The sequence below is a fragment of the Nylanderia fulva genome, unplaced genomic scaffold (genome assembly GCF_048542155.1).
Source record: "Nylanderia fulva isolate GAGA-0341 unplaced genomic scaffold, ASM4854215v1 Scaffold267, whole genome shotgun sequence".
NCBI lineage: Eukaryota > Metazoa > Arthropoda > Insecta > Hymenoptera > Formicidae > Nylanderia > Nylanderia fulva.
In genome coordinates, this window is record NW_028190333.1 from 314 (window position 1) to 72,402 (window position 72,089).

At 31.1% G+C, this 72,089-nt stretch overlaps 2 protein-coding genes and 2 pseudogenes across 3 annotated transcripts; 2 read left to right on the forward strand and 2 right to left on the reverse strand.

The window, feature by feature from the left end:
- Nucleotides 1-2,776: 2,776 nt before the first annotated feature.
- Nucleotides 2,777-4,515, reverse strand: LOC146722828 (uncharacterized). The gene is made up of 4 exons (XM_085483754.1): nt 4,193-4,515; nt 3,389-3,616; nt 3,128-3,211; nt 2,777-3,012 (listed from the first exon to the last, which is right to left on the reverse strand). The coding sequence occupies exons 1-4, from the start codon at nt 4,395-4,397 to the stop codon at nt 2,777-2,779; spliced, it is 753 nt and encodes a 250-aa protein (XP_085339880.1). The 5' UTR covers nt 4,398-4,515.
- A 1,634-nt stretch (nt 4,516-6,149) lies between these two features.
- Nucleotides 6,150-9,461, reverse strand: LOC114932079 (acyl-CoA Delta-9 desaturase-like; annotated as a pseudogene). Its single transcript, XR_014924916.1, has 5 exons — nt 9,224-9,461; nt 8,974-9,104; nt 8,640-8,845; nt 8,359-8,541; nt 6,150-6,605 (listed from the first exon to the last, which is right to left on the reverse strand). The product of XR_014924916.1 is annotated as an acyl-CoA Delta-9 desaturase-like (transcript).
- A 2,307-nt stretch (nt 9,462-11,768) lies between these two features.
- LOC146722829 (uncharacterized) lies at nt 11,769-15,067 on the forward strand (annotated as a pseudogene).
- Nucleotides 15,068-16,306: 1,239 nt separating this feature from the next.
- Nucleotides 16,307-23,308, forward strand: LOC114928066 (uncharacterized). Its single transcript, XM_085483755.1, has 4 exons — nt 16,307-16,370; nt 22,170-22,451; nt 22,742-22,879; nt 23,052-23,308. The coding sequence occupies exons 1-4, from the start codon at nt 16,307-16,309 to the stop codon at nt 23,306-23,308; spliced, it is 741 nt and encodes a 246-aa protein (XP_085339881.1).
- The last annotated feature ends 48,781 nt before the right edge of the window (nt 23,309-72,089 follow it).

A 72,089-nucleotide genomic window follows, 5' to 3' on the forward strand; every position in this document is an offset into this window, starting at 1 on the left:
ATTGGTATATACATCTCGAAGTAATAATGACGGGACTGATAGGATAGGTTAGCTGTCACCTGTTGCGTGTTATTGTCAACAACAATATTAAGTGAAGTGTATTATTATGGATATATCTCAAGAAGATATAAATAAAGGAGTAAGTTTCTTCTTTTTATATTTATTGTTTTTTTCTTTATTTAGGATATTGTTATTATTATTTATTTATTGTTTCTTTATTTATATGTAGGAAGAAGATACTCGCTTGGAGATATCTGAAGAAGAAAACATTATTAATAATAAAAAACGAGTAAGTCTTGTTATTAATAATTAATAAAAATATATAATATAATTAATAATATAATTAATCTGTTGTAGTCATAACATGGCTATATGTATTTATATTTGTCTGCGTAGCCACTTATTTGCTATTAAATTTGCTACGTAGCCACATTGCTATAAATATCCACATATATAATTGTATAAATGTATATAGTTATTTTTTCTCTTATTTGTATATTATATAATAATTATATAATAATTAAAAATATGTATACAAATATATTTATAGTTATACAAAGATATTAGCGCACCAATAATTATGGCAATGCAAACAAATATATTAACTTACATAGCCAATTATCTACTACAAAAGATTATTCACATATGTAATAATAATTAAGGCTATACAAATATATAAACTTACTTGTGATTACATAATGTATAAACTTATATAGCCATAAGAAAGTTAATATATTTGTCAAAGCCATAATTATAACTGCGTACAAGTTTACGTATTTGATATAAGATATTGTTGTCATCTGTCTTTGTCATCTGTCTCTCTCTATCTATCAATCTATCTATCTAGCTATTTTTTTTATTTATCTCTCTATTTATATTATATTATATTAATTAAAAAAATTGTAGCAGAAAAATATTTGGAAAGAATATAGAACATTGCAGTCACATGGTGAGTGTATGTGTGTCTTTATTATTATTATTATTATATTATATACATTGTAATATATATATTACATAATAAAAACTTTTACATGTGTAGGATGAAGAAGCAGAGAGACAAAAGAATGAAGAAACAGCATAAGAACAGCAATAAATTAGAAAATAAATAAAAAAAAATAATAATAAAAAAATTAGAAAATAAAAAATAAAAAACAATTAAAAAAAAATAAAAAATAAAAAACAATTAGAAAATAAATAATAAAAATAAATTAGAAAAAAAAAATTAGAAAATAAAAAATAAATTAGAAAATAAAAAATTAGAAAATAATAATAAAATTTTTTACAAAAAAAAAACTCCCGACTGCTGCCAACAAAGTTTTAATGTTTAAATTAGAAAATAATGTTTAAATTAGAAAATAAATAAAAAAAAATAATAAAAAAATTAGAAAATAAAAAATAAAAAATAAAAAACAATTAGAAATAAATAAAAAATAAAAAACAAAACAAAAATTAAAAATAATAAAAGAACAAAAAATTATAAGTATAAAAAATAAGCTTGTAAAAGTTGGAAATAATCACACATAAATAAAGTCTGTTGTTTATTATATAATTTTTCTTATTTAAATTTATTGTTATCATACATATTTAGCGCTATATAATTTACAAAAATTTCAGATTTTTGAATTCAAAAAATTTTTTAATTATAATTATTATTATTAATTCTACAATTTACAAGAGCAGTCGGGAGACGCCGCGCTAAATTTGAGACATTTACGCACGCGCACGTTTTATGTAATAAATAGACACAAACACAAATATCGATACTCAACGGACGTACTCACACACTCATACACATGTACGCGCACGAAGTCACGCGAGCACGTACGCACATATGTACGCACTCATGCGCGCAAACACGCGCATACGAACATATGAATACCCGCATTCATACACATACTGACATGCACTCACATACGCACACACGCATATGTATACTGACGCTGCGGAATACACACTTAGCGCGGCGTCTCCCGACTGCTCTTGTAAATTGTAGAATTAATAATAATAATTATAATTAAAAAAATTTTTTGAATTCAAAAATCTGAAATTTTTGTAAATTATATAGCGCTAAATATGTATGATAACAATAAATTTAAATAAGAAAAATTATATAATAAACAACAGACTTTATTTATGTGTGATTATTTCCAACTTTTACAAGCTTATTTTTTATACTTATAATTTTTTTGTTCTTTTATTATTTTTAATTTTTGTTTTGTTTTTTATTTTTTATTTATTTCTAATTGTTTTTTATTTTTTATTTTTTATTTTCTAATTTTTTTATTTTTTTAAATTCTCAATCAATTCCCGAACCAATTCATCACTTCACTTTTAAAATATCTTATTGTATATCTATTATATACATTATCATTATATTTTAAAATATCTTGTAATCTATTATATACATTATCATTATATTTTAAAATATCTTGTAATATATTATATACATTATCATTAGAATTCTGACAAAAAATTATAAAGTAAAGCAATTTGAAATTTCAACATAAAAATATTCTGAAGTTATTAAGGATTAACGTTTACTTTTGAAATATATCTTATATAATACATATTAATAATATAAATTTTATTAATATTTAAATATTTAAGATATAAAAATTTTAATGATGATTTACTCTAATTGGTCTGGCGAGCACTGGTCTAAAAATTTGTTTTAAATAAAGGCTATTATATATAGAGAGAAATCAACATTAAATTTAATACATATTAAGTCGTTATTATAAAATAAAATTCATATAAAAATTGAGATAAAGTCTATTCATACCAATGCTACTTTATTATCCATTGATGCGTTAATCCATTCTTCTACCTCAATTAATGATTCTTCGGTCATTGGAAACAAATGTACGATTTTCGAAACTTCTGATCTATCAATATTTACGAGAGCTTCGGTGTTTACTTTTGTAGTATTAATAATAATGTTGATGCTATCCAATATGTTATTAACTTTTAGATGTAATAAGCTTATTTCTTCCAGTACTTCCTCATAAAATTCTGAAATTTAAGAATCAACAATAATTTACTAACATTTCACACAAATATATGTGTAAATAGAAATATTCATAAAATATAAAAGAATAACATTATAATACAAACATAATTTACTGACTTGAATTTAATGACTGATATTTTGAAAAAGCATTCTCGCTCACAACCGAATTTGCAGTTGATGCAGAATTTGTCTGTGTAATATCTGTAAAAAATAAAATAATATGGTATATTATAATTTATTTATTAAATATAGTTTTTAATAATAATTAACAATTTGTTGCCACCACATATAGTCATCAACAATATTTTAAGAAACCATATATGTATATTATATGCAACAGTTCAATTGTGAGTTTTACTCATAGATAATAATATTTACCATTCACTGTTTTTTCTGAATTTAGAAAAGATGTCACGGGGTAAATATTTCCATCATTCGAGTCATCATCTAAGGATGTTTCATCAGTATCTGAGAATCGTTTATTTCGATTTTTATTATCTTTTTGCTTTTTTCGTATGCGTTTTCTTCTAATATCTTCATTATGCGAAGATAGCTCATTAGTAGTTTTCGCTTTATTAGCTTTTTTCTTGGCGAGTTTTAAATTATCTAACGACAAAAAACATTTTTAAGAAGTTATTATATATGTAATGAAGTATGCATAAAAAATAACATATATTAAAATGTAACGTTTCGACCATACGGGCTGTGGTCCTTTTCAAAGTTTTCTTAAGTTAAGTCTCACCGGAGCGTACTTTTAAATGTCAATAACGATATGCAGTAACTCATTAATGCTTCTATTGTAATTTTGAAAAGGACCACAGCCCGTATGGTCGAAACGTCAATAAATATAGTTTAACAAATCTAATAGACAGCCAGTGTAGTCAGTTTAATATCTACTACCTTAGTATTTCATTCCTGGCGAACGAAATTTAATATTTTATTGGTAATAATAAGTGTTTAGCTATATTAAAAATATATAATTAATTAATTTAGGACTTGCAGTCTGCACATCAGAAAATATATATTAAAAAAATTAATAAAAAAAAAAATATATAGTCAGAAAAAAGCTGCAAAATATTAAGATAAAGTTAATAAAAAAAAAAATAAGACAAAAAGAGTGTTTAAAACTAGATAAGGACTTGTTGCGTATTTTCATATTCTTATATAATTAATCAAGCTTACCATATTGCCCCAAGATTACAGCAGGATATGTTTTCCATAATGAACGATCCGGAGTCTGTTGATTTTTTATCTTTTCTTCAATGACATAGCTACTATTACAAGACTCTGCTGGCCAATAACAGGTCGAAGTTTTTTCGCAATACCAGTTTTTTGGTACAGCTTTAACAGTATTTTCCAAATCAAATTTAACTACAAGCCAGGGCATCTTAAACTATTTAGTAAAATTTTTTACATAATGTACAAAACAATGTTACAATGTCTTTCGTTTTTTATCACATCAACCCTCATCCTCTCTCCTCTTAAAATTAATTAAAAAATAATTAACAAATTATTTAGATTATTGTGAAGAAAATATATATTTATTAATTAAAGAAAATATATATTTATTTAAATTAAAGAAAAATATATATTTTATTTAAATTAACAAGAAAAATTTATAAATTAAATTATAAAAACAATTATTATAAAAAATAAATTAAAGATTATAATTAACTTTAATAAAAGTTTCTAAACATTCAATTAAAAAAAATTTACTATATTCAATAAATTTTTATTTTCTAAAATATCCAATAAATTAATTAGCAATCTATTAAAATAGCCAATTAATATATATACGTAATCAATTAATAATCATTATATACATATAATATATTGTATATAAATCAATAATTCAATAATTTTAATAAAAATTTAAATAAAATTAATTTTTTTTATACATTAAACTTTTCATTATACTTTCATAAAATATTTGATTATATAAGGAAATATTTTATGCCAAGATTATTTCGACTAGCTCCAATTTCTAACTATACTTCCAAGAATCGAGTTAAGAATCGAGAATAAACTTTATTGTTTATATCAGTACATATTGATTAAATGTAATAAACTAGTTTATATAACCGTGATATTATTTCTGCTCTTATTAGCTTTTTATATGTGTAATATCTTATAATTTACTAAAAATATTCTCAGAATATACTATAAGATATTTTCAGTATGTACTGAGAAGCAAACTAGTGAGACATAGGAACTTTCTCAGTATATACTTGATATCGTAGTACATATTTCGAATATTCTTAGAATATACTCAATATACTTTAACGATATTCTCAGAACATTTTCCTAATCTACATGTGCTGTGTGGGGAGGAAGGAGTGAACGGTAAGAAAAGAAAAGAAAGAAGTGGTAGCTTAGAAAGTATAGAGAATTTATTGAAAAGAAAAAGGGAGCTGGAGGAAAAGAGCACAGAAAGGAGGGCGTGAAGGTTTTTAAAAAAATAATAAAATAGTGAGATCACCAGAGAAAGGAAAGGATGAGGAAAGGGAGATATAAAGAGACTAATTCAAGATATGTGGCAGGAAGTGAAAGAGATGATGGGGAAATTGAATGAGGAAATAAAAAAGTAGGAAGAGAGGATAAGAGGAGAGATGAAGGAGCTAAGAAGAGACTACAGAGAGCAAATGGAAAAATGGAGAGAAGAGAAGGAGTTAAAAGAGAATGTAGAAGGAATGAAGAGGAGAGTGGAAAGGCTGGAGAAAAAGATGGCGAATTGGAGGGAGGGTAAGAAAGAGGAGGAGGGACCCATAGAAAAAGAAATGGAAAAAAGAGTAGGGGATATGGAAAGGAGGTTAGAGATAATGGAAAAAGAGAAAAGGAGGAAGAACAGTCATAAAAGGATTGGAAGTTAAGAGAAAAGAAGAGAGGGGGCAGAGAAATTGCTGGAGGAGATAGAGGCGAAGGTAAGAATAATGAAAATAAGGAAAATAGGAAAGGACAGAAAGAAAGAAAAGGAGATAGTGATGATAGAATTGGAGAAAGAGGAACAAAAATGGAAGGTGATGGAGAAGAAAAAGAAGCTAAGAGGTAGAAAAAAAGAGGATCAATGCGGATCTAACGTGGAAATCATAAAACACATTATGAGTTGACAGTTTATTTGCAATTCGAAACGCCATACTAAGATATAAATAGATAAAAAAAACTGTAATTTCGTATTCATTTCTCGTTTTTCATATAAAATTGGAGTTTCTTGGGATCGTTGATATGTATTGCAATCTTGAAGAAGGATTTTTAATTCTGTCAAATTAATGCAACAAAAGACTAGAAATATAAAAATCGTAATTTTGTTACTAATATAGACAGTCGAGGGATCCTTTAATTTTGCACGATTAGTTAGTAACTCTTATTTTCATTGCTTTGAAGAGAACGTTTTTTTATCATGTCGGCGGATGCAGTTTTTAAATCGTAAGCTAAACCTAAATAAACAAAGAAGTCGATAAATGCTGTGGTAAAATTCAACCCATAATTTCCAAATTCCGCTGTTTTGTAATCCCAAGGGAAAATGTGATGATAATTGTGCCAGCCTTCGCCAAGAGCCATGATAGAAACTGCAATATTGTCGGTAGAGCTGATTGATCTATATAATATAATAATAACACTGTTACACAAAAAAACAAAAGTGGTATGTCCGAGAGACCCCCCTACTTTTTGGTTTGTTGGTGCTCTGAATCAAAATCCGAGGTCCGTTTAACTCCATCAGATCCCAATTTTTTATAACCTTAAAATATATGAAATTTCAGGGTAAATTCGACTTTATATGGAAAAATCATTCAACTCTCGGCTGAAATTTAAACGAAATTTTATTTTTAATTGGAAACGTTATGCCGATGATATATATTGGTGTATTGAACTATCATACCTATTTATACTATGAGATACTTTGCATACCTTCTTGAAATACGAGATCACAGCAAGAAGAAAGCTATATTTACTGTAAATAGTGCACTCTTTACTTGGATGCGATGAATAAAAAATGGACCATCGATTGTCTTTGTGCCGTAAAAAACACAATGATCTTGTGTTTATGTTTACTTATTTTTTTGATCTATAAGAAGTTGAATACTTCTTGCATCCATTACATGATAAAGTCATGTTCGGATAGAAACTACCCAGGTAGCAAAATGACATCATTTTGACGTTTTTTTGGTGACATTAGTTTGCTACTTGGGTACTGAATCTGCTGACATGATGAACAGTACGGGCGATGACAACTGCTCTAAAAGGGGATAAAAATATGGCCAGAAAGGAACACAATGAAACCTGGATCCATGAAGATAATCAAGGAATCGTTGATTGACAAATCAAAAGTTTTACTTCCGCCTCTCCATATAAAACTTGGTTTAATGAAGCAATACGTAAATGTTTTAAACAAAGAAGGTGATTGTTTTCGCTACATAGGACAAACGTTTCCTAACATCTCTGACGCTAAATTGAAAGAAGGAATATTCAACGGCCCTCAGATTCATACATTGTTAAAAAATGGGATCTTTGCTACAGAAATGAATGATGTCGAAAAAGAAGCATGGCTTAATTTCAAAAACGTTGTCGGAAATTTTTAAAGAAATCACAGAAATTCAGATTATAAAGAATTGGTGGAAAAAATGATTGAAAACTTTAAGGAAATAGGATGTCTGATGAATTTGAAGATACATTTCTTGGATTCGCATTTCGATTGGTTCTTAGAAAATCTCGGTGATTATAGCGAAGAGCAAGGAGAACGATTCCATCAAGATATCAGAGAAATGGAATGTCGATATCAAGGAAGGTGGAATGTAAATATGATGGCTGACTATTACTGGACAGTGAAAAGAGATATACTACAAAGAGCAAGAAAGCGAAAAAAACGAATACCTTTACACAGAACGTTTGAGAGCAAGAGAACGCGCTACTCACGGTAAATATAGCTTCCTTCTTGCTGTGATCTCGTATTTCAAGAAGGTATGCAAAATATCTTTAGTATAAATAGGCATGATAGTTCAGTACACCGACATATATTATCGGCATAACGTTTCCATTAAATTTTAGCCAAGAGTTAAATAATTTCTTCATATAAAGTCCGAATTTACCCCGAAATTTTATATTTTTTAAGATTATAAAAAACTGGGACTTGATGGAGTTAAACGGATTTGGATTCAGAGGACCAAAAAACCAAAACGTAGGGAGTCTAGTTTTTCGGACATACCACTTTTATTTTTTTGTGTGCCTGTGTAATTTTTAAGCACCGATATGATGTGAATTATTATAAATACGATTCACTAATTTTAAATAAATAAATATATATACATATATATTTGTACATAATAAGTCACATATACTGCACAAATGCATACTTATTATATGGTTTTTCACCCCATAAGTGAGCCACAGAATTCACCGCCCAAGTAAAATTTAAATTTAAACCATATCTGCACACGGACATGTGCCATGCATATCAGAAACTCTCATTCCATGCCAACCAAGGTACCAATATTGGTATGATAAAGCAACAGAGTACTACCAAATATGAATACCATCTAAAAAAAAGTATGAATAAAAAAGATAATATCAATATATAAAGTCAAACGAACAATGCTTCATTTGGTCCCGTAAAAATAAGTTATGCCTGTCGTACTTTCTTTGAAAGACCACGAGGGGGTCTTGTTCTATATCACTCATGTCAATCGTAGCACCCTTGATAATGACGTCCGAATGTTTATGAACCATAAGCCATCCGATATGCGAGAAAAAAAATCCTCTACGCGCATTATACGGATCCGCATCAGTGTCAGTGAATTTATGATGCGTTCTATGATCTCTAACCCACACGAAAATGTTATCCTAAAAATTATAGCTTAATAAAATTTGAATACCACAAAAACAGAAATAAAATGTAGAACTCTAAATAATAGCTAACAAAAGTTTACAATACACTTGAACGAGAAGAAAAACATTAACAATAAACTTACTTAGAGAGCAGCAGCATTGAGAATTACAAGAATGAGTCTCAGTGGCCATTTCGCTTTATAAGACCGATGACACCATAATCTATGAGCGCCAGCAGTAATGCCAAAACCCGAAAGAACAGCAATAATATAAACTATAAATTACAAATAATTATTTGATAACATATATGTATTTTATTTTTATTATTGTATTGAATATGTGCAATGTAGTTTAAAATCTTATGGAATAATAACAAATAAATAAAAAACATACACCAGATAATCGTCCACAGTTTGGCGTAAAAGGCAAACAGATATAATCCGTAAAGGATGGAAAGATGAATATAAGTGAAAATAATTACATTTTTCCAAACAATTTTCATTTCATAATTGACCTTATGTGATTCTTTTGTCAATATTTCGTCATTTACAGTCTCTTTAAATTTCATTACAAAATTTTTCATTATATTGAATGTCAAACTGTAAAAAATTGTGTTTAATAGTAAAAAGTGCAGCTTCTATATAAATTTCGTAATAATAGTCTGCAACACATAATAATTCTTAACATTGTATAATGTTTTATCATATAATTTTTACTCATTAGCATTATAATTCACGATTAAAGTTAATACAATAATAAAGGAGGGAGCGGTCTGAATTTGTGATAAAAAGACAAAAAATTTTTATATACGAGTTTTTTTTGCTTCTCGCGTCACGTCATAACAATATTTGCTTGTATAAAAGTTTCATAATTTATACGTACAAAATAAGATCGCTTCCTCCAAAAAATTGCATAAAGGAATATTAGTGAACTTGCAGAAATAAGTTTAAAAGTCTAATAAAAAAGATCTTGATTGTGGAATATTTCATTTACATGTGTATGTGCGAAATGACATTTAGGAATAAAACAGAGCAGAAAATTAATTGCGCGATGTCGCGATAGAGAAAACTGCAATCGTGCAGTTAGACAAGGACAGATAGTCATATTATCTTCGTCTCTCTCATACATAAAATAATATAACGCAAAACGTCTGCCTCTTTGTCAACATAGTTTCCTTCAAAAAAGGCTGAATGAAAAGATTAGTATATTTCTTTATATCGATGCATATATGTATGTATGTATGTATATATGTATGCGTATGTATGCGTAGAAAATGTTTATAAAGAAATATATATATATATATATATATATATATATATACAATATATATTCTTTCAGCATTTATATAAGAAAAACTTGTTCATCATGCCTAAAGAATTACGATATTTATCTACAATAAAAGACGATATAATCAATTGATTAAAAATAATTTTTTAAAATTTAAAATCAATACAAGAATTTATATATATAATATTTATAATATTATAAGTTCTTGAATTGATTTTAAATCAAACTAAACAAAATGTTTTTTCATTGCAATTTTTTTTGTGTTTTGTTTTATTTAAAATTAATTCCAGGATTCAAAATATTCCTGAAAATTATAAATATGTGCTAAAATATATAAATATATATAATTGTTATATAACTGTACTGTAATTACTTTAATAACAGTTTTATAACAATAAAATAATTTATATTACTATTATGTAACATTTCATCAATTTATATAATTGCTATATAATATTAAGGTTACAATGTTACAGTTATATTACGTTTTAATTATGTGTTATGGTTTGGTTATATAGTTGTAATATCCTATGAGTGGAAATAATAACTAACGTGAATGTTACATTGTATCATTTTGCGATATTCGCAATAATTATTGAGTTATTTATTAAAATATCTAAACGAATGAACGGGTAAAAAGCATTATTTGATCAAGAGGCGATGTCATGCAGCGACCAATGTAGTGGCGCCGAAAAGTAAGATGATACTTTTGATACTAAAAAGTACATGTACACCGAGTCCGGCCTACCGCTTTCTATCCGCTCATTCGTTTAGATATTTTAGTTAATAACTCAATAATTATTGCAAATATCGCAAAATGATACAGGACTTTTCTATTCAGTTTAACACGCTCTATCTGCCCATGAAAGGTGATTTGAGAATTATGGGACACCCTGTATATATATATATTTTTTTCTAAAAGTAACAATTTCTGAAAAATAAAGCAGTCTCTTGCTTATTTTAAATAGTTGTTAGTAGTAGAAATATAGTAATAATAAATAGTAGTTACAATAGTACAATAGTAGTAATAATAGTTATAAAGTTGCAGTAGTAACAAAAAAAGATATTTCATGCCAAAGACGATTCATTCGTCTGCTAGTTGCTTTTAAAATATCTTCTCCCAGAACGATTTGCATGTGTGTTTTGGTTATTAAAAAAAAGATTTTATATCAGAGACGATTTATTCGTCTGCTAGTTGCTTCTAGAATATTTTCTCCCAGAACGATTTGCATGTGCGTTCTGGAAGATATTTTATGCCAGACTTATTTATTCGTAAACTACTTTTTTACATCAGATACGGTTTATGTATCCTCTGCTTAGTATAAAAATAAAACATTTATATTAAAACTTTATTGTATAATATAATATAGTTTGAATAAGATATAGATTTATAAACAAGAGACTGCATTTATTTTTCAAAAATCTTCTGATAATTATATAATAACTGATACATTTAATTTTTTTAACAATATTTTAACATTATTCTTTTTGCAGGCGACGGATGCTGAAGCTAGAGAGACAAGAGGAAAATGATTCCAGGTATAGCACATCTAAGGATACTAACAATGAATCTATTCATAATCAGAAATCGGCGAAATTACTATCCGATACAATGGATTCGAAAGTTAATATCCAATCGTTAGCACCCGCGATGCAATGCCTGGAGTCAAATTCAAATACAGGTACGTGTAGTAAAAATGTCGAACTTTGCGAAGATAACAATCATTTTGTTATTGAGAATAGCCCTCTGGATATAAATAATATCCAGGAAAGCATGCCTCAAGAGAGTCGCATTGTCGACTTTTCTCATATGTGGAATGAACTTCAGAGATTATTCAATAATCATATGAAAGAAATAGAGTGCCAATTTAAAGATTGTAAACTCATCAAAAACTAAAACCAAAGGCCAAGAGGAAAATGATTCTAGGAATAGCACATATAAGAATACTAGCAATGAATCCATCGATTTTCAAAAATCGGTAAAATCGGATTCCGATACAATAGATTCTAAAGTTAGTACTCAGAAAGTGCAATGCCTAGAGTTTCAATTTTTGAAACAGATATTTGTAATGAAGATGTCGAACTTTTTGAAGATAATTATTTTGTTATCGAGAATGACCCTCTGAATATAAATCGTATTCAGGAAAGCTTGCCTGAAGGCCGTCGCATTGTTGACTTTTCTCATGTATGGAAAGAACTCCAGAGATTATTCAAAAATTATATAAAAGAAATAGAGTGCCAATTTAAAGATTGGAAATTCATAAAAACTAAAGCCGAAAAGTTTAAGACGCATTTTACTTTCAAGTGCCAAATGTGCAATACTGAACCCGAATTCTGGTCAGAACCCAAAGATCCGAAAATATTAAGCATTGATATGGCTGCTGCAGTAGGAACTATTACAGTAAGAATTGGCTATACCCAATTGGAAGAGCTGTGTGCAGCTATGAATATTCAATGTATGTCCGATAAAAGTTACATTCAAAATCGAAATATGTTCGTAGACAAGTTTGAGAAAACAGCCATGGAAAATATGAAAATGGCTGGCCAAACTGAAAAGCAACTGGCTCTCGAAAGAAACAATGTTATAAACGGTATTCCGTACATAACTGTAATAGCTGATGGTAGTTGGAGTAAAAGATCGTATGGTCACGTTTACGATTCTCTTTCCGGTGTTGGTACTTTAATTGGTTACCACACGAAAAAAGTTCTTTTTGTCGGTATTCGCAATAAATATTGCACGATATGCGATGTAGCAGAACGAAACGGAATCGAACCAAAAATGCTATAAAAATTTCGATCGTAACGCAAGCTCCACAAGTATGGAGAGCGACGCCATTGCAGAAGACTTTAAAAGTAGCCTGGAAATGCATGGATTAATTTTTAGAACAGTTATTGCCGATGGCGATAGCAGCGTCTATCAGGCCATCATTGATAGCAGACCATATCGGGAACAAATGGTGACTGTAAAAAATAGAATGCACCAATCATTTGCTTCGCAATGTATACAAAAAGCTGCAGGCAATAGCAGGGACAACTCAGCCAAAAATGCATAAAAAGCGCGGTTTCGTCTAGCTACGAAATGTTGTAAAGAACAATATTATGAACATACAAACAGAAGTGATAGAAGCAATTGATTTACGAAATAAACAAGAGCAACCTCATCATGACAAAGCTAGAGAATTACAAAAAGATATATTAAACATTTCTAGTATATATTTGGTGAATATAAACGATGTAAAGAACGCGGTCGTATATGTGACCTTGATGAAACAAAGAAAAATTATGTATCGTTTCTCAAGTTACACGATCTTTACCAAAGAGTAGAGAAGGCTATCATATATTTAAGCGCTTATTTCGACGGTTTGTGTACAAATACACCAACAATCCTGTAGAGTCGTTCAATTCGATAATCTGCAAAGAAATTGCTGGTAAGCGCAATAATTTTAGTAACCAAGATTCTTACAATGCTAGAGTTGCGGGGGCAGTTTTGCAATATAATTCGAAACAAGGTCTTACGGAAATGCATAAAAGCATGGATAAAAATGTTCCTCCTACTGTCGAGATTCTGGAAAAGCGACGACAAATTAAAGTTGCAAGAACTAGAGAATCTCGGAAAATGAATGGACGGCAAAAATGTAAAAGGAAGTCGGGAACAGATTGTCATTACGGTCCGCAATCACAAAAACCTGATTTTTTACCCGAAGTTTTTGAATAACTTCGACAAAATCATTTGAAAAAGTTGTTTGAAAATGAGAAAAATTGCAGATAAATTGAACGTAATACAATAAAGCAAAGTAATTCAGATTTGTGGCATTCACTGAGACAGGAACTGTTGACGGCGTCTAATTTTGAAATTGTATGTCGCATGAGACAGACAACGTTTTGCGCCGCAACCGTAAAAAACATTTTATTTCCTCCCTCTATCGATACTGCGGCTATGAAATATGGTTGCAAAATGGAAAAAATTGCGAGAAAAGAATTGGCCGTAACATTAAAAAAGGAGATAAAAATTTACGGATTATTTATTGATATTAAAAATCCATGTTTGGGTGCTTCTTCAGACGGACTTATAGATAAAGATGGTCTGGTAGAAGTAAAATGTCCTTTATCAACTGAGCATTTAACAAGCCATAAAAATATTGCCCCATTTGAAAGGCATCTTTGATAAGAAAAATCAAGATAAGATGAATCAAAATCACCGATTTTACTATCAAATTCAAGGTCAGTTAAATATAACGCAGCGAGATTATTGTATTTTTGCTGTGTGGACGCCAAAAAGCTTGAAAATAATACGTGTTAATAGGGACACTGTATTTTGGAGTAATCAAATGCTGCCCTTTTTAACACGTTTCTATTACGATTGCATGCTTCCGGAAATCTCGGACAGTCGGCATAATCGACATATGCCAATTAGAAATCCAAGCTATATAGTAGAAGCTCAACAAGAAGTAGCTAAAAAAAGAAAACAAACGAGTCTTCCACAGTGTAATGTAGAAGATAAAATTATTGCCAAAAAAAAAGAAATGTATCGAATCAAATATTTCATCAATGGAAACAACTATAACTGCTTTGAATGCAGAACAAGATGATTGCATCGTAGTTAGTTACTCAAAAAATACAGAACTAACAGAACGCGATATGGCAAAGCAAAACGAATTTTTAGATAATTGGGTTGCTTCTTTTGTTTCAGTAAAGGAAAATGTATTACCTTTAGATAGTCAAATAAATGACGAATCAATGAATCGATTTTTGCGCGTCATAAGAGAGAATTCTTGTTTTGAGATACAAAGTGTGCAATATTTGGAATATCCTCGTATAATTGAAGCAAGTTGTAACGACAAAAGCAAATTATTTGAGGAAATTGCAGTAATCACTGGCGATGTATTTCTTTTGACGGCACCAAGCTTCAAATGTACGACAGTCTATCTGGCTGTACATACGAAACATTGAAGGCTAAAGAAAAAAATTACATTCATCGCCGTTATCCACAAATAAATAAAAATAATATAATATTTGAAAAAGTTCAAACACAACCTGATGGTATATGTTGTGGAATCTTTGCTGCCGCATTTGCTACAACTATAGCTTTAGGAGGAAATCTTTGTAATGAGACATATTCTACTGATATTAAACGTATGAGACATTTATCAAAAATTAAAGCAGAAAATAAACTGTTGCCTTTTTCTAACTAATAAAAATTGTTGCAAAAAAGTGTCTAATACAAATGTCTCATTTGCAAAAATTGGAGAGACGAAAAAAATACATATATTATGGTTGTGTTTTCACGGGAATGGGTGATGGAGGGGCCCATTTCATTCTATACATGCATAAAAATGTTTTGTATATTATATAATATTCTGTTATATTATATAAAAATATACAGCTGGTTGTTTGAATATACGATATTTGCTATTTTCTCAATTATTGATAAAAAGAGAAAAGCGAATTGTGCGTACTGCATACATTGTAATTTGTAGAAAATTACAGGTAATATCAATATACGTACCATACACGTATGCTTATACCATACACGTATGTGTATACATGTATGTGTATATGTATTTGTATATATGTATGCATCTATGCATGCATTTATATATGTAAGAAATATATACATATATATACATGTATATAGATGCATATATCCATGCATAAACATATATATAATATGTACATGGTGATTCAAAAGTCTGGCAATAGCCAATTATCTCCGAAAGTAGTGGTTTTATGAAAAAAATACTAAAGGTGTTGACTTTTACCTAGGTGTCAAATTTTGAGATCATTTATAGGTCAACTTAATTTTTTAAATTGGAATCCTTTATTTTTTATTAGATATTCTTGTAGCTTATTTCGACAGCTTTTCAAAGCATTATAACAAAACATTTTTTTATGAAGTACTTTTTGAATTATAAAGATTCGAAGCAATTGTTTGACATAAAATTATATCTTTGTAAAATATTTAGTTTTACGTTATTATTTTATTATTACACCAATTTGGTGTAAAGAAAATGCACCCAGCAAACATAAAATATAACTGCTATGTTACATGTATATAATACTGCATATATATAACGTGCATGTTACATGTAACATATACGGTAATTTCTCATTCATAGATGTAACATTTGTAATATGACATATGTTATTTATATATTGTAATTACATCCCAGATAGCATCGATATTGTAGGATGCTGGAAGATAATCTTTTGCTAAGTCACTATCCTATCTGGGATCTTTTGTCTCATAATGTAGGTCATTTCAGAAATGAGTCTTTTTCCATAGATAAGTTTCACATCTAAAATTGAGATGTTCCAGTCAAACTGATGATCAGAATCAAGCCTATATATATTCAGTAATAACAGAGTGAGTCTTATTCTTCCAGTTAATATGACTCCCATGTTCAGCAATTCTTGTATATAACTGTCATCCTATTTGCCCCACATAAAAGACGTTACAATTCAAATAGTTAATTTTATAAACTACGTTACAGCGATTTGTCTTAGGGATGTTATTTTTATAGACCCCTTAAAAAATTTATTCATTTTATTTATACTAAAATATAAAATTCTCAAATTAAGATTTTTTATTATGTTTTCAAAACTATCTAAAACTAACGGTATATAAGGAATCACGAAAAAATAATGATAATCCAATTATCATTAGAAACAAGCTGACTGTTCAGATTAGCATTATTCTTATTTAGTAAAAATTTCAATTGATCTAGAATTGTTTGGAAAATAAATTCCAACGGGTAACTATTATTTAATAAAACTCTTATACTAAATTCTAAATTCTTTCTATAAAATAGAGGGTGCAAAAGATACAAAACTATACAATGCCATAAATGAACTTCTTTTTCGACACATCAGATGTTACGAATAGAAATCAAGAGACACGGTAGTGTCTCGCGACCAGTTAAGGGCGTAGCGGAGACACCGTGTATCTTAACGCGAGTCGGACATTTGAGTCTTTATAATATTTCGAATCCTCAATAATGGCTGAAGCAATCGAGTTTATACTAGACTTAATCGATAGATTGAGTTCGAATTATATAATAAAAGTGTCTTTATTTCTGCTCTACGTGATTTGTAAGCAGAGATATATAAATGCAAAGTCGAAATATGAAAAATTTCTATTAAGAAACGTCCCCGTCATCATTATCATCATTATCATCATCGACCACGCATACATAGTAGTATCGTGCTACACGTATTCACACGTATACAACACATGCGTACACATATATCACACGTACACAACACATGCAAGATGCATGTAGTGGTAATTTTGTCCATCTCGCACGTTTTACAACAGATGGCGATAGTGACGCTCCGCCATATCGGCAGCGTGCGGGGTTATGTTAGCTAACTCTCTCTCTCTCTCTCTCTCTCTCTCTCTCTCTCTCTCTCTCTCTCTCTCTCTTTCTCACACACACACGCACACACACACACACTCTCTCATTCTCACTCACTCACTCACTGTTCGTCTTGTGTACTTATTTAGTACATTCATGATCGGCAGCGTGCGGGGTTATGTTGGCTAACTCTCTCTCTCTCTCTCTCTCTCTCTCTCTCTTTCTCACACACACACGCACACACACACACACACTCTCTCATTCTCACTCACTCACTCACTGTTCGTCTTGTGTACTTATTTAGTACATTCATGATTAAACATCTATATGTATTAATGTGAAATTTACTTACAATTTACTTGAAATATTCAATCTCTAAAGTGTTTATCTTATAAGATAGACAAAAAAATCTGAGTAAATAATAAGAAAAAAAAACAAGGATTATTATTGTCTTAATTTTTTATCAATTAAGTACTCTCAACTATCCAATAATTAAATAAATACGTACAAATGTGCGCGCGTGTACACACATACACATATTGATATATTAAAGAGATTGAAGGAGAGGAAGGAGAAGATAAAAATTTAAATATTCACATATATTTTCAAATATTATATATGAATTTATAGTTTACATATCTAATTAATAATGAATTATATTAAACATATTAAACATCTAATTATATTAAACATATCAAAATAAAGACATACATGTATTTATCAAATGAATAAAATTATTGAATACAGACTTAAAAAATTTATTAAACATAGACTTAAAAAATTAATTAATTAAACATATTCCAAATTTAGAAAAAATAAACTTTATTTATATATGCAACAGCTTTTTAAACTAAAATTTTAAATTCTATTTTATATTAGACAATTATCTCAATCAACATTTACGTCCACATTAGCTGCACTGCAGACTACCTCTACAGCCACATTATCTGCTCCGCGGATATAGCGTTATGCCAATACGATACATTACATGTACTTACTTACTTGCCTTTACTGTACCAACTCTTGTTCTTTCCACGTAATCATGTTTTTACAGTTATCGTTTGCTGTATATCTTCCAGCAAACTTTATTTCGTGTGAAGTGTATTTAATTAATTAAATCTCTGCGAAAGATTGAGAAGATGAAGGGATAATTCAAACTATGAAGACATGGTTACCCATACAGCACCGATAGATTGCAAAAACATTACAACAATCTTTCACCGCAATATTGCAATATTGCAAATTCACTGCAAAATGTTGCTACATCATTGCTGTTGAATTGCAGCAATGTTAAAATGTCCGCTTTTTGGAAGATTGCAACAAAATATTACAACAATATTGCAATGTTATGAATTTGCAATAATGCATTGTTATTGCAACCATAATCTAATGTTGCATATACAGGTATATATACATGTAAATAAATCATTAATGAAAATACGTTGTAGTTAATTTATATATATTACAATATATAAATAATAGAATTTGGATTACATGCAATATTTCCGAAATATTAATGTCATGTTGCTACAAGTGTGCTGGAATTTTGTGCACCTATATTTCTGCAATGTCTTTATAATGTTGCATTGCAACTTGCAACATTGCAACGTTGCTACAATATAATTGCAATAATCTGTGCTGTATGGGTACATGGAAAAGACAAGAGTTGATACAATAATAAAGACATACATGTATTTGTATCCTGCTGGCATAAGGTTATAGAAGTTGATTGAGATTGAAAAATAATAATGAAAATAATAAAAAAAATAAAGACACATGTATTTGTATCGTGCTGGCATAAAGTTATAAAAGTTGATTGAAATTGAAAATCAATAATAAAAATAATTAAAAAAAGGAAATATTCAATCATCATTTAAAAGCATATTTGAAATCTGTAGAATAAACAGTTTTTGCAAAAAATGTGGAGCATTTGAGCTCTAGTAAGTCTAAAAATAAATGTAAACATCAATTAATAATAACTGATGTTATATATATATTATATATATAAACCAATTTGTTGCAATATTCACTATAAAAGGTTGTAAGGGTAAGATGGCTAAAAGTGAATAATTTAAAAGATAGTTAACATAATTTTACATAAACTGAAATATTTCATAAAATAAAATATTTGTAATATTTCGAAGTTTATGTAAGATTATGTAGATACATAAAAATTATACCTTTACAACTTTTTATAGTAAATATTGCGAGGAATCGATTTATATGAGAAAAATTAAGGTAATTCTATTTTGAAAATATAAGTGACCTTTAAATAACCTTGAAAATCGCCGTTTAGGAAAAAGTCTGTGTCAACTTTTTCTTTTTCGAAATCCTGCAACTTTTATCTAAATTTAATAGAAAATGTATAAAAAATGCTCGACATTAGTACACACACACACACACATATACACACACACACACACATATGGGTAAATTTATATAAATAGGGTGCTTTAGGAGGAATGATCAGGATTCTAGGATATGATTGTACACATCATTTTAAGCAAAGAAGTTTAGATAAACATGTTTAATAATTGTTCTATTCCGGTCATAAAAATATACAAAAATGAATGATATAATCTCTAAAAACTCACCTTTAAAAAAAGGTAAAAAAAGGCGACCAGTTAAGGGCACGCCATTAACAAAAATTATCCATTGCAAACCCATGTAGAATCCTATCCTATTGCAAACCCATGTAGAATCCTATGAAAAATTAATCATTGCAAACTCATGTAGAATCTTAGGCAAAATTAACCATTGCAAACCCATGTAGAATCGTACCCATTGCAAACCTATGTAGAATCCTATGAAAAATTAACCATTGCAAACTCATGTAGAATCCTATGAAAAATTAACCATTGCAAACCCATGTAGAATTGTATTAAAAATTATCCATTGCAAACTTATGTAGAATCCTACATTGCAAACCCATGTACAATAGAATTGTATGAAAAATTATCGATTATAAACCCATGTACAATCGTAACAAAAGTAATGAAATAAAAAAAAAATTGCGCCAAGTGAAAGTAGAAATTTGTACCAGTGGAAAATTAAAGTTGCAGACATATATAGAGTCGTATAATGAATCAGTAAAAATTTAAATTTGCAAATGTAGAATCGTACCATAAAAAAACTTATCTTTTAAAAAAAAAGATAAACAAGATGCCAAGTCCATGCGCCATGTGAAAAAGAAATAAAAAAATTTTAGTTAAAAAAACTGGGAGCGCTGCTAAATAATATTCTAACAATATTAAAATTAAATTGTTACTTTTAAACTCATTACAGTTAAAATATGTTTTGTGTTTAAATTAATTAATGTTACTTTAAGGTGCATTGTAATTTTGAAACTTAGCAGCGCGCCCAGTTTTTTTAACTAAAATTTTTTTATTTCTTTTTCACATGGCGCATGGACTTGGCATCTTGTTTATCTTTTTTTTTAAAAGATAAGTTTTTTATGGTACGATTCTACATTTGCAAATTTAAATTTTTACTGATTCATTATACGACTCTATATATGTCTGCAACTTTAATTTTCCACTGGTACAAGTTTCTACTTTCACTTGGCGCAATTTTTTTTTTATTTCATTACTTTTGTTACGATTGTACATGGGTTTATAATCGATAATTTTTCATACAATTCTATTGTACATGGGTTTGCAATGTAGGATTCTACATAAGTTTGCAATGGATAATTTTTAATACAATTCTACATGGGTTTGCAATGGTTAATTTTTCATAGGATTCTACATGAGTTTGCAATGGTTAATTTTTCATAGGATTCTACATAGGTTTGCAATGGGTACGATTCTACATGGGTTTGCAATGGTTAATTTTGCCTAGGATTCTACATGGGTTTACAATGATTAATTTTTCATAGGATTCTACATGGGTTTGCAATAGGATAGGATTCTACATGGGTTTGCAATGGATAATTTTTGTTAATGGCGTGCCCTTAACTGGTCGCCTTTATTTACCTTTTTTTAAAGGTGAGTTTTTTTATATGATTCACGCCGGACACCGATCGCGGTGATATCACTGTTTTCGTTCTTGTATCATCTCGGTGAAATTCGGCGTATTCCGAAAACACGGACGAGTGGGGAAATGAGCCTCGACGGTTTCCATCGATGTGTCCGTGATATACTTCTGTTACAACAGTCGCGCGAATAACAAGTAAGACCTTCACAACAACCGGCGAGCGAACAAACGAACATTGTACATCGATCTACTCGGCACCGCAACAATAAATCTCGATCTTGAGAATTAAATTTGATTGCATATGTTACGTGGATTTCCCCGTCACATCACAGTTTGGCGAGACAATACAATTAAGAGAATTACGGACATCAAAATACTCGCATCACGCATACGAGATCACATTTTCTCGTACAATAAGCGATTAATAATATAAGCAAGTAATTTGGGCACTTATGGTAAAGTATATATAAATTGTCAGACACAGACACACACACACACACACACACACACACACACACTATATTGTGTATTTGTGTAACAAATATATATTTTATAAATCTTTTGTATATATTTATATATGTATAGCAATTATATTACATAAGTAATAGTCATATATATATTATTTATTAAGATAGTTTACTTTTTAATTAAAAATACAACTACGTATTTATTTTTCATTTTTTTAATCAAATTTTAATCGACTTATATATTTATATACTTAGTTGTTACTTTAATTTTAATTAATACTAATTTAAATAATTATTATTTTGCAGACACTTATAAAAAAGCGCATCAAAAGGCAAACAAAACCAAAAGTACAAACATTCTTACTTCTAATAATGAAGAGTTGAAAGAGAAAAGAAAACGTAATACAAAAACTAAAAAACGCAATAACAAATCTGAAAGTGAATCGTCCTTCTCTGAAATAGATAGATCATCATCAGATGATGATGCACTATATCCTGACGTTCCAAATTTTAACGAACAAATTGACTCAAACAATAGTAAGTAAAAAATATGATGTTGGTATAAGATATTATAATTATGTAATAAAAAATTCATTAAGATTATATTTTGTAAAAAATATTTATAATAAAAATAATTAATATTAAAAAATACAGAAATATAAGAAAACATATAAAAAACAAATAAGAAAAATTTAAGATTTTAATTGCACTTTTTCTTGATATAGCTTTAAACCAGTACTTACTTAAAATTTGTAACAGCTATTAATGTAGAAAAGAGAATATAATTATATGTAAAAAGATATATATTTAATTTATATTTTTTCTAGGAAAGAAAAATCAAATAGAAAATAACACTCATAAGTTCAAAGTTACTGTTGATACTATTTCTAATTCTGGTACTAGTACTTCTATTTCTAATATTGTTGAGTCATATCATAAAAACCCGGCTTTGGAATTAAATTCTGGTAAGAAAGATAGTTCGTATAATATATTATAATTTATTACATAAGATATACGTATATATTGTAATAAAATAAATACAATTTAAAAATTTAAAAAAATGGTATATATATGTAAATAAAATATTAAAAAAAATATTACTAAACAATAATTTATAATTAATTATTTACATTTTAGAATTTGGAAAACGGATTTGTAGAGAATTACACATTCTCAGTTTGAAAATGGATGATATTTTTGAAGGTATTAATGTTCTACTAAAAAATAAAGCAGATCTAGTACAAAATGTTGTATGTAATGAAATTCCCGAAATTATGCAATCATTTCCTGTAAATGATAATTCTTTGGCTGAATTGGAGAACTGGTTAATGACATCTGAAAATACTAAAACAATTTTGGTAAGAGAAATTAAAATATTCTTTCTACTATTGTAAATAAAGTATAAATAGTATGACAAATTATATGTATATATATATTTTAATAAGATAATTTATACTCAATTTAGTAAAAAGAATATTTTAACTTGATTATATGTGTGTATAATTGTATCTTATATTATTATATTTAAATATTTTATAAAGACTACATATATATTTATATATATATATATATATATATATATTTTTATATATATAATTTCAAGATTTATAAAAAGATCGGTAAAAATTATATTATATTTAATATTTAATATTTGTATTTTATATTTTTATATTATATTTTATATTATATTATTATATTTAAAATATAAATAAATATAATGATCTTCTTGTTTTAGTCTCAAAATTTAAGTCGCATTGAAGGATGTACCGTTAAAGAAATCGTTCAAAGAATTATGTATCGCATTTTTACCTACGAAGTCGGTATGTCTTACTCATGGAAAGGGGCAAAGAAAAAGAAAGTTTTCAAAAATTTAGCTGTAACGTCTGTAATTCTCTGTAAGTTGATTTTATAATTTTTATTTATTAAATTATGTTTTAAAGTTTTTGTTTTTTCCAATTTTTTTAACAAAAATAAATAATAAAGTGCTTTTTAAATAAAAATATATTAAATAATATTGCTTAATATTTTAAAAACAAGAAAACAAAAATATTTAAACCCATGTAGAATTTTACTACAAAAGTAATAATATAAAAAAAATTGTGCCAAGTGAAAGTAGAAACTTGTACCAGTGGAAAATTAAAATTGCAATATATATTAAAATCATACAAATTTATTGAAATTTTGACCTAACTGGCCAATACAATTCAATTAGAAACACTACGTTTCGACCCTTAGGTACGGGTCCTTTTCAAGTGTAACTGCACAATAAAAATATACAATGATTAAGATATGAAACAATAATTTACAAAATTGTTAACAAAGAAATTTAAAATAATATAAAAATAATGTAATGTACCTTTCAAGATGTTGATTGGACAGCAGTAAAATTACTAATGTTAAACCGGAAACAAATAAATCAATTTAAGTCAAACGTTAAAAACAATAATATCAAAGTTTGACAATACAACGAAATAAATAAATAAATAAATAGACAATCATATACTGTTGATCAACTTATCATAAATCGGATTTAGATTTTCTGTGTCCTTTTGCAAATTAATGTTATTCTTATATTATTTAATAAAAAACATCTCCGCTAATTCTCTCTTCTTTCTATGTTTTTCGCAATGCAAAATCCTAGGTTCCATCCACTTAAAATCATGGTCATATTTTTTTCGATGTCTGCTAATTACGTTAAAATTGCTACGATGTTGTTTAATATTTCTACAATGTTCGTTTACGCGTGTAGCTAATTGTCTTTTTGTTTGCCCTGTATATGTTGCATTGCAATCGTTACATTTTATCAGATACACGTCAGTTCTTTTCATATGATTGATCTTATCTTTACCTCTCTTGATTAATCTATTTAATTTTTTCGGGATAGTATAAACAATGTCGAGGCCACATTTTTTTAACGCAATACTCAGATTTTCGCTCAAGTTTTTTATATAAGGTATCGGTAACAATGATGTATTAAACTTTTTACATCTATTGTCATTAACCATCAAATATTCTCTACGGTGTTTTAGTTTTCATTCTCTTCTCAATATGTAGTTCAATGAAAGGTTTCGGGAAGCAATTGTTGACCAAAATATCCGTAATAATTCTGATGTTATTAGTGTGAAAGCATTCATTTGAGAGTAATAAAGCTTTGTCGACTAAACTTCTAATCGTGTTGATTTTGTACTGAAGGGGGTGGTTAAAAAGGAAATTTAGATATCTACCAGAAAAAATAGGTTTTCTGTAATTAAATTGTACTGGCCAGTTAGGTCAAAATTTCAATAAATTTGTATGGTTTTACTCATCACTGGCGACTTCATTAATTTTATCGTTATATATTAAAATATATTTTAATTGCAATAAGTTTTAAAGTAACAAATAATTAAATTTTAATATCATTAGAATATTATTTAGCAGAGCGCCAAGTTTTTTTAACTAAAATTTTATTTTTTTCTAGCCACATCATTCGTTTTATTTTTTTATTTTATATTAATTATAAATTTGCATAAATTTTCAAATTTTAACTTTTTGTAAAAATTTTTATTTATTTGCGCAATTTTAAATTTTTACTAGTTCATTGTACGACTCTATATATGTTTGCAATTTTAATTTTCCACTGGTACAAGTTTCACTTCTACTTTCACTTAGTGCAATTTTTTTATGTCATTACTTTTGTAGTAAGATTCTACATGGGTTTACAATGGATAATTTTTCATATAATTCTTTACATAAGTTTACAATGATTTATTTTGTATAGAATTCTACATGGGTTTGCAATGATTAAGTTTTCATAGAGTTCTACATGAGTTTGCAATGATTAACAACTAAGATTAAATTACGGCTCTGTAATTTATTAAATATAAATCTAAAATCGCAAGAAAAGCGTAAAGAGCCATACGCGGATGTTGCTGCGTACATTTTCAACAAAACTAAGTTTTCGTTGGAAATAAATCGTGTACAAGGCACGTATTATTCTCGGTGTATTACCAAGACTTAAAATTTTTAGGTCTTGGTAGTAAACACGCCGGCAAATAGGCATCATTTAGAGTATAAGCAGAGAAAGGTATAAAATCGAAGAGTCTGAATAGCTCAGTTAGAAGAGCAGTCGCCCGGCAAGCGAAAGATCTCGGGTTCGATTCCCGATTCAGCGACTTTTGGATCTAGATTTTTCTCTCGCAATTATTTATTTATTTCCGTAGGGGGGTTAGGGGGTATTTGAAATTAAATCTCAAGTATGAGATTATTTCAAAAATTTTAAGTCTTAGTAGTACACCGAGAATAATACGTGCCTTGTGCACGGTTTATTTCCAACGAAAACTTAGTTTCGTTGAAAATGTACGCAGCAACATCCGCGTATGGCTCTTTACGCCTTTCTTGCGATTTTAGATTTGCAATGATTAATTTTTCATAGAATTCTACATGAGTTTTGCATGGGTAATTTTTTGTTACTGGCATGCCGTTAACTGGGCGCCTTTCTTACCTTTTTTCAGAAAAACATCAAACAAAATTTTTCCAAAGTCTTAAACCGAAAACACTTAAAAGTTATACAAAACTATTTTTTTTTTTGGTATTGTTAAAATATTTACTTTTTTGTTCGTCAGAATAAATTCTTTTAATTGTTCCAAATAATGTCCTGTCCATGAATCAAGCAGTAACAGACTTTTTTCTCTTTCGTATTTCGTCTTTATTTTATTTCTCAAGAACTAATTTCCGCAACATAACTTTATTATATTTATACATATATAGTTGAATTTGGCGTAATACATAAGCTTTAAAATATATATAATTTTAAAATTTTCTCAAAATATAAAAAAATATTGAGTGGGAAAGGATAGTTTGAAAAATTATATCATTTTTTAAAAATCCAAATACGCCATTGTAAAGTACATTTGAAGCCAAACTTTTGTATAACATTGAAATCTTTTATATTTCTATTCGTCTCGACGATATTTGCTTCGGAATGTAAAAACAGATTTTTCGACGATTGGTTGCACCTTTAAACCTATTTTTAGCAGTAACAAAAATGGTTTCGTTATTAGACCTATTACCCTAAAATTGTGCTGAGTTTCAAATTTTTAGAATTTTCAACTTACCGAACGTTCCTTGTCAGCCAAATATAAACTTGTATCAATTTTGCAAATTATTATTTGATTTGATATATAGAATCACTTTTGTATTTTGAAGGATGCATAGTCAAAACGATTTAGTCCTGATATTAAAAGGATTAAAAGTCGAAAAATTTGGCCCGGGTCGAGACATTAAAATGACATCAATTTTTAATACAAGATCTAAATCGTTTTGACTAGATTAGATCTGCAAAATTAGAATCTGCAAAAGTAATACAAAATATATGGCTGAGTAGCTTTTTTAAATATTTAAAATAATAAAACTTTATTTATATAATACAGGAATTTTGAATCGGCCAATAGAGCCCAAGCGCGAAAAATTAATTTTTCGGAACTGTATCTCTTGGTTTGAGATTACTAAGTTCCATATATAAATTAATCTCAAACTTACATATGGAGAAAAATAGGCGAAAAAAATATAGGTCCGAAAAGTCCCTGAAGCAGGAATCGAACCCGCGTCTTTCACTTTCCGAGCAACTGCTCTTACCAACTAAGCTATTCAGACCCTTTCGATCCTATATTTTTCATTTGCCTTTTTAGTAGATGTTAGTAAATAACGCCATGATTAGGTCCAGGCGTAAATAAAATCAGATAAGAAATATATGTCGGCTCTCAATATTATTAATAATAATAATACATAAATTTAAAATCAGCCAATAAAGCCCAAGCGTTATTTACTAACATCTACTAAAAAGGCAAATGAAAAATATAGGATCGAAAGGGTCTGAATAGCTTAGTTGGTAAGAACAGTCGCCCGGAAAGTGAAAGACGCGGGTTCGATTCCCGCTTCAGCGACTTTTCGGACCTATATTTTTCTCGTTTATCTTTCTCCATATGTAAGTTCAAGATTAATTTATATATGGAACTTAGTAATCTCAAACCAAGAGATATAGTTCCGAAGAATTAATTTTTCGCGCTTGGGCTCTATTGGCCGATTTAAAATTCATGTATTATTATTATTAATAATATTGAGAGCCGATATATATTTCTTATCTGATTTTATTTATATACTTTAATTTTTATTTATTTGGCGCAGCTTTTTGATGTCATAATTATTTTATAGAATTTTTTATATAACTGAATTTTGTAGAACAATTTCTTGTGGGACAATTTCTTAGTAATTAAAAAATAACATTGTTTTTTTTATCATAATATTTTTACTTGGCGCTTTTTTACCTTTTTTTAAAAAGGTAAGTTATTTTATGGAAGTATAGTCTTACATTTATTTAAATACATTTTCTTGCAATACAATAGAAGCTTCTTTGCAGCATTAAAATATTTGTGTCGCATTATATTTATTTTGACCTATTTAAATTTAAAATTCTAATAATATCCGTTGAACTTTGATTTATTTAAATCCTACATTTATTTAAATACATTTTCTTGCAATACAATAGAAGCTGCTTCGTAGCATTAAAATATTTGTGTCGCATTATATCTATTTTGACCTATTTAAATTCAAAATTCATATAATATCCGTTAAACTTTGATACCGCATGCAATGTGTTAATTCAAATTGAATGAATAATCTATTTTATTTTGCATATTCTATTTTGATAAATAAAAAGTCAAGGTTTTTAAGCTTATTAATATTTATAGTTTATTAGCATTTACACTTTACACATACACATTTATTAGTATTTATACCTTAAACATACACTATTTTGAAAATTTTATTAGTTAATTTGCATTATATTAATAAAAAATGTCAGGGTTGGGAAAGTTACTTTGTAAAAATAACTAGTTACAGTTACAGTTATCTTATTGAAACAGTAACTAGTTACAGTTACAAGTTACCAATTTTAAAAAATAACTCGTTACAGTTACAGTTACTCAAAAAGTAACGAGTCGTTACTTTTCAATTACTTTTTAAAAATAATTATACATTATTTTAAATATAAGGAGCTTACATATTATGCACAACTACAGTCAAGTATTTAAAAAAATTCTTGAATGTAATATTGATCGATTTGCTTGCGACTTTGCGATTACCATCAATGTATGAATGACCTTTATATACAACAGTAAAAATAGTTATATATGGTAACTTACTAAATAGTAATCGCAAAGTCGCAAGCAAATCAATTAATTATTACATTTAAGAATTTTTTTAAATACTTGACTGTGATTGGTCGATTGTAATTATGTGTTGTATTATTTTATGTACACAAAATGAAAATTTTAGGTAAAAAGTTAAATTATATGAAGATCTATATATATATATATATATATGCTCCTGTTATCAAAATTTAATTTAACAATATAACGGCTACCATACTTAAACGATACTTTTAACGAATGTTTCCAAAAAAAGTAATTAATAAAGTAACTGTTAAAATAGTTACTAGTTACTAAAAAAATGTAACTAAGTTACAGTTACAGTTACAGATGGAGAAAAGTAACGAAGTTAAGTTACAGTTACCGAAAAAAAGTAACTGTAACTGTAACTTCGTTACAAGTAACTCGTTACTTCCCAACCCTGAAAAATGTTATACATAGTGTCCAATAATTTGCGACCCACCTTTCATGGGCAGATAAAACATGTTAAACTGAATAGAAAAGTGCTGTATTATTTTGCGATATTCGCAATAATTATCGAGTTATTTATTAAAATATCTAAGCGAATAAGTAGAAAGAAGCATTATCTGATCGAGAGGCGGCGTCACGCAGCGAACGGCGAGCAATGTAGCGGCGCCGAAAAGTAAGATAATACGTTTGAGACTCAGCGACATATAACAAATAAGCCGTCCGGCATGCCCACCAAGTCCGGCCTACCGCTTTCTATCTGTTTATTCGCTTACAAGGGGAGGTCGCGGTTGACTCTTCACCGATTTTGATCTCATTTGGTGTGGTGAATCTACATCGAAAAAAAATTGAGTGTTCGAGCTTTTCGTCCAATGCGCTTTCTAAATAAAAAATTTTTTTTTTCTTGCACTTGGAGAAATTGCCAGGTTTGTTATCAGGCTTCAAGAAAGATACGCTTTCGCTGATCGGTGCCGCTAGTCCAGTGGCAGAACACAAAAATAGTAATCCCGGGTTCAGGACTTTGGGCTGTCATAATTTTTTTTTATTTTTTATATTTTTTTTATTATTGTATATATATTTATATAACATGTATTATTTATTATGATAAATAAATATTCGGCATACTAATAATGTTAGAATATACATTCTATTCTAACATTATTAGTATGCCAAATATTTATTTATCATAATAAATAATATACATGTTATAAAATAATAAAAAAATATGTAAAAAAATAAAAAAAAATTATGGCAGCCCAAAGTCCTAAACGCGGAATCCCGGGATTACTATTCTTGCGCTTTACCACTAGACTAGCGGCACAGATCGAAAGTGTATCTTTTTTTAAGCCTGATAACGAACCTGGCAATTTGTCCAAATCCGAGGAAAAAAAAAATTTTTTTAGAAGGCGCATTGAACGAAAAGCTCGAACACGGATCGACTTTTTTTCGATGTACATTCACCACACCAAAGGAGATCAAAATTCGTGAAGAGTCAACCGCGACCTCCCCTTGTTAAATATTTTAATTAATAACTCAATAATTATTGCAAATTTAACAAAATGGTATAAAACTTTTCTATTTAGTTTAACGTGCTCTACCTGCCCACAAAAGTGGTCCGCGAATTATTGAACACCCTGTATAAATATGTTATATTTTATTTTGAATTTAAAATATTTTATTTTTGAACAGTTTCAAAGTTGTTACGAAAAGAAATTCAAAGCGTTTTCTTTAAGATATAAAATGAGATATAAAAATATATTCTAATAATCCATTTTCCGTTTTCCACACAAAATGAGATTCATTATCTACATTACACGATGCCCTGAATGCGAAATAAGATTTTAGCGACTTATAAATAAATTCACCAGATCTTTGAAAAAGTAATGTTTATTCATTGAAAGTATAAAGCGAAAGAACAAAAAGAATTAATATGTAACAAATAAATGAATGAATGTGTTGTTATGGAAATATTGATTTTTCTTAAAAACATTATGTATATTAATGAATTGAAGTTATTACAAATGTATAAAGATGTAAAAAGTGTAAAAGTGCAGTGAAAAGTATAAGGTGTAATAAAAGTGTAGAGTGTAAATGAAAGGTGTGGATGATGAATGCTACAGTTTTGTATAGCTATACAAAAAATCCATACAAAAAATTATTAAAAAATTCTAAAAGAAAATTCTAGAGAACTATTGACAATGAGAGTAATATAGAAATAGTATTTAAACATTACTGAAAAATATTGGAATACTGTATACTTATTGTAACATCACTAGAAAACTATTGAAAATCTATTCGTGAACTATAGTGTTTTGTATTACACGTGTATACAAAATGACACTTTCCATGCACGATTTTTGTGCCAAAAGTAACAAATTTCCAACATCGACCTACAATATATTACATACATATGTTCAATGCATTCAAAGCCGTATACAATAGCTTTCCAAGCCGTGGACAATTTGATACCCACGGGTTTTAGCACCATCTCGCAGCACACACGAAAAACAACTAACAACTACCGCCACTCCGCGCTTTCCCAACACGCACTTATCCCTGCTATTCATATATCAGTCTACTGCGTAAATCAGGTACAGAAATCAGGTACTCAAAGTGCCACTTTGAATGCACATGTAATACAAAATAATATGTGTTGCACGTACGGAAGTTGGCTAATGTCCACTCGTGCGGGTAAATGCGCACTCGCCTTCGGCTTGTGCGTCTACCCGCACTCGTGACCAATAGCCAACTTTCCGCACTTGTAACACAATATATAATACTATTTGCCTGTAATATTTTTGTCAAAAACTATTGACCGTATATTAAAACTATTTGTGAATTATTGGAACAAAATTTAATTTTATATCTCAAGAGAAAAAAAAATAATTTTCAAGGAATGTGTTATATGTACAATATATGTATAAAGAACAACATGTCTTTAGTCAAATGGATTTTACTTGTTAGTTTTATAACGTACTGTTTGCGATACAAATATTCTAAATGCATGTTATAATATATTTTAATTTCATATATAATTTGTGCATGTAATACTTTTATTTGTCACATTGTATAAACTTTATGCAATTAAGTATAATTTGTGCATGTAATGCGTTTATTTGGCACATTATATAAACTTTATGCGCTTTCTTCACGCTATGCATGTTTTGTTATTCTTGCCATTCTATTATTATGTAATGTCTTTTCTTTCCATTCATCTCGTTTTGTATTAATAAATATATAAAATTTAAAAAGAAAAAAATAACAGTAAGAAGCTCCGATAATAAATATGAAGTGCAGTAAACAGGGTCAATTAAGAGCCAGGCGTGGTTATTGATACGCATGACACATAATGATAAATTGAATCGTTTTATACGTTTCGATCCTAAGTTCGGACTATCTTCAGCATTTAGATAAAATAATATCAGCAAGCAAATTATCGCAGGTACAAACACTATCCGACATATCGGTATCTTCGGTGTTCAACGAACGATATTATTGAGAATAAGCACTTTCATACTGAGGCAACGGTAATCGAGACAAGTCTAAAAATTCTAAAGATTGTGTTCTAAAAATTTTTTAACATAGTTTTCCTTGCATAAATTAAATACGAAAAATCATCGGACTTACATCGAATCATTACGTCTTATAAAATAATTTCATCATAATATTATATCAATCAAAATTAATATTGGACGCTAGTGGTAAAAATAAACTTGGCAAAATTGATTTCGACGTAACTAGCAATTTTATTCAATACTTTCACGACGTTTCGACCATTTGGTTGTGGTCCTTATCAAGTGAAGCAATATTATATATTATTTTTTTAACAATATATAAAAAACAAATTATTTCTTGTGACAATACGTAAAAAATAAAGAAAGCATTTTCTAACATTACATACAAAATAAAAAACTTAATTTTTTAATAATTATTTTCCAATATATGTAATTGGTTTTTTTTCTTAAAAATCAGTTAATAGTATTTGCATGGACAAAAGTTATTTATCATAATCTCTCTGTTTTATCTTGCTTAGTCGGGATACAGCATTGCTACATTTTTGTCTGATTGCTGTTTAAAAAGTTATTGAGTATCTCTATTACACTAAAATATTGAAAACATGTGCTGTAATAATGAAAGGTAAATAATTTATGGAGGAATTTAAATTTTATTAATAAAAATAATAATATTGAAATTAACATGTACATCGTATTTTTTAATTATGAGAATATATGTAATGCATAACATTAAATCTATGCATTGTAAATTATTTGTATAAAACAAACAAAAGTTTTCCACGTGAAATTGTGTTAACTTCAATTGCTTCAAGACATTTTGGATTTAATAGTTATTTGTGTAACAAGTGCGGGAAGTTGACAATTGTACACGAGTGCGGAGTGAACGCACGAGCCGAAGGCGACTTTTTCGGACCGATATATTTTTCTCGTCTACACTTTAGGGGGGTAAAAAGTACCGAGAAATTCATATCTCCAATATGAGATTGTTCCTCAATGTTTTAGCAATGTCTAAGCAAAATAAATTTCGTGGCTCGTATAGCGACTCGTATAGTTCTTAGTTATAATTTCATTTGACGAGCCGGCCTTTAACGATATTTGATAATATACATATATATACATATATATATATATATATATATATATATAAACAATAATAAATAAAAAATATCTTACATATATAATCATAAAATTAATTTCGTTAAAACAAAATAAAATGTATGAAACTTTAATTGTATTTAATTTATTAACTGTATTTAAAATTAATCATTTTTTATTAAAGATAAACGAAATAAATTTTTTTAAATAAATATTAAGGGTGAGTGGGGTAATTATCAATACTTAAACGAAAAATCAAATAAAGCAAAATTTAAAGCAGAAACAAGTATGTTTATTCTAAAATTTGAGATTGTGTAAAAGGGTCAACTGACAAGTTTAAAATTATTCAAAAATCACTAATTTATTTTAATTTTAAAAGATCACATAAAAATTATAAACGTAATCCTATTATTATAGTTGACACTACGATCAAAATTATAATTAAAAGTACAATCCATTAAACATATTTATCATTCTAATTAACAAATAAAATAAAATAAATTACAAACGTTTTGACTGTACATAGTCTTTTTTAGTGTAAATTAACATATCGACTAATACGAAAATAAATGATACCGTGAGAATACATTCATTAAGACAATAACAATGCGTTGTGTAATAACAATATTGATAAAATCAACTTATTTAAACGTTATGACAAACATCAATTGTTTTCATGTTTAAGTACAATCTAGAAATTTTTTTTTGACCGCATTCACTCCTTAGGATATATATGGAGGAAAGAATTCTCTTCTGATTCCATCGTTAAAAAGCGTGGAATTATCCGAGATCCCAATTATTATGTATGATCGACTATTAAATTTTGAAATTGTCAATGTTAATTATTCCGAACCATCTCATCTCTAAATACATTGTGATGTTTATTCTAGTTTTGAAGCTTTCGCGGCCATTAGAATTATCAATGCAAAAGGCTTTTAGATGGATGCCGCGTGATTGAATAGCTTAATGCCGACGTTTTGCAAACATTGCAGTTTGCATCTTCAGAAAATAGAAATAAAATAGAATAAGCAACTCCCTTTTCTAGACGTGTTAATTAAAAAGAACGAAGACAACACCTTAAGCCATCGGGTATATTAAAAACCAACACATACGGATCGTTACTTCCATGCCACTTCTCATCATCACCCGACTTAGAAGAATTCTGTCATCGGTTCATTAATATACAAAGCCTTAACAATTTCTTAATCAACTTCCCTGAATGAAGAATTAGAACATTTCAACCAAGTCTTGACCAAGCATGGATACAACAGCAAAAACATCAATCGAACAACTGAAAGGCTGAAAAACTAAATCCAGTATTCAGTTCTACAAATATTGCTACATTGAATGAATAAGAAGATAAAAAATGAACGATCCTTCCGTATCTTGTGACGTGGCGTTTTTTGGTGAGCGCCGTCACAAGGGCAATAAATTAGTATTGTTTATCACGTTTGGACGAATTACGACGCCTTGGTGGGGGGAGGGGGGTTATAAACATTGAGAGAAATATTGATTTGCAAGTGTCTGAATAGCTCAGCTGGAAGAGCAGTCGCCCGGCAAGCGGAAGGTCTCGGGTTCGATTCCCGATTAGCCGACTTTCGGACCAATATTTTTCTCGTCTATTTCTTTACAGGGGATGTTAGGAGAAGGAACAAGGGGAATTTCTGAGATTCCAACCATAGGATTCAAATTCCTTAGTTTCCAAATTTTCTTATCTTAATCTGACGCAACAACATCGCGTTTGGTTTTTTAATCGAGATAAATACGATGATTTTAATATTAATATTAAGAATATATAATTCGACTCACCAAATAAATACAACCTATATATATATGTATATATATATATATATACAAGGTGTCCGGTAAGTGTCGCCTCAACCGTCGTGTGCAGGTAGAATAAGTTAAACCAAATAGGAAAGTCCTCTACCGTTTTGCGATTTTCGCAATAATTATTGAATTATTCAATAAAAAAGATCGGCCAATCCACGCGAATAGAAGCGCGCGACGAGAAAAGACGTTCTACTGTAACACGATACACAAAGATTTCTCGAACATGATTCGTAGACAGTCATCGTTCGCTCCCCCTTCCGCTTTGCGGCGCGCCGTGTATCGTGTTTTAAATTTTTTTAAATTCCTCGCACTTTTTCTAGTTTTAACTTTAGTTCGAGATTGCCCCATTTAATTCGTTCGTCATTACCCCATTATGTCAAAAAAAACAAAACGCAATTAATTTTGTAGGCTAAAATCGTGTAACAGTTAATACATGGGGCATAAAATGTTGTTCAATAAGAGATTATTTCAACATTACTAGATTACAATTGTACTATTTATGTAACATATTACTACATGCATTTAATTCAATAAAAAAGTTACATGGAATATGCTGAAAAATTAAATTAAACTTATTTTGTACTGTGCGCGCGCGACTATCTTGTACTACTATTGGTCCGGCGCCTAGATGTGCGCCTGTCAGTTAGTGCAGAGAGAATATTAATTTTCCTTTTTTAAAACACCGTAAAAGTGAAATTGTTCTAAATCAGTCAAGTGTTTTAAAGAAAAATACTTTAAAAAAGAAAAATCTGAATCTGAAAAATAGAAAAAAACAATGTAGACAATTAATTAGCACCTTAATGTATGTAATGTTATGTACTAGATCGAATATTTATATAATTCAATTAGTATTCCAAATAGATATCAGTCTTGCGCGAGTAAAAATTTATGGTAAGCGTTAAAAAGAATTTTACAATACATTAGAGGTACTATTGTAAGTTTTTTAAGCAAAATAATGTTAAAGAAGCTTATATAGTAGGATACTAAATACTATACAAGGATGAGGACTTTCGTTTCCGGTGCGTTGATGATAAACACGTGGGAAGTTGGTGTGTGTGCTTGGAGATTTTTTGAGAAGGTTATAGAAAGAAGGGAAGAGTGGAGTAGTGTGAGGTAAACGCGGAGGTGGAAGAGAGAGAGAGAGAAAGAGAGGGAGAAAGAGGGGGGAGAGATAGAGAGAGGGAGAGAGAGAGAGAAAGAAAAAGAAAGAAAGAGAGGAAGGGGGAAAGAGAGAGAGAGAGAGAAAAAGAAAGAGGGGGGAGAAAGAGAGAGGGAGGAGGATGGAGGGAGGGAGGAAGGGAGAAAGAGAGAGAGAGGGGGGGTGGTGCTGGGTAGTAAAAATAAAGAGAGAATAGTGACAGTTGGGCAAGGAGTAGGAAGTATATAGAAAAAGACACGCGGGAACGAGAGTAAGAAGGCGAAGAAAGCGCATTACGCAAGGAATATCGAGGATATAGAAAGGAATAACTACGAGAAGAAGAGGTAGAATAGGATAATAAAGGATAAGAGGCATAGAATAGGAAATATTTAGATAGGGATAAGCAGAGATAGGAATCATGAATAGCGGAAAGAAAAAAGAAAATTCTAAAAGTAGGGGTGGAAGAGTAAGAGGAAAAAAGAAAAAGAAAGGAGTGAAATTTTAGGAAATTTAGATGAATCGTGGAAAAAGAAGAGGGAGATAATGGAGAAGAGCAGGAAAAAGGGAAGAGAAGCTTTTAAAAGAAGCAATAAGATAGCCAGATCGCCAGAAAAAAAGGGAGAAGAGGGAGAAAAAAAAGGGGAGATAGGGAAATTGATACAAGGAATGAGAAAGGAAGTAAAGGATATGATGGAAAGGATAAGTGATAAGATAAGATTATAGAGATAAAATAAAGGCGGAGATGGAGGAATTAAGAAAAGACTACAGGGAGTAGATGGAAAAATAGAAAAAAGAAAAGAAAGAATTGGGGAAAGACGTGGAAAGTACAAAAAAGGGGATGGAGGGACTGGAGAAGACGGTGGAGGAGTGGAAAGAAAAAAAGGTGAGGTGGAAGTTGGGAGAAATAATAAAGATGGAAGGGATAAGAGGGGAAGGACGTGGGTAGGAAACGGGAGGATAAGAATAGGAAATAAATGGTAAAGATGGGATGAGGAGATGGAGGTACTGAAGGATGAGAGAAAATATAAGGAAAGCGGAAACAAGAGAAGAGGAGTAACAGATAGGGAAAGTAGTGAAATAAAGAGAAGTAAGAAGAAGAAGAGAGAGAAGAGGAGAATGGAAGGCGGCGTTTTGGAATATAGCGTATAAGAAACAAGGGTAAGGAGTTTTAGAAGAGTCTGGAAAAATGAGAAGTGATAATGTTATCAGAGACATGCTTAGAGGAAAAGGAGTGGAAGAAGGTTAAAAGAAACTTGCCGAAAAGATATATATGGAGAGCACTATAAGCAAGTAGGAAGAGCAATAAAGGGAGAGCAATAGGAGACATAGTAATTGGAATTAGGAAGGAGATGGCAGAAACGGGAATAAAGATGGAAATGGATAAGAAAGGATTTATGGTAGAAAAAGTAAAAGTGGAGGGAGAGAGATAGAAAATAATAGGAGTATATAAAAGAGAGGTAATGGAAAAAGCATTAAAGGAAATGGAGCAGTGGACGGAAGACATTGAGAAAGGAGTATACACAATAATAGAGGGGGGGGGGGGATTTTAACGCAAGGACAGGAAGAGAAGAAGGAAGAGTAAGAGAAGAAAAAATAGAAGAGAAGGAGGAAGGCAAGAGAAGATCGAAGGATAAGTTTACCAATGGAGAAGAAAGGAAGCTGTTAGAATTTTTGGGAGAAAGGTCATGGATCATATTATATGAAAATACAAGAGGAGACGAAGAAGGAAAATGGACGTTTACGGGAGAGGGAAAAGTAATACGGCAAAAGATTTTGTATTAGGAAATAAAAATAGCAGAGAAATAGTGAAACAATTAAGGCTAAGGAATAAGGTTCGGACCATCACCCAGTAGAGAGGTGAAAGTTGAAGGAAGCAGGAAGAAGAGAGGAGCAACAAGGAGGAATGAGGAAAAGAATATCAAACAAAATGGATTGCAGAATATTCGAAGGGAAAGTTGGCGAAATGGGAAAAGGAGAAGAGGAAATAGAAAAAGAATGAGAGAGAGAGAGAGAGAGTGTGGAGGAGAAACTAAAGGGGGCAATAATAGAAACGGAGAAGAAGATGAGGAAGGGAAAAATAGAGAAGAGAAGATGATGGGATGAGGAATGTGGAATGGAGAAAAAGAAGGTAAAGATGAAGCTGAGGAAGTGGAAAAGAAGAATACAGGAGGAAGAGAATGGAATACAAGAAACTGTACAATAAGAAGTAGAAAAACGAGAGATAAGAAAAAAGGGCAGCGGAAGCAGAGGTATGGGAAATAGTGAATAGAAAAAGGAAAAAGAGGAAGGGAATAAATGATGAGATTGAGGTGGGAGAGTAAAAAGGATACTTCATGAAAAATGTCAATTAAAAATTCTTTTTTGCAAAATATCCTACGAACTAGCTTCTCTAAAGCTAAAAGTTATATTAATAACAGTTTCGATTTGTACAGCATGTTGTCTGGAAAAAGATCGATGATAATGATACGATGTTCTGTTTAGATGTTGTTTCTTTATTTACGAACGTACCTCTGGATTTTGCAATCAACAGTATTAATGATAGATGCGAACACATTGAAAAAAATACTAAAATACCTAAAAGTGAGTTTATACTAAGTATAAAGTCATTTTTAATTATGTATATAAAATGTATGAACATTCGACATATATATTTTTTTTATGTCATAGAAGTCAGATGTATATTTATAAAATATACACCTATAAATAAATATATACATAGGGTGTATAAATTTTATGGTGTTAAAAGACTAACATATAATTACATTCTTTAATTTTAATTTTATGTAAAGTTTACTTTAATAAATCTTTAAAAAAGATATATATAATAACAAAAAAAAACAGAAAGTTTATAAAAATTGACAACCGATTGAATTTTTTAGATGTCACCATTATTATAATTAATGGGAGCATTGAGTTTGATTTGTTTCATAAGCCGACGTATTCAGGTAGATATTTAAATTTTGAATCGCAGCATCCTCTCTGTCATAAAAAAGGCACCATTATCAGCCTCATAGATAGAGTTTTTTGGCTATCTCATCCGAAATTCCATAAAGGTAACTTTGAGTCTATGATTGGAGTTCTTTTGTCTAATAATTATCCTCTCAATTTGATATTTCATACATTGCAAGGGCGGTTAAAAAAGTTGTTCTTCCGCTATAATAATAAGTTGCATAACAATAGAGCAAATATATGCAATGACAAGATTCTAACGCAGAAAAAAGTTTCGTACTTTAATATTCCGTATATTAATAATGTATCGAAGAGAATCGAGGACATTACACGTGATTTGGATGTCATTCCATCATATACAGCAATTAACAGTCTCCGTAAATTCATTAAAGTACACAAGGATAAGTTACCAAGGGAACTCCATAATAATGTAGTTTATAAAATTGATTGTATGGATTGTGATGCGTCGTACGTAGGGCAGACGGGTAGATTGTTGAAAACTAGGATGAAAGAACATCGCAACAACATAAAAAGAAACGCGTCACAATTATCAGTCATATCGGAACATAGATTATTGAACCATGAATTTAATTGGGAGGATGTAAAAGTCTTAGACGAGGAGCCTTTTTTAGGTAAACGTTTGATATCCGAAATGATCCACATAAAACGTCAGAGGAATAGTTTAAATTTACATAGCGACACTGATAAATTAAACGAGAATCTTGATCTGTTAATAGAAAAATTTACCAAAATCTAGCTTTGTAATTTTACATAGCCGGGTTTTTTTTTGTTAGACTTTTGACATGAGTGCCGATTAGTTTAGTTGTTTTTATTTTTATTTTTATTTTCATATTTTATTTTTATATTTGTTTTTTGCGTATATATGTATCGACTGTGTCGAGGTAGAATACCGCACAGTCGTTAGAGTGATGTGTCACGTGTAGCATCGTCTTCTCTCTGTTTTTGCTGTCGGGGTGAGTGTTCTTCCCGGTTTTTAATTTTTAATTCTTGTGAATTGTTCTACGTTTAATTTATACCATGTTGATTAGTGTTGGTAAGGGAGTCACTGCTCTGCTTCCTTCCTGACGATGGTCACCGTTAGGAAGACACTTCGACGGCCGGACGGTTTGAATAGGGAGGAGAATGATATTTAATTTATTTGCGGATTGTATGTATACGAGTTTTATAATTTTCTGATTGTACCGATTATCTTCTATTTTTGTTTCTTTGTATTTTGCAGCTACTGAAGAAGACCCGAAGTGGGTCGAAACGTTTAGAATTTAATAAATGAGTTTGACTTGAGATCTCATTTTAATTTATTAATTTTGTGCATGCCATCCGCATAGGCTCCGATTGCCGTCGAGATTTTATTTTTATTGTAACACAATAATTCGAGCCGAGATTAACAGTTTTTTTATATTTATAAAAATTGATAATCTCTTTCGACATTTTCACTATAAAAAGATTGTCTCCAAATTGACCAAAAAGTCTGGCATTATATAACATATATATATAAATACTATAGAATTCAAATAGTGGTCTTATATTTAAGATTGTCTTAATATGTATGTAAATAATGTATACATTCATATGCATATGTTACATACGTTAGGTATGTACAATTTATGTATTTACATTTTATATATATAAGATATACACAAACTATATAAACATACGAAATACATCAATGAATATACATGTTATATATTATGATATACATTTAAATTATGTATTTAAAATATATTATATGTACTGAAAAACATAGCAATCAAACGTTTTGTTGATGTATGACCAAATCAAATTATTGGTTACACTGAGAAAATAATTTTCTTATGATGACAAAATATAATCTTTTCTTGATTAATCAAGAAAAATTTGATAAACCTTTTGAGTAAATTATTCAATTCAACAAATTAATATTAATCTGATAACCATATGGTTTAATTGGTCACATATCAACCAAAGCTTTAGTTGCTGACACAAAACTTTTTTCTCAGTGTGTTTTATAGATATTATGAAACATAATGTACACACGATATACAGAAATGTATATACATATTATATACACTAAAGTACATATAAAGTACATATAAACTATACATCTACACTTTACATACATTTATTATATGTATATATAAAATACATCAAGGAATATACATATTACATATTGCAATGTATGTACAAATCATGTATATGAAATGTATATATTTAGACATTATAAAATGTATGTATATATGATATATAGAAATGTATATACATATTACATACTGTATAGGTATATACAAATTATGTATCTACATTTCACATACATTGTACATACATAAACTGTACGTATATATGAAATACATCAATGAATATACGAGGGCGGTCCGATAAGTACTTAGCCTCACCGCCCGATGGTGCCAGTATCGCAACAGATGTAGCATTCATCATCCACACCTTTCATTTACACTCTACACTTTTATTACACCTTACACTTTTCACTGCACTTTTACACTTTTTACATCTTTATACATTTGTAATAACTTCAATTCATTAATATACATAATGTTTTTAAGAAAAATCAATATTTCCATAACAACACATTCATTCATTTATTTGTTACATATTAATTCTTTTTGTTCTTTCGCTTTATACATTCAATGAATAAACATTACTTTCTTAAAAGATCTGGTGAATTTATTCATAAGTCGCTACATTTTTGGTGACCCCGACGTGATATTAAAGCCGACGTGATATTAAAGCCGACGTAATATTAAAGCCGACGTGATATTAAAGCCGACGTGATATTAAAACCGACGTGATATTAAAACCGAAGTGATATTAAAGCCGACGCATTTTAAAAGCTGATGCGGAATAAGTGCCAAGTGATCGTCGTAGACTTCTGCGAAATATTATCATCGCTTGGAAGAATTGCTGGATATTCTAATTTTAAGAGATTCATTCTCCGGATCTTTGAAACATCATAGGCGGATTAGTCCTTCACGGAAATTCTCAAATCATTTTATCGGATTCCTGGAACAAGAGGAAAATGCCAACCGATAGATCACCAGTTAGACTCTGTACGGATACACAGATTGATATGGATTTGGCGAGCGGATCAAATCAGGTTGGATCGAATAATATTAATATTTTACCTTCTCAAACTGGACATCAGGTGAGTGATCCTATGTTACAAATTCACTCAAATGAGTTTCGTTTATTAAAACTACCGACTTTCTGGCATAAACAACCTAAACTCTGGTTTGCTTCTATTGAAAGTGAGTTTACGGTTTATCGAATTCGATCAGATTGTGACGACCCGATTAGCCGTCACTAGTCGCCCGCGCTCATGTAAACGGCCCCTTTCGGGGCCACCACACAAACACGTTGGGAATCCGCCTTTTCGCCCCCACCCGTCACTCGGCCCCCTCCAAGCTAGTCTTAGAGTGGGGTGGCCGACGGGTATAAAGAGCGGCGCAGCCGAGACTTCGGCACCAGTCCCGTCCTGGTCCCTCGAGCGTACTCAGGGATCACTCCTCAACTCCCACACTCCAAATCACCCCGGCCGACGAGCGTTCTCGTCGTGCAGGCCGAGCGTTCTCGGTCACCGGGTCCTGTCCGTAAAGCACCCCGGCCGACGAGCGTTCTCGGTCACCGGGTCCTGTCCGTAAAGCACCCCGGCCGACGAGCGTTCTCGTCGTGCAGGCCGAGCGTCCTCGGTCACCGGGTCCTGTCCGTAAATCACCCCGGCCGACGAGCGTTCTCGTCGTGCAGGCCGAGCGTCCTCGGTCACCGGGTCCTGTCCGTAAATCACTCCGGCCGACGAGCGTTCTCGTCGTGCAGGCCGAGCGTCCTCGGTCACCGGGCCCTACCTGAAAGTCACCGGCGCCCGACGGAGCTCGCCCTTCTCAGGGCGCCCGTACGCGTGTCCGCGTTGGAAACTCTAGCAATAAGTCGTGTCCGCGTCCGTATAATCTGGTCGCGTCTCGTCCGTAATATTTCTATCCGTCAATCCTAGCAATAAGTCGTGTCCGCGTCCGTATAATCTGGTCGCGTCTCGTCCGTAATATTTCTATCCGTCAATCCTAGCAATAAGTCGTGTACGCGTCCGTATCATCGGGTCGCGTTTCGTCCAATTATACTGTGCTGTGTATAATGATTTGAATCACGGGAGAACCACAGGAAGGTGGCCCCGAATAAACTCTACTTTTACCAGAGCAATTGTGTGTCATTGTAAATCTGAGTCTCCCCTCTTCCCGAATCCTGGCACCAGCGAGCCGATCCGTGGCGTCGGGAAAGGTGCTACGTTACAAGATGATATTAAATATAGTTCTGTCATTCGTCATCTTGATGAACAAGCCTTAGTAAACATATCTGAAGTCATTGAAAATCCACCTGAAACAGATAAATATAATTATTTAAAGAAAATATTAATAAATCGCTTTACGGATTCAGAGGAAAAACGTTTGAGACAAATATTAGCTGGAATTGAACTTAACGATAAAAAGCCTTCGGAATTACTTCGAGAAATTCGTCATTTGTCTGGAGGATCTTTAGCGGATAGTGTTTTGCAAATGATTTGGCTTCAACGCTTACCACATAGAATTCAAACGACTTTAGCCGTAGTAGAAGATGTTCCTCTTGTTAAACTTGTGGAATTAGCCGATAAAATTGCTGATCGGGACGGCGGTTTACAAGTCGCGGAAGTTTCCAATAATGTAAATAATAAATCTTTGGATTTCGCGGATTTGCTACGAAGAATCGAAGCTCTTGAAGTTTCTCGTCGTCAAGATCGTTCCAAAAGCCGGTCTAGAGAGAATAGAAGATTTAGATCGTTATCGCGTAACAAAGACAAATCAAATAAAGATATTAAAGATACATCAATTTGCTTTTACCATAAGAAGTTTGGTGATAAGGCTAAACGATGTACTTTACCTTGTTCTATGTCCAAAACATTCTTGGCTTCACAGGAAAATTAAAAACGCCGTTTAAGACTGAGGCTGCTTACGACGGTGTTTCTAACAATCGCCTCATTATTTTCGACAAACATTCAAATTTGAATTTTCTTGTCGATACGGGCGCTGATATATCGTTGTTACCTAAAAAGGTTTTATTGAAGCCGTGGCATACTAATTTAAAACTTTTTGCCGCAAATGGTACTCAAATTAATACTTACGGTTCTAAAACTTTAATTTTGAACCTCGGTCTTAGGAGAAAATTCAAATGGAAATTTTGTGTCGCGGAATATTCAACGTCCTATTTTAGGCGCCGATTTCCTTTGTCATTTTAATCTCCTGATTGACATTAAAAACAAGAAATTGATTGATAACGTTACCGGTCTTATGAATACTGGAAAAATTCAAGAAATTGCGCATTTGTCAATTTTTACCACATCTCCTGATTCTGTGTACCACAAATTTTTAACTGAATTTCCAGGACTCACTCGTTTTTCTCCAATTTCCTCGGTAAAAACGCATGGTGTTGAACATTAAATCTTTACGGAAGGTTCTCCTAAATTTTCGACTCCCAGAAGACTTACTCCTGAGAAACTTAAATGTGCCAAGGAAGAATTCAAGTCTATGATGGAGCAAGGAATTTGCAGGCCTTCAAGCAGCTCCTGGGCAGCCCCTCTACATATGGTACCTAAAAAGGAACAAAATTCTTGGAGACTGTGTGGTGATTATCGTGCACTCAATTCAGTGACTATCCCGGATCGTTATCCCTTACCTCATATTTAAGATTTTTCTTCTTCACTTTTTGGTAAGAATATCTTTTTTAAAATCGACTTAGTTAAAGCGTACTATCAAGTACCCGTCGCTAAAGAAGATATTCACAAAACAGCTGTCACTACTCCATTTGGGCTTTTTGAATTTGTCGTAATGCCTTTCGGTTTACGAAACGCAGCCCAAACTTTTCAACGGCTCATGAACTCTTTACTTAATGATTTGAGTTTTGCCTTTTGTTATCTTGATGACATTCTTATCGCTTCTAAAGACGAGAAAGAACATATTGCTCACTTACGCATTATTTTTGATCGTCTTCAACAAGCTGGAATGACAATCAATGTCGCTAAATGTCTTTTCGGTCAAAGCGAGATTTCTTTTCTTGGTTACTTAGTTTCTAACCAAGGAGTTAAACCTACATCCGAAAAAGTGAAATCAATTATTGATTATCCTAAACCTAAGACACTTCATGAATTACGCAGATTCTTAGGAATTATCAATTATTATCGTCGCTGTCTCAAGGATGCTGCAAATCATCAAGCTCTGTTAACAGAATATTTAAAGGACAGTCGCAAGAGGGATAGAAGAATTATTTCTTGGACTAAAGAAGCGGAATTAGCTTTCGAGTCATGTAAAAAAGAACTTTTACAAGTTACTACCCTTTCTCATCCTGCTCCTCATGCTCCTCTTATTTTAACTTGTGATGCTTCTGACTTTGCTGTTGGTGCATCACTTGAACAGTCTATTGACGACGATATCAAGCCAATAGCATTTTCCTCAAAGAAACTAGACAAAGCTCAAAGAAATTATAGCACTTATGATAGAGAACTTCTTAGCATTTATTTGGCTATTAAACATTTCAGGCATTTTGTTGAAGGAAGACAACTGATTATCAGAACTGATCATAAACCTTTGATTTTTGCTTTCCGTCAGAAATTGGATAAAGCGTCACCAAGACAGATCAGACAATTGGACTTTATTGCTCAATTCTCTACAAATATTACCTATATTTCTGGAAAAATGAATTCAGTTGCTGATGCTCTGTCAAGAATTGAATCTATTTCAATGCCTATTATAGTTTCTTTAGAAGAACTTGCTAATTATTAGAAAGAAGATGAAGAACTTCAAGTTTTACTTTCTTCAAATTCTTCACTTCTGTTGAAGAAACTTATTCTTTCAGGATCAACCATACCTATTTATTGTGATTGCTCTTCGGAATTAATTCGTCTATATGTTCCTAAACTCTTACGCAAGAGAATTTTTGATGTTGTTCATGGACTCGCTCACCCCAGCGGCAGATTGACATCTAAACAATTACTACTGAAATTCATTTGGCCTTCTTTGAAGAAAGATGTGAAGGAATGGACTCGAACTTGTCTTCCATGTCAACGTGCGAAGATTTCAAGACACACCAAGAATTCTTCAATTAAGATTGCAATTCCTGATCAACGCTTTCAGCATGTGCATTTAGACATTGTTGGACCACTTCCTATTTGTCAAAATTACCGTTATTGTCTTACTATGATTGATCGTTTTTCCAGATGGCCTGAAGCTGTTCCTATTTCTGAGATTTTTGCTGAAACTATTTCTACATTTTATTCACATTGGGTAGCACGTTTTGGTTCTCTTATCAGCATTACAACTGATCAAGGTCCTCAGTTTGAAGCAGCTTTATTCAAAGCTTTAACAAACCTAATTGGCTGCCAAAGGATTAGAACTTCTGCTTATCATCCTGCTTCAAATGGAATTCTGGAAAGATGGCATAGAACTTTGAAAGCAGCGATTATGTGCCACGAAACAACCAACTGGGTAGAATCGTTACCTTCAGTTTTTTTGGGATTACGTTCGTGTTTCAAAGAAGATTTAAAAGCTTCACCAGCAGAACTTCTTTATGGATCCACTCTTCGTATTCCTGGAGAATTTTTCATTGAAGAAGATTTTCCTGCAGATCCTGAAATCTTTCTTGAAAAACACAGGATTCATATGAGGAATATCAGATCATCTCCTACAAGTCATCATTGCAAAAGATCACCTTTCGTTCACAAGAATCTTTTTGATTGTACTCATGTTTGGATTCGAGAAGATGCTGTTAGGAAGTCACTACAACCTCCTTATTCTGGCCCTTTTCCTATTGAAAAACGTATCTCTGATCATTTATTTGCAGTTAACGTTTCAGGAAAAGTTGTCAATATTTCGACAGAACGTCTCAAGCCAGCCTTCATTCCTAGAACTTCAGATCCTACTGAACTTTCTACCAGAACTTCAACTCCTATTCCTGCTACTTCAACTCCTGTTCCTGCTACTTCAACTCCTGTTCCTGCTACTTCAAATTCTTCTCCTTCTTCTACTGTTGGAAAAGCTTTACGTACCTACCCACCAAAGAAGAAGAAAGTCCATTTCGCAACGAATATCGTCACTTGGGGGGGGAGTACTGTAGCATTCATCATCCACACCTTTCATTTACACTCTACACTTTTATTACACCTTACATTTTTCACTGCATTTTTACACTTTTTACATCTTTATACATTTGTAATAACTTCAATTCATTAATATACATAATGTTTTTAAGAAAAATCAATATTTCCATAACAACACATTCTTTCATTTATTTGTTACATATTAATTCTTTTTGTTCTTTCGCTTTATACATTCAATGAATAAACATTACTTTCTTAAAAGATCTGGTGAATTTATTCATAAGTCGCTACATAGAGATTTACTATCGTGTAGTACATTCTCGTAGACGGCTACTGTCAAAATTTCAGCCGAATCGGACTTGTAGTTTTGTTTTGACCGCGTGTGGAAGCGGGCATGTCCGCGGATTTTAGAAAAATGGAAAAAGAGCAATATCGGTCGGTGATTCGATTCTTGTTTTTGGAAGGCAAATCGCGCAGCGAAATTAAAGATTCTTTATTTCGACATCTTTGATTTTGCTGCGCGATTTCCCTTCCAAAAACAAGAATCGAATCGACCGATATTGCTCTTTTTTTATTATTGAAAGTAAGCTTTATGATGCTGTGTACTCTCAAATTTAAGGTCTTGAGAATTTCTCATGGGGTCTTATTATTAAACAATTATTTAAATTACACGAATTATCGGTTTTCGTGAAGTCTCGCGTTTATCGTGTGCAATGGATCTAGAATGTTATCTAAACAAACGAGAAATTAATCTAAATCGATGTTTCCCTCTAAAACGTCTGTTAGTAGGGCGATAATTATACTTATTATTGTATGAATTTCTTCGTTAATTAATTTCCGATTTTCTTCAATAGTACATTCTGATGACATTTGAAAAATAATTCAAATATTTAAATAACTAGCATATTGATTGGTTTATTGATCGAACACTGTTCTTCTAAGAATTTTATTAGATCTTGGGAGATTTCCTCCTCTATTTCCGATACTAAATCGCACAGTTCTGCGAATAATGATGATTCGAAAATGTCGTCGTTAAAATCAAAAGAATGAGGTAGTTCGTCAATTGAGGATTCGATCTTTGTGTCTGGGAAAGTTCTTTCGTCCGTAAAGAGGGTTTTGTCAAGGGCTTGTCGCTGAAGCCAACGTAAAGTAGATGCGGCGCGATTAGCACGAGTCTTTTTACCCGCTCTATAATTACGTTTTTTTTTATATTTGATCTTCTGTTTTCGCGTCTTCATAAGGCATAGAATGGTAGTAATATATCTAATTTAATAAGGGGATATTGTCAGGGAGATATTAATAAGGAAAATATACTGATGGAGATTGCATCAATGTCGTATTAATATCTTTGTAAATTTACCGCTGGATCCCGTCAATTGTATTTAGGTAGACATTAGGAGAATAGTTAAATATCTAGATAATTAGCATATTGATCAATTTCAAATAAATTGTCTGAACACTGATCTTTTAATGATTGTATCAAGTTCTTACGATGAGTTTGTTTCTGAGAAGTATCCTCTTCTATTTGTGATACTAAATCACACAGTTCTGCAATTAGTAATTGTTCTGAGAATTGGTCTTTTATTGTTTGTACTTCGTCCGTAGGATAAAATTGTTCCGGGAAATTATTTCTTTCTACTTGCGATACTAATTTGTGTAATTCCGTGATTAGTAACTGCTCTGAAGAATCGGTTTCTGAACTTAATTTATTAGATGGTTTGTCTGGCAAGAATTCTATTCCGGAGTCAGGGGAAATTCTTTTGTCTGAGATTGGTGATAACTTTGGGAAGTTGGTTCTGAGATCAAAATAATTAAGAGTTTCTTCTATTAAGGAATTGATTGAATTTGGTAGTTCGAGAGTTGATAATTCAAAGAAATTAATAGATTGGTTGATCGAAGATTCGGTCTCAATATGAGAGAGAGTTCCTTTGTTAGCTACGAGCTTATTGTCAAGATTTAGCTGAATAGATGAAATCTTCAATCTTTTTATAGTCTCTGGAGAAAAGGTAACTTTTTCACACAATTTGACGCGAGGTTTATTATCTGGTGACCGTCGCCTGAGCCAACGTAGAGTAGATGCGGCGCGGTTAGTACAAGCCTTTTTCCCAGTCCTGTGATTACGGTTATTCCGACGTGCGATCTTATGTTTTAATCCTTTCATTTATAATACCTTATAGAATATTAAAAAATGGTTATCAATTTAATATAAGGATACTAATGAGAAGGAAGTATTGAGAGAGATTGCGGTTATTGAACCAAATCCAATTAACTAAAGAATTTATCAAAATAATATTTGTTAAATTATTGATCTCCTGGTATCATTTTATTAGAAAAGAGAGAAGTTGAGGAAAATAATCCACGTCAGGGCGGCAAGGCGCGCGACATAGACGATAGTTAAAGGGTGTGGAGGAAACGATCCACGTCAGGGCGGCAAGGCGCGCGACATAGACATTGTACTTAAAGGGTGTTGATGGGAGAATGGCTTTTGGTGCGTTATTCGGTGCTCGGGGCGATGGAAATATGAGAATAAAAATGAAGGGGATTATTAGAGTAATAACAGGAGATCTGTCGTTAAGTTACAATCTATTATCTAATATTGATGTATTTTTTTATTGATAGGACAATTGGATAATGATTCAAGGAAATCTGCGCGACCTTCGAAACTTGTTCGAATTTTTATGTAATGTCTGAGTGTTGGATGATCTGTGTGATTAACAGATTCTTACCTTAAAGACAGCGAACTCTTCGTAGATCTGTGATGTGCCTGGGCAGTTTCGCTCCCTCGCAAGGACCTCGGTCGTGAGGTGCTTATGGCAAAATCAAGCACTAGGTTGTACGATGCTCTGAAGTTCTTTACGAGTCTCTATGTATTTTATGCCCACTATCTGCTGTCATTTAATTCTTTATATCTCTCGTTTCTACTTCTTCTCTTTGACTCTTTCCCAAAACTTTCACTCTCACTTTTTATCTCTCTTCCTCCTCACACTATTTTCTCCTTTCTCACTGCACTCTATATTCTCTAATCTCCCTCAAATATCCACACTCACATTCTACGTGTTCCACACGTCTGCACCGGAAACGGAAGTCCTTGAAAAGAATTATTTTTGCTAATTTCTGTTTATGAAAGATATACTTAGCGTTATTTTTTTATATCTTTGAGGTCTTTTCGGATATGTATGTTCAAACGCGATCCTATGATTTTCGTGCGCGACTATTAGCAATTAAATATTTATTCTCATTTGCTATTTATCCGAAAGGGGCTGTTGAATTTAACAGGTTTTTATTTTCATTTATGTTCGCTCACGTCGACTTTATTGTGAAATACATGTTCCTTGCGAAGACGATAAATAAAAGTTATAAAATCTCTTGTAAATCAAGCAAATAAGATGTATCAAAGTGATAAGTTACGACCACGGTCTTGTATACAGGTCTTGCAACTCGGCCCAATCACGAGTGGTGGGAGTGACTCCAAGATTGAAGGCATTTTTAACTTTTAATGTTTGCACTTGACGTCGCTGCTATCGACAAATGTTTTAAAAACATAAGCAGAAAGTGCAAACAAAAGATAAACTGCATAGTTTTCGGTTTTCGCTGTGCCAGTGACATAACCGTAAACCGTTTATATTATATGATTGCAATTAATTCGCAACAATGACGAAACCGTGTTGCGTACCAAAGTATATATATATATTCTAACTAATTCGCTCTGTTTGACCTAAATCTCTCTCTTTATTTTGATACACATCTTAGCGCTGGGACAAATAGTCCCTGTGTATTACATGTGATGTGCTCGTGCAAATGATTATCCGCTCGGCTCCGTTTCCCGACAACAACATTCCAACTCTCGAAAATAATCGCGCGTATAACAGTCTAAGAGAGGCAGTCAAAGCGTTCGTGTCGATTTTCAGCATCGTCCTTTTGATTCGATAATTTCGTATCTCTCGTCATCGAGTTATACCTCAATGACGACCACGTTCCTTTCAATGCGCTTATCGTGTGATCCATGTCAGTGCAATAAATAAAATACTAACGAACTTTAAGTGAGTCTATTCGTTCTTGACCAACAAAGCTACTATACCTTCGTCTCCGTCTTACAATAATTTCATTCAATTGACCGGCGTATTAAAAATATATTAAATATGAGTCCACGTCTCTAAAAGGACGTGCACGAACAATATATGTACGTACATATGTATATGTTACGACATCCCTCGATTGTACAGCTCCTTGCGCCTGTACGCCAAATGAAATCTAACTTTGTCAAGCGAACCCTTCCTTCCATCGGAGTTGCGAGACCTGTATACAAGACCGTGGTTGCGACAAAGTCGTATCAGGCCGAATGTAACCAAAACACACGCGAAGGTAAGATCCCGGAACACCGAAAATATCATTTTTGGCCTAAATATCATTTTATGTTTTAAATAATTTGATTATAAACATATATTTATAAAAGAAGTAGAAAGGTTTTTTGATATACTGCAAAATATAATAACTATTTGTTACTAAAAAAAATGTGATACAACTTATGTGATATTCCTTGTTTCGCTATCATCCTGTTATTCCTTTATAAATATGTAATTGTTAATATAATAAGGAAGTAAATAAAAGCTAACGATAAAATAAAAAATAACGTAAAGAAAAAATTATAAAAATTTGATAACTTATTAGCACTGTTATGTATTAGTGTGCCTTCAACTAGCTTTCAGCTTTCAAAAATGCATATTATGACGTTTTTTTTACATTATTTATACATAGTATTTACTGTAAGCAAGGAGACTGTCGTATTCTAATGAAATATGACGAGGTTATTGTGGGTTCTCTGCTTTTATATTTTAAAATATGTAAATAATAAATATATACTACAAAAAAGAATGATATCCATAAAAAATTTATCTTTAAAACAAAAAGTAAAAAAGGCGACAAGTTTACGCGCTCACATAAAAGTGTTATAAAAAAAGTGTTTTTAAATTTACTGTAAAAACTGCTCTAAGAAATGTCATTTTAATTTTATACAATATATTTTTACTGTACAAAATGATGAAATATTTCTAAAAAACAATAATGATATCAAAAGATTGCGACAAATAAATAAAAAATCCTATAAAATCTTTTATTATTATTTTATTAAATTAATTTGACATTTTTATAAAAAAATGTTATTTAAAAAAACTTGGTGCTAAATTAAACAGCGCTATAAACAAAATTACATGTATACTAAAGTTAATTTCGAAATTTAGCAGCGCCAATTTTTTTGAATTTAAATGTTTTTCCAATATTATTAATAGCAGTCACTAGTGCTTAAATAGGAGTTGTAGAAATTAATCGACCAAACTAGCGAGTAAATGATTTATTCACCTTCACGACGTTTCGACCATGTGATTGTGGTCCTTATCAAGTGAAATCTGAAGATTAGAATCTGACGATCCTTCGACGGGTTATGATGTTTAATGTTTCGCTTTGCTTTATTGATTGACTTATATAGTTTTAAGAAATGTGACTGACAAAATTTATATAATAATGTGTTAACTTTAATTGAATTATTTTTATTTTACTTGATAAGGACCACAATCACATGGTCGAAACGTCTTGAAGCTGAATAAATCATTTACTCGCTAGTTTGGTCGATTAATTTCTATAACTCCTAAAATTTTTGATTCAAATATTCCGATTAAAAAATTAATTTAATAAAATAATAGATTTTATATGATAAACTCTTATTCATTAGAATAAACTTATTTATTTGTCGCAATTTTTTAGTATTATTTTTTTGGTAAATATTTAATTATTTTGTACAGTAAAAATATATTATATAAAATTAAAATGTCATTTTTAGAGCAGTTTTTTTTACAATAATTTAAAAATAAATTTTTAGCTATTTTTTTATATAACAGTTTTTCACGTGGATGTATAAACTTGTCTTTTTTTATTTTTTTTTTAAAAAGGTAACACTGTTCTAAAAATTGTCATTTTAATTTTAAACAATATATTTTTACTGTACAAAATGATTAAATATTTACCAAAAAAATTATATCGAAAAATTGCAACAAATAAATAAAAATTTATTCTATAAAATCTTTTATAATTATTTTATTAAATTAATTTTTTTAATAGAAATATTTTAACCAAACAAAATTTTATGAATATGTAATAACTCTGCGAAAAAAAATTGTACGAAGCATTTATACATTTTTTAAATGATATCTTTTTATATTTCTAAATAATCTCTCTCTCTCTCTCTCTCTCTTTCTCTCTCTCTTTCTCTCGCTCTCTTGGCACGGTCGCTCGGCTTTACGGCCCCGCGTCGGGACGTGAACGGGCGTCGGGACGACCACGTCACACTGTACACCACTTTTTCCAAGATATTTTCCCATATTTTTCCTCATTCTATATATTCGATTTTAAATATCTTATAAAGAGCTGTTAAATATGCATTTGTTATATTTGCATAGTAATATTTATAACTTTCAATATTTATAATGTTCGAAAATCGAACGTTTAAAACCTGTAAAGTAAGATTATTAGAAAATTCATGCATTACTTTCATGCCACATGCATCATGCTACGATAGATAGACAATTATATTATAATCAAATAGCGCTCGGCCGCACGGGTATACGGTTACCCCGCGCTTTCGAAAAATAAGCGCTTGCATTATCTCGTATTAAACTGTAAACACCGCGGTCGCGCAAAAGGAGATAAAAAACAGCTATACTAATAACAAATATTGTATGAGATGTTGCTCGGGTAATAAACAATTATAATACACGTTCTTTCGCCCTCAACAGAACGATAGAATATTAAACACTTTCGTGAATATTCTCGAACATAGGGTCTATATAAACATCCTCTCAAGCGGCCGCGGCGCTCTTTCTGATTGCTAGTCGTCGCGAACAAAGTGTGATTCTAACTAACAAAAAAAGATCGCTTGTCTTCTTTTTGCGCTAAGATACCGTCGGTTGCGGAAAACAAAATAATTATACTCTCAACTCGGCTTTTCTCTTAGCTTATTGTTCTGTGATTATACGTTCGACTCGGCTATTCTTTTGTGATTAATTCTTCGCGGTTTCGATAATTGTATTTTTTTTTTTGTGTTAGTTATTTAAATATATTTACGTATGCGTTGAGTGGAGTGATTTTCTGCCTGCCTACTTCCGACTCTCCTAACCCGTATTCCATCTTGCACAATAACGTTCAATATTAAATTATTCATTATTATTCTAAATTTGAAACTTACTTTGCATGTATTTTTATTTAATAATTCTTAAATAAGCAATGAGTGATGAAAATGTCAGAAAAATTTTTTAAAGATTACCAAAACGGTTATAATATATGCCAAAATTAAAAGTATCTGTATTATGTATTACATTAAAGTGATTATTTATTTTGGTGTATTTTCGAGAACCAAATTTATATAATTTTTTACTATTTATACCGCGGAAACATTAATATTCTCTTTTTTTTAATCATTTCCTGTCTATAAATACTGCCAATAATATTTCATTCTCACCGCATGGTGCATTCTCACAGTACTTTTATTGTCGTCGCTCGTTGTTATAAAACGTTTGTTAATCTCTACAATTCATTTGTATTTGTAGACAGTGAAGTTAGTTAAGTGACGACGAAACTATCAATTAAAAAAAGTAAACGTTTGCGAGAAAGAACTATATTTTTCTATTTACATTTGCTATGCGTTTATTGTTCTAGCAAGAGAAATAATTCGTTATTAATTTCAACATCTCAAATTAACTGTGAAAGTTTAAAAGAGAGAGGTAAGTTGATTAATTTATAAAATATCCCTCGTTATGTTGTATCAGTTGCTGGTTTTCAACCCCTTTATCGACAGCAAACGCCTTTATCTTTCGCAATGAATAACAGCAAATTGTGCGTGTACAGGTCGAATATGCTATCGAATTTTGATGGAAAATTCACGCACTGAAACATGACAAATAACTTCTAGTTTCCATGCATGCGTTAGCGCGCATAAAACGCGTGCGTTATAACATGCCAAATTCCACTGAAATTAGTTAAATTCAACAAAACCACGCGATATACTACGAATGCACGCGTTTGCAGAGCGCTAACGCGTGGCAAAGCGTGCATGGAAACTAGGGGTGACAAGTGATTATGACAAGTGATATGAATGTAGTATACTTTTTATGATTATCATATAAAGAGTGATGGCAAAAAGACCTGTATTTTCGCCCAATAAAGTTGAATTTTGGGACTTCAAATTTCAAACTTTTTATGCCAAATAATACTATATGATGAGATATTAATCCCAGAGAAACTTCAAGATGAACATAGGCACGGTTCCTTAGATATGAAAAAGTGAAAGTGATAATTTCTCATACAACTGACTAAAAATCATAATTTTCTCTCTTGTATCTCCGGAACCGTGCCTATTGCTCATTTTGAAATTTTACTGGGATTAATGTTTCATCTAATAGTACTATTTACCATGAAAAAATTTGAAATTTAAAGTCCAGAAAATTGGCAAAATTTGCCATCACTCTTTAAAAAAATGTTCGTACAATTTTTTTCGCAGAGTTATTACATATTCATAAAATTTTGTTTGGTTAAAATATTTCTATTAAAAAAATTAATTTAATAAAATAATTATAAAAGATTTTATAGAATAAATTTTTATTTATTTGTTGCAATTTTTCGATATAATTTTTTTGGTAAATATTTAATCATTTTGTACAGTAAAAATATATTGTTTAAAATTAAAATGACAATTTTTAGAACAGTGTTACCTTTTTAAAAAAAAAATAAAAAAAGACAAGTTTATACATCCACGTGAAAAACTGTTATATAAAAAAACAGCTAAAAATTTATTTTTAAATTATTGTAAAAAAAACTGCTCTAAAAATGACATTTTAATTTTATATAATATATTTTTACTGTACAAAATAATTAAATATTTACCAAAAAAATAATACTAAAAAATTGCGACAAATAAATAAGTTTATTCTAATGAATAAGGGTTTATCATATAAAATCTATTATTTTATTAAATTAATTTTTTAATCGGAATATTTGAATCAAAAATTTTAGGAGTTATAGAAATTAATCGACCAAACTAGCGAGTAAATGATTTATTCAGCTTCAAGACGTTTCGACCATGTGATTGTGGTCCTTATCAAGTAAAATAAAAATAATTCAATTAAAGTTAACACATTATTATATAAATTTTGTCAGTCACATTTCTTAAAACTATATAAGTCAATCAATAAAGCAAAGCGAAACATTAAACATCATAACCCGTCGAAGGATCGTCAGATTCTAATCTTCAGATTTCACTTGATAAGGACCACAATCACATGGTCGAAACGTCGTGAAGGTGAATAAATCATTTACTCGCTAGTTTGGTCGATTAATTTCTACAACTCCTATTTAAGCACTAGTGACTGCTATTAATAATATTGGAAAAACATTTAAATTCAAAAAAATTGGCGCTGCTAAATTTCGAAATTAACTTTAGTATACATGTAATTTTGTTTATAGCGCTGTTTAATTTAGCACCAAGTTTTTTTAAATAACATTTTTTTATAAAAATGTCAAATTAATTTAATAAAATAATAATAAAAGATTTTATAGGATTTTTTATTTATTTGTCGCAATCTTTTGATATCATTATTGTTTTTTAGAAATATTTCATCATTTTGTACAGTAAAAATATATTGTATAAAATTAAAATGACATTTCTTAGAGCAGTTTTTACAGTAAATTTAAAAACACTTTTTTTATAACACTTTTATGTGAGCGCGTAAACTTGTCGCCTTTTTTACTTTTTGTTTTAAAGATAAATTCTTTATGGATATCATTCTTTTTTGTAGTATATATTTATTATTTACATATTTTAAAATATAAAAGCAGAGAACCCACAATAACCTCGTCATATTTCATTAGAATACGACAGTCTCCTTGCTTACAGTAAATACTATGTATAAATAATGTAAAAAAAACGTCATAATATGCATTTTTGAAAGCTGAAAGCTAGTTGAAGGCACACTAATACATAACAGTGCTAATAAGTTATCAAATTTTTATAATTTTTTCTTTACGTTATTTTTTATTTTATCGTTAGCTTTTATTTACTTCCTTATTATATTAACAATTACATATTTATAAAGGAATAACAGGATGATAGCGAAACAAGGAATATCACATAAGTTGTATCACATTTTTTTTAGTAACAAATAGTTATTATATTTTGCAGTATATCAAAAAACCTTTCTACTTCTTTTATAAATATATGTTTATAATCAAATTATTTAAAACATAAAATGATATTTAGGCCAAAAATGATATTTTCGGTGTTCCGGGATCTTACCTTCGCGTGTGTTTTGGTTACATTCGGCCTGATACGACTTTGTCGCAACCACGGTCTTGTATACAGGTCTCGCAACTCCGATGGAAGGAAGGGTTCGCTTGACAAAGTTAGATTTCATTTGGCGTACAGGCGCAAGGAGCTGTACAATCGAGGGATGTCGTAACATATACATATGTACGTACATATATTGTTCGTGCACGTCCTTTTAGAGACGTGGACTCATATTTAATATATTTTTAATACGCCGGTCAATTGAATGAAATTATTGTAAGACGGAGACGAAGGTATAGTAGCTTTGTTGGTCAAGAACGAATAGACTCACTTAAAGTTCGTTAGTATTTTATTTATTGCACTGACATGGATCACACGATAAGCGCATTGAAAGGAACGTGGTCGTCATTGAGGTATAACTCGATGACGAGAGATACGAAATTATCGAATCAAAAGGACGATGCTGAAAATCGACACGAACGCTTTGACTGCCTCTCTTGGACTGTTATACGCGCGATTATTTTCGAGAGTTGGAATGTTGTTGTCGGGAAACGGAGCCGAGCGGATAATCATTTGCACGAGCACATCACATGTAATACACAGGGACTATTTGTCCCAGCGCTAAGATGTGTATCAAAATAAAGAGAGAGATTTAGGTCAAACAGAGCGAATTAGTTAGAATATATATATATACTTTGGTACGCAACACGGTTTCGTCATTGTTGCGAATTAATTGCAATCATATAATATAAACGGTTTACGGTTATGTCACTGGCACAGCGAAAACCGAAAACTATGCAGTTTATCTTTTGTTTGCACTTTCTGCTTATGTTTTTAAAACATTTGTCGATAGCAGCGACGTCAAGTGCAAACATTAAAAGTTAAAAATGCCTTCAATCTTGGAGTCACTCCCACCACTCGTGATTGGGCCGAGTTGCAAGACCTGTATACAAGACCGTGGTCGTAACTTATCACTTTGATACATCTTATTTGCTTGATTTACAAGAGATTTTATAACTTTTATTTATCGTCTTCGCAAGGAACATGTATTTCACAATAAAGTCGACGTGAGCGAACATAAATGAAAATAAAAACCTGTTAAATTCAACAGCCCCTTTCGGATAAATAGCAAATGAGAATAAATATTTAATTGCTAATAGTCGCGCACGAAAATCATAGGATCGCGTTTGAACATACATATCCGAAAAGACCTCAAAGATATAAAAAAATAACGCTAAGTATATCTTTCATAAACAGAAATTAGCAAAAATAATTCTTTTCAAGGACTTCCGTTTCCGATGCAGACGTGTGGAACACGTAGAATGTGAGTGTGGATATTTGAGGGAGATTAGAGAATATAGAGTGCAATGAGAAAGGAGAAAATAGTGTGAGGAGGAAGAGAGATAAAAAGTGAGAGTGAAAGTTTTGGGAAAGAGTCAAAGAGAAGAAGTAGAAACGAGAGATATAAAGAATTAAATGACAGCAGATAGTGGGCATAAAATACATAGAGACTCGTAAAGAACTTCAGAGCATCGTACAACCTAGTGCTTGATTTTGCCATAAGCACCTCACGACCGAGGTCCTTGCGAGGGAGCGAAACTGCCCAGGCACATCACAGATCTACGAAGAGTTCGTTGTCTTTAAGGTAAGAATCTGTTAATCACACAGATCATCCAACACTCAGACATTACATAAAAATTCGAACAAGTTTCGAAGGTCGCGCAGATTTCCTTGAATCATTATCCAATTGTCCTATCAATAAAAAAATACATCAATATTAGATAATAGATTGTAACTTAACGACAGATCTCCTGTTATTACTCTAATAATCCCCTTCATTTTTATTCTCATATTTCCATCGCCCCGAGCACCGAATAACGCACCAAAAGCCATTCTCCCATCAACACCCTTTAAGTACAATGTCTATGTCGCGCGCCTTGCCGCCCTGACGTGGATCGTTTCCTCCACACCCTTTAACTATCGTCTATGTCGCGCGCCTTGCCGCCCTGACGTGGATTATTTTCCTCAACTTCTCTCTTTTCTAATAAAATGATACCAGGAGATCAATAATTTAACAAATATTATTTTGATAAATTCTTTAGTTAATTGGATTTGGTTCAATAACCGCAATCTCTCTCAATACTTCCTTCTCATTAGTATCCTTATATTAAATTGATAACCATTTTTTAATATTCTATAAGGTATTATAAATGAAAGGATTAAAACATAAGATCGCACGTCGGAATAACCGTAATCACAGGGCTGGGAAAAAGGCTTGTACTAACCGCGCCGCATCTACTCTACGTTGGCTCAGGCGACGGTCACCAGATAATAAACCTCGCGTCAAATTGTGTGAAAAAGTTACCCTCTCTCATATTGAGACCGAATCTTCGATCAACCAATCTATTAATTTCTTTGAATTATCAACTCTCGAACTACCAAATTCAATCAATTCCTTAATAGAAGAAACTCTTAATTATTTTGATCTCAGAACCAACTTCCCAAAGTTATCACCAATCTCAGACAAAAGAATTTCCCCTGACTCCGGAATAGAATTCTTGCCAGACAAACCATCTAATAAATTTAGTTCAGAAACCGATTCTTCAGAGCAGTTACTAATCACGGAATTACACAAATTAGTATCGCAAGTAGAAAGAAATAATTTCCCGGAACAATTTTATCCTACGGACGAAGTACAAACAATAAAAGACCAATTCTCAGAACAATTACTAATTGCAGAACTGTGTGATTTAGTATCACAAATAGAAGAGGATACTTCTCAGAAACAAACTCATCGTAAGAACTTGATACAATCATTAAAAGATCAGTGTTCAGACAATTTATTTGAAATTGATCAATATGCTAATTATCTAGATATTTAACTATTCTCCTAATGTCTACCTAAATACAATTGACGGGATCCAGCGGTAAATTTACAAAGATATTAATACGACATTGATGCAATCTCCATCAGTATATTTTCCTTATTAATATCTCCCTGACAATATCCCCTTATTAAATTAGATATATTACTACCATTCTATGCCTCATGAAGATGCGAAAACAGAAGATCAAATATAAAAAAAAAACGTAATTATAGAGCGGGTAAAAAGACTCGTGCTAATCGCGCCGCATCTACTTTACGTTGGCTTCAGCGACAAACCCTTGACAAAACCCTCTTTACGGACGAAAGAACTTTCCCAGACACAAAGATCGAATCCTCAATTGACGAACTACCTCATTCTTTTGATTTTAACGACGACATTTTCGAATCATCATTATTCGCAGAACTGTGCGATTTAGTATCGGAAATAGAGGAGGAAATCTCCCAAGATCTAATAAAATTCTTAGAAGAACAGTGTTCGATCAATAAACCAATCAATATGCTAGTTATTTAAATATTTGAATTATTTTTCAAATGTCATCAGAATGTACTATTGAAGAAAATCGGAAATTAATTAACGAAGAAATTCATACAATAATAAGTATAATTATCGCCCTACTAACAGACGTTTTAGAGGGAAACATCGATTTAGATTAATTTCTCGTTTGTTTAGATAACATTCTAGATCCATTGCACACGATAAACGCGAGACTTCACGAAAACCGATAATTCGTGTAATTTAAATAATTGTTTAATAATAAGACCCCATGAGAAATTCTCAAGACCTTAAATTTGAGAGTAATATTATATTTTCGCTATTGAATTTATTAATTAACAACTATTTAAATGGGGAAATTACAATCGATCAATTGATAAATTTATTAGATAATTTAGAAAGAATTGCTAATAGAAATCCTTTTTTCACTAGTAACTAGAATTCCCCAACGTTCCAACACTCGGTCCCTAGTTCCACAGTATAGTCCGTGCTCTCATACACATTGATGTTTTGCAAGTATATATTTATCAACAAGTTTATCAACAAGTTTATATTTTATTTTAAAACAACAATCTTATTACCAGGAAAATTATTAACGTATTCTTTAATTCTAAAATTTACAACAGACATTAATGCAATAGATATATATATCCTAAAAAAATCATAAAAATGAAAAGGTCAGGCCATGTTCAAAAGAAGGTACTCAAAAATTTAAACGATCTAATAATAAATTATCACGAAAAGTAACTGATATGTTATTCAAGGTGCCAGTTCAAAGTGAACATACGTAAAGTGTATATTATCTAAATTTAGTAATAATATATTACCATGAAAAGTAACTGTGATATTTTATTCAAGGTGCAAGTTCACATTGAATATACATACATATAAGTAAAACTGATTACAATTTGATTCTAGAAAATAAGTGCGATATGTTATTCTTAGTGCACAAAATATAATAGTCGTTTATAGAGATTTGATTTGAAATTTATACTAGCCCGTACAATGAAAAATAATTGCTCGTAATTCCAGAGTACCAATTTGTTAATGATTCAGATAAATAACATGGCGGCCTGCTCTCAAAAAACTATGATGTTTCTCGATGTCCATTTAGAAATAATGTCGAAGCTCTTACAGAATATAAATTTAACGTATAAGACGGGCACCAAGAGCCAAATCGCGGATGACAATGCGTTATCCTAACGAAACTAAATAATTTTTCGTTAGAATTAAATACCGGTGCACAAGGCACCAAATTTTTACTTGGACACAGCCAAGATTTTAAATATGAAATAATCTCATATTTTGAGATTTAATTTCAATACCCCTTTTAACCCGCCTACGGAAAATAAATAAATGAATGCAAGAGAAAAATATAGATCCAAAAATCGCTGAATCGGGAATCGAACCCGAGACCTTTCGCTTGCCGGGTGACTGCTCTTCCAGCTGAGCTATTCAGATCCTTTCGATTTTATACTTTTCTCTGTTATATATATTAATGTTGGTAAACAAACGCATTTTTTAAGCCAGCGTGTATCAATATAAGAGTTTTAACAAGGCTCTGTAATATAAATATAAATTTAACGTATATATCAAAATATGAGATTATTTCATATTTAAAATCTTGGCTGTGTCCAAGTAAAAATTTGGTGCCTTGTGCACCGGTATTTAATTCTAACAAAAAATTATTTAGTTTCGTTAGGATAACGCATTGTCATCCGCGATTTGGCTCTTGTTGCCCGTCTTATACGTTAAATTTATATTTATATTACAGAGCCTTGTTAAAACTCTTATATCTTACAGAATAATTACTACAACATTTGAAGTACGAAAAGTATTACATTAGAAAAAGATTAAATTAGAATAAGGATTCAACGTATTTTTAAAAGCTCTACACACAACGAAGTGAATATACAAAACTATATACAAATACCTTTTTCTTCTGTGTTTCTGAAGAAAATTGTAAGTCAAATGAAACCTTGCACTTTGAGAACCATGTCACTTACTTTTCAGAGTCAAATTGATAAATTTTTTTTGTATATTTTAATGATATTTATATCTCACTTGTATCTTGAATAATTAATATGTAATTTTTTATTGTATATTACGACAAATAATCAGTAAACTTTTTAAGCGTATAGCTTTATTGTAGTTGACCTGAGAACTGTACATTTATAAATTTTACTTAATATACACCCGTTTCGAGCAACAAGGCAAAGTTTTCTGATCAATAACTTACTCCCTGAATATACGGTATAACACAAATCGGAAGTTGATACGAAAATTCGAAATTTTACTAAAGAAAGATTGGAGGTTTTTAATTTATACAATTTTCACAACTCTTATTTCAATTATTTATTCTACCCATCGAAAGTTTTTTGAGAGCAGGCCGCCATGTTATTTTTCTGAATCATTAACAAATTGGTACTCTGGAATTACGAGCAAGTATTTTTCATTGTACGGGCTAGTATGAATTTCAAATCAAATCTCTATAAACGACTATTATATTTTGTGCACTAAGAATAACATATCGCACTTATTTTCTAGAATCAAATTGTAATCAGTTTTACTTATATGTATGTATATTCAATGTGAACTTGCACCTTGAATAAAATATCACAGTTACTTTTCATGGTAATATATTATTACTAAATTTAGATAATATACACTTTACGTATGTTCACTTTGAACTGGCACCTTGAATAACATATCAGTTACTTTTCGTGATAATTTATTATTAGATCGTTTAAATTTTTGAGTACCTTCTTTTGAACATGGCCTGACCTTTTCATTTTTATGATTTTTTTAGGATATCACTTACTTTTTAAAGTACAGATATATAGAGCAGCTTTCTAGTAATTCAAGTATCACAAATATATGTATTTTCGATTCTTATCACATAACTTTGTATAAGTAACAATTTATGCAATACAGTTCAAAATAATTGAAATATATGGTATATATGTACATATAAAAAATATATAATTATATTATAGTATACATATATATTTTATTTAATCATATATGTAAATGTTAGTATAATTGTAATAACTTTTAACGATACATTGCACATTTATTTCAATTGCAACAGAATGAATTTATATTCTTGTATGAATATTGAAAATAAAGAATGGGCCCCTCCATCGCCCATTCTCGTGAGAACGCAACCATATATTTTTCTTCGTCTCTCCGATTTTAACACGACATACATATTTCTGTCTGATAATTTTTTTCTTGATGATACTTTTTGAAATGTCATGAAGCCTAGGTCAAATTAGAAACTTATTGCACTCGTTTTAATGCAGCGCTTACAGCAGCTTTTATAAAGCGCCAGAGCAGCCGATATTTTATTTTGGCGCTTACGGCAACTTTTATACAGCGCTAGAACAGTTGATGTTTTAATGTAGCGTTTACGGCAGCCTTTATACAGCGCCATTATTTAATCTGTTCTAAGAACAATATGAATGCCCCTTGTGCTCCTTTGGGCCATTTTTTCTTGAACACTTCCATATCATTAGAGTAATACCATTCCGATTTTGTGTCAGCTCTCAACATACACGTGTAGTGACCACGATTCATTTCTTCACCTTCGTGAAATATAGCGCTTATTAGCTTGTACTTTTTTTTATTAATCGTGATATTACTCGTCAGCACGGCGGTAATCTGATTGTTGATAATTTTTTTAGAAGCACCGTTTACAAAAGTATATAAATTGAGCTGTATTACTACGACGGATAAAGTTGATTCAATTACGGTTTTCTTTTTCAACACGGTGCCCTTACATTCGTTACAATTGCCGTTCATCGTTTCCCATTTAGAAAATTCTACATTAATCAAACTTTGTAGAGTGACACCTTTTTTCCTTTTTAATGTCGAATGTATAGGTAATATTACCAAACTACTGCTTTCCAGCTTAGTTACATTGTAATTACATTTGACACTCGAGCAACATGTTACGTGCTTTAATTCGAGTTTTAATACATCATTGATGTCGGAATACGTCGACATTAGAGCCGTAAAAAATTCCGAAACATCTTGTTGTGTTCGTTCTTCGAAGCATTTTCCGACAGATCTTCTAACCGCTTGAATGTTGCAATATTTACGTTCACCATACGCGCAGATAGCATCAATCAATGCATTCGATGCTTTATTTTTCAGTATTTGTTGCCTAATACGTACGCAATGAAACGCACATTGTAATATTACATTAGCGTAACACGAAACAGCATCGTTATTGCAAAGGCCATATATTTTCCACGTAACTATACTTTCTGGTTCCTTACAATCATAATTCTGCATATCATTAATGATATTAGGGATATCCCATCGACGATCGTACATTTTCACAACCTTTTTCTCGGACGGATTGATTTGTGGCAGTTCAGATTTGAATATAGATCTCAGTCGATTATATTCTACAATGGCTCTCGAGTTTGCTTTAACTGATGTTGGATTGAAATTTATCAAATGTAGGCCTTCCAATTTACTTACTCGTGACAAACCTACATAGGCTTGACCATCACTGAATACAGTCGTTCCTAAATCCATCATTGCATTGTTACATGTAATTCCTTCGATTATAAATAATTCGACATTCTTTAATTTGTCTCTCAAAGTTTTCAAGACCATGTCTGACAATTGCGTATATTTTGGTGTAGATTCATGACTAACCGGTAGTTGAAACATTCTATGGATTGTCAAGCCATCGATATTGAATGCTGCGATACCCGTGGGAGCAGATATGGCAGTCGTTTTTTCCAAACTTATTCTGATCCAATGTTTAATCGTTTCAATTAGAAAACTTTTCTTTGTACCACCCTCGCCACTTACGTACAGTCGCAGAATCTGATTCTTATCTTGTAAAACTTGGCATACTCCATCAAAGACTCTTTTGTGGTCTTTGTTCAATTGCGACATCATTTGCGATAAATCAATCGGGTCGTCAATTTTACCAAAATCTTTCAGATCTTTCATCGCGTCGTCAGTTTCTATCGGATTACAATCCAGTTAATCGTCATCGGATTTGTCTCTGTCTGCTGTTTTCAGATCATTTTCGCGCTTCTCGATTAATTCAGCAACGTTCTCAAAAGCTTTCTGTATTTCTTTGAGCCTTTCGTGATATTTCATTGCCTTCGTTAAAACAGACTCTGAATTCTTAAAGGCATCCGTGTAAGTCTCGAATGTACCTTTGAGTTCACTCAAATCTCTCCATGGTTTGAACAGAAGAAGCAGCGAGTAAAAGTATTTTTCGGGCTCAGTTTTTATATTAAATCGATAATGGTTAATTAAATAACCTTTTTTTCGTTTTTTTTTAAATAAACCCGATGCCAGTTTGTAACACTTGACTTCGTCATTATTTGACATCTGTTTCGTAATTTCCCAGAATCTGGCAAAATCGTACAAATTCAATGATTCTAATTCCTAAGGTCTATTTGGATAATAATCATCGATGAGTGACGAACAGTAAATATTTGTAGAATTTTCATCGAGAGCTTAAATTTCATTAAATGTTTTAACTTTTCTATTTCTCACCTCATTAACATTGATCCATTTGACCATGGTATCATTATCCGTACCGTACAAGGGATTCCCTAATAGTGTATCCGCAGCTTCTAAAGCACCGCATTCTCTGTTATTTAATGCACGCATTGCAAAATTCCACAGTTTTGATGCCGACTTATTCGAATCTATCACTTCAAAGTCTGTATTGCATTTTTCCGACTTTGTCGTGTATTTTGTTAAATATGAGTTTAAAAACTCTGATTTTTCTCTAATAAATTGTATGTCCATATTTCCCTCCCAGGCTAATTTGATAGACGGATTATAATCATAAACCTTTCCGACTCCTTGCGAGGAAGATCGTACAATCTGCTCTTACTGCGTAAATTTTTTCTACCGACTATCGAAGTGATAACGTCTCTTAAAACGAAATTCTCAGTAACTGGCCAAGGAAAATCGAACCGACACTTTCTGTATATATTAGTTTCCGTTTTTTTTCGTACGCATGCAATACGAGTTATGTTTATGATTCTGATTACTTATTACCGTATCGTACAACGTTGGCGAAACATTTTCATCTGGAATTTCACACGTTACGTATTTTTGAATAAACGTAGCAACTTCTTCATCCGGCAATTTTCCTAATACTGGAGCATCTTTTATCCAAATCATACAATGCATGTGCTGGATACTTCTACGTTGATATTCCAGTCGCCAGAAGTAATGAATAACCTTTCCTATTGGATTATCGGACGAACAAATAAAATCAATCATGGCTTTGAATTTTATGCACATGAATCTAGAAGTACTTACAGGATCGTATGCGATTAGTTCGCTGATGCCTAACTTCTCTTTATCGGGATTCATATCTCGTAAATATTCATCCAAATCGGACCATTTCCATTCACTAGGACTCAAAGTCAAAAACAACGTCGCTGGACCGTAATGCTAAGTCATGCATTTTACATTATTGGACGGTTGTCGCCAAAATTGATCCGTATTTCTCAATTTTGCGAAAATACTCATTAAATTCGATTCTAATTGGTAACCTTTCAATTCGTTCAAGTATTTACCAGCAGTGTATCTCTCTCGTGGGTTAGTAACAATCATCGTATAATAGATACCACTTTTCAACTGTTGGTAGTTAGCATCATTGAGAAGGAAGAACAGATACTGCAGATTCAACCTGAATCTACTATGTTTCGACATCAATCGTGTTCTAATAAATAAATATTCCGGCAGTGCAAAGTTTCTATCTTCTCGTTGTCCATTGACACCATCAGGATATAAATCAGGGAAACACATGACATCCAGATATTTATAACGATTATCCATTGGAAAATCTTCAATTTTCACCATTTGATAAAGCTTCAATGCAGATTCGTTATCGATTCTTTTCGCGTGTATTGGGTATATTGTATACTGATCATTAATATCCGAATGTTCAGTGATTTGTGTGAGAAAAGCCGTACGTTTTAAAACGGTTTGATCATTATTATTTATGTTTTGCTGTACATTGTACAAATTCAATGCTGGTAATTCCTCAACCACCTCATTTATTTCGTCATTGTCGCTTTCCTCATCGACAATCCTATATTCTGTTTCCTGTAACTTATCCTTTAATAGATCATCAGATGACGCTGGAAAACGAATTTTCGAGTAATAAGGATTATTTTCTTTCAACCATTGTAAAGCCTTATACATTTTATTAATATCTACCAAATTTTCCCAAACCACTTTAGATTTCTTGGGTATACCTCGAACGAGAATGTGCAACTCGTGATTCAAATTTATAGGATCTTCCGGAGGACATACCTTATCCAATGTTTCTTGTAAAGGCAGAGGCAAATGAAATGTTCTACCTTTTCCTAAACAGAGTTCGATTATATAAGTTTCTTGATTTAAAATGTGCTATATTTAAATCATTTAATTATTTTTTTCGTTCAAGTACAATTAACAGCAAAAACTGCATATACGTAGGTATGTATTTGACTCTACTGCCATTACTTGAAACAAATACATTATTCGATATTAACAAATTGGAACTCTGGAATTACGAGTAATTATTTTTCATTGTACAGACTAGGTTTAAATTTTTGAGGACCTTCTTTTGAACATGGCTTGACCTTTTCATTTTTATGATTTTTTGGAGATAGGGTGAGAGAGGACGAATGAGGGTAAGAGAAGACGAGATAGGCGAAAGAGGGTGAAAGAGAACGAAAGAGGGTAAGAAAGGACGTACGAGGGTGAAAGAGGTAAGAGAGGGTGAGAGGACGAAAAAGGGTGAAAGAGGGACGAAAGAGGTCGAAAGAGGGTGAGAGAAAACGAAAGAGGGTGCAAGAGGACGAAAGAGGGTGAGAGAGGACGAAAGAGTGTGAAAAGAGGTCGAAAGAGGATAGACCTATCCCTTTAATTTAAATCAAAAAAATTTTTTTTTTTAGGGACTAACCCCCCAAAAATACGATGGTCCCCAATAGGAACTTTATGTCTTTTAAGTCTTTTAGGGTTTAACAGGCCAAAATACCCCCCAAATATTTTTTTAAAATAAAATAAAACTTTTATTTCGGGGCTGTTTTTCTTCCTCTTCGGAACATTCATCAAAAAGTTTTTGTGAATTACTTTTATTTCCGCGACCCCTTTTAAAAAAATTCAGCTTTTTTAAACCCCCTTCCTCTAAAATCTTATACCCTCAGGAACTCAAATTTTTTTGAAATAGGCCAGGTGGTTTTGGGGGGTTTTTTGGCTCTTTTTTGATTTTAATTTCTGTTTAACTCTAAAATTCCCCCTTTTTGGGAAAAAAAAGGGCCCCTTTTCGGCGCTCAGGCGGCCTTCAAAATTCCCCCTTAACCCAAGAATTCCGAAAAAAATTTTTTAAACCTTGTTCTTCAAAAAAACCTTAAAACTTTTGTAGAGAACTACTCCCTTTTAAAAATTTTGAAAATAAAAAAATTTTCCATTGTCCCCTTAATTTTTCTCAAAAAAATTGAAAAAAAAAAGGCCCAGGAAAGTAAAACTTGTCCCGGGAAAAAAAAACATATTATTAAAATCATCAAATTTTTTAAATTTCGACCCAACCCAAAATTTAATTTTGAAACCTAGGTTTTGACCCCTTTAGGGTCCCTTTTAAGGTCTCAAATAAAATAAGATTAAAAAAACAAAATTTTCTTGAACAAAAAAAATTTAAAAAAATTAAAAAAATTTAAACCCAAATTTTTTAAAACATAAATTAAAAAACCAACAATTAACCCCAATTTTTCAAACGAAAAAAAACTAAAAAGCCCCCCAAACACCCAAATAAAAAATTAAATAGCAATTATAACCCGGGTCAAATTTCAAATTCAATTTTATTTCGGTTTTTTTCCCTTAGTTTCTTTTTTTTTAAAAAAAAAAACACCCCCCCTTTCCCCTCCCTATGTTTTTCCTGCCCCAAAATCCCGGCCAAATTTCTTGGGGCCTTTTTTTCGTGGCGTTTGAAGCTGAAATTTATAGCCGCTTTAAAAATACCCACCGGGGTAGCCCAAATAAAATTCCCGACCCTCTCATGCATCCCAGAAACAAGGAAAAGGGGCCCTCGGAGGGGGCCAACAATATTTAGCTCAACACACCCCCCGAAAATATATGGACCCAAAAAAACCCTTTCCCCCAAAAGTAAACACATTTGAATTTTAACCTCACACCCAACAAATTTTTGGGGACAATGTTTTTTCAATCTCACTACTGAAAGAGTGCCAGACGTTTTTTCGTCCGGGCGGCGGATTCGACTGATCGGTGGTGTCCCCACGTGCCCCGGGGCACAACGGCTCGTGCTACATGGGAAAGAGGTAATGGCAACGCTGTCATACGGGGACGTAAGTCAAAATCCAAATTGTGGAGCAAGTTTTTTAAAAAACCGCTTAGGGGCAGATCATGGCACACCCTACCAAAACCCAGGTCTCTTGCAATCGAACATTTGACTGGGCGAATCGACTGGAAAGAGGGCTGCAACGCTTCAAGGGCCTTTATTTTGGGAATAAAAGGCCCGGTAGGGTCCCGTATTTGCTGCATTACGTGGGGCCCAGCTTTGACATGAAACCCCCTTACAAAAAGGGAACTATTGGGGCCGTGTGATTATTAACCGCTTTGTATTATTATGATGGCTCTGTAATTATCAAGACAATATTTTTTTGGCCTCTATAATAATTACTACAACGGAATCAGCAATTTACTCGCCTGTTGGGGTTCACTAAAATCACTGCATATTAAAACTACTGGGGGTACAAATTAAACGAAATATTACGGGATTCCTCAGATTAATTTCCTATATTAATAAAAAGCAGAAATATTGAAAATGTTTTCAAATATAAACTTTAAAATTTTGTTATGCTAAAGTTTAAAATATTCTTTCAATAAGCAAAAAATTTTTGCAAAGATCAAAAATATAGGTGTTTTTAATAAAATAATGTAATTTAAATTAAAAAAATAAATTTTTTATAAATATTTTAAAATTATTATTTATATATTTAATAAGTTTTTGTTTTATTTTTTTAATTTTTTCCAAAGATTTTATTGACTTTTTTTTAATGCCCTAATTTTTTAAAAATTTAAATTTTCCATTTTTTCTGAAATAAATAATTTTTTAAAATGTTAAATTTAAAATGTCACAAAGTAAAAACGTACAATAATTTTTACATACTATCACTTTATTTTTATTTGGGAAGAAAAACTTTTAATAAAAAGTTAAACAATTATTGCTTTAGTAAGTTTTTTTAAATTTACTTTTTTTTTAAATTTTTATTTTTCTATTTTTTTTTACTTCCTTTTTTCATATAAACTTTTTCATAATTCTTATTATTTTAAAATTCAATCATTTCTATATTATTTACAAGGGGTATTATGCCGCTTTTTATCATAATTAATATTGTTTGTGGAAAAACAAAATTAATCATTTTTCTAATCGCAAAGGAAAATCAATTTAATAAGTCCTGTTTTTTCTAAAACGTAAGGAAAAAGATTTGACTTAATTTTTCCCATTTTTCCTATTTCAAACACCACGCGTGTTTGCAATACCCTTTCAATTAAAAATTGTTTTTTTTTTGCCGCTAGTTTTTTGCTATACATAATATTGAATTCTAATAACGATCTATCTGTAGTTAAAAAATTTTACTGTTACCTTTTTTTTATTGA

Bases quoted from the DNA above. Each gene is read 5' to 3' on its own strand.
- LOC146722828 (XM_085483754.1), bottom strand. From the start codon at position 4,397: ATGCCCTGGCTTGTAGTTAAATTTGATTTGGAAAATACTGTTAAAGCT. The intron at 3,617-4,192 runs GTAAGCTTGATT...TTTTGTCGTTAG, and splicing joins TGTAATCTTGGGGCAATATG to ATAATTTAAAACTCGCCAAG. The intron at 3,212-3,388 runs GTAAATATTATT...TATTTTTTACAG, and splicing joins TTCAGAAAAAACAGTGAATG to ATATTACACAGACAAATTCT.
- LOC114928066 (XM_085483755.1), top strand. From the start codon at position 16,307: ATGCTGGAAGATAATCTTTTGCTAAGTCACTATCCTATCTGGGATCTT. The intron at 16,371-22,169 runs GTCATTTCAGAA...TTATATACTTAG, and splicing joins TCTTTTGTCTCATAATGTAG to TTGTTACTTTAATTTTAATT. The intron at 22,880-23,051 runs GTAAGAAAGATA...TTTACATTTTAG, and splicing joins GGCTTTGGAATTAAATTCTG to AATTTGGAAAACGGATTTGT.